This window comes from Sturnus vulgaris, chromosome 34 (assembly GCF_052056855.1).
Source record: "Sturnus vulgaris isolate bStuVul1 chromosome 34, bStuVul1.hap1, whole genome shotgun sequence".
In the NCBI taxonomy this organism is placed as follows: Eukaryota; Metazoa; Chordata; class Aves; order Passeriformes; family Sturnidae; genus Sturnus; species Sturnus vulgaris.
In genome coordinates, this window is record NC_142276.1 from 34,335 (window position 1) to 104,459 (window position 70,125).

Sequence of the window (70,125 nt, forward strand, 5' to 3'; positions counted from 1 at the left end):
GAGTGCCAAACACACAGCAAGGACTGAGGGGTACCATGACAAAGAGGGAACCCAGGAGCCAGAGAGGAAGCGAGCACAGCCGGTGCGGGGCGGGCAAAGTCGGGCAAGGAGCAGCACAGGCACGGAGACAGAGAGGCACGGCCAGCAGGACAGAGGCTCACCAGGAGAGGGGCACAGCAAGGGAGGAGCACCGGGCAGCGCTCCTTTAGGACAAGAATATTCACACACACAAGCAATTCCCTCATTTGCACCTCATTCTTATTTCACACCCCCCCCCCCCCCAATAAAAAATTCAGCTCATAGCACAGGCAGCTCTGGCTTTTCCCTGCACAGTATTTCTACCAAGGCCCTGGGCACAGCACGCGGTCGCGAGTCACCTGAATCAATCCTGATTTACATTTCAAAGCTTCTCCTTCTGGCACTGCACCTTCTCAGACCCGGGCTGCCATGTTCCACTCCCCTCATGGCCACATTCAAGAACAACTGTTGCCATTCTGCAGAGAATTCCCAATACGGCTCACGTATTATCAGTGGGCAGAAAACTCTTTGGGCTTCAGTTCCACCTCTCACCTGTTCCACGTGGAGGGAGGACAGGCATTTGTCACACATCACAGCAGCAGTGATGGATCAAGGTTTTGTTTTTTGTTTTTTTTTTTTGATTGAATAAAAGGGTAAGAAAAAACAAACCAGGTCTCATACAAATGTCTTGAAACACCATTAAAGCTTTTTAAACCCAAGGAGACCATCGTGATTCCTGACTTCAGTCTTCTATCCATACTGGTTTTGGCATCATGAAATCAATCAGAGTCTTTTAAGAAATACTAAATCATCATGACTAAACCCCGGGCTCCTGGTCATTTGCACTTACAGCCCCTTGTAGGAAGCTCTCCAGCCTTTTTTTCCCATCCTACGTTGGACAGAGGATGGCTGTGAACCGCACGCCTCCGCACAAACAGTCCTGCCGGCTCCTCAAAAAGTTTAAAATGCCTGTGATAAAAATGATAGAAAGTAATACTGCCTCTCAGACTGTGCAAGAAATGGGAAGTTGGACTTTCAATGTCCCACTGAGAGATGCCAAATAAAAGCTTCCCCATGAGCTCGCACAGAGTAGTAACATTTCTTGGACTAAACTAAACTAAGATTTTTTTTTTGACCAAACAAGATAGGTCTGTATGAGAACAGCTCAGGAGGCTTTCAGGGCTCGCAGTGATGCTGGCAGAGCACAGAACGTTAAAGATGAAGTCTTAACTCCCTGAATTAATGCCCTGTGGTAGCCAAATCTTTTTGCAAAGACACATAAGACTTGCTTCTCCTTGTTTCCGAGTTCCCAAGCCGTCCTGTAATTCGTCACCTGCACTAGTGCAGACCAATCTGCCGTGGGCAAGGAACAGATCCGGCTCCTGAGCTCCAAGCCACGTGTCCCCGATGGAAACCCAAGTCAGGAATACAAAAACACCTGTGGAAGAAAGACGAGAGAAAAATCAGAAGACACAGATATTCTTCTATTCCCACACAGAAATACCGAGCCAAGCTGTTTACCTCTGGGACTCTGTTTTAAAACAGCTCCCCAGCTCTGTTCCTAGATGGAAAACGTGGAGTGGCTTTGCCCATGCAAAGCCAATGAGCCTCCTCACAAGAAGGAACAAACCAGTTTCCTGCTAAATCAGACACCTGGAAATCTCACCTGTCACATGCTGTCATGGACCAGCAAGAGGGATCAGCATCCAGGCCCACGTGGACTTGTTCATTCCTGGCTTCTAATGCAGCAGGGACAACAGCACTGAAGGGAAATGATCACGTCTTCATTTAAAGAGAACCCAACTTCTTCATCAAAGCCATCACTGTCCTCGAGCAGGACATCCACCATATCCAGGACATCTAATAAGTGAAGAAAAACATCAAAGCAAGAATCCAGACTAACAGGAAAAACAACAGACGTAGAATGCAACACTCCAGGAATACAAGGCATCTTTTTAATTCTTTTTAATTAAAAAAAAAATTTAAAAAAAAGGATGAAAGCCACATTTGTCACACAATACAACGTTAAGTGCAACCCCTAAATTACAGCTGAACCTTCACTCTGCCTTTCAATGCTGCTGTCCAGCACGGAGCAGCTGTGGCTGCTCCTGGATCCCTGGATGTGTCCAAAGCCAGGCTGGACACTGGGGCTTGGAGCAGCCCGGGCTACTGAAAGGTGTCCCTGTTCATGGCAGGGCTGGAACTGGATGAGATTTAAGGAGCCTTGCCGGCCAAACCACTCTGGGATTCCATGACTCTGTCAACAGTCCCAGGCAGAAGGGCTAGATTTCCATTTGAGTTCAAAAACGCTGCTGCAAGAGCATGAAGAGAGATTTCAAATACCGTTCAAGTGGCACAGCCACGGCAGAAATTACTTTCAGAGGTAAAGCGGCAACTTGGCAATTCCACTTCGACTTCTGATACCAAGAACACGTGGAGAGCTGAATCCTGGAGGGCCCTTACTTAACAGGATTGCCAGAGTTATCCATCCCCAGTTTGCTGATTAGGGCTAGAAAGTGTATCCCCAAGTCATGGAGTTGGGATGTTGACAGGTTACCACATACCATCAATGTGAGAGACGGGGATGCTGATGTTATCAGAGTCCTGTTTAAACAGAGCCACCTGGAGCGTGCTGGCTGCCTGAACCAGGTCTGCTGCCTTGTCAGTGTAGGGACAGGGGTTGGTCACCAGCTTCAGCAGGATCTGTCAGCAAAGGTGGGGAGAAAGGTAAGTGCACCTGCTGGCTGGCAAGTGCAGGGGAACCACACGGTACTGAGAACGACCACGTGCTGAAAGCTGGGCAGCTTTTATGAGGACAACTTCCATAGCACTTCTGCAGGATTCTGTCTACAGTTCTTGCTCTACAGGCCACACTGATGGAAAAACAAAAACCCACCACAACTTGGCACCTAGATTGCGACCACACACCGAGTACCTGGGCAGACCACAGTGGAGGCAAAGCACTGGGCATTCAACATCCTGAAGAGTAAACAGCAAGTGTCACCTTTCCTTGTCAAGGACCACCATCTACTGAGCTCTGATAATGTCGGCACCTAAAGAGGAGATCAAAGCTACCCACACCTACACCACTCTACCCTTACACCAACAATGCTGTAATAACAGCTGATCTTTTTGGATTTCATTTTCCTACAAATCATTTGGCTGCCCTCCCACTGAACACAAGAAGGATGCCACCTCCGTATAAAGAATCCCAAACAAGGCTTTTCTCAGAATTCATTCGCTGGTCTTTGACAGGTTTCTCAACAATAGCAACAAGACCTCCAGTTTCCACTAACACTATTCTTTGCATTTTTTTATCCAGCTGATTTGAACACCGTTACCTTTTCCAAAAACTGAATCACTGCTTCCTTCTGGTCTTCTTTTGTATTATCCAAGTGCTCCAGCCAAATTGAAAGCTCCTTCCACGTGTACTCAAAAGCTCCACTGTCACGTAAAACCTGTCCAGGAAACAAAGGAGAAGGTGTGTAAATAAACCTCAAAACACCTAAAATACAAAACCCCGAGGGATGCAGATCTTTTTCTATAGTTACCTTCATGCTTCCTTCTTTTAGGAACGAAAAGAAGAGCAGGTTGATGAGGAGTCGTATCTGCCGCTCTCCTCACCCTCAGTTCAAGAGGCTCATTGGGGGACTTCAGCTGCATAGTGGACAATAAAAATCCTACTTCTGTAATTTTTGGAAAGCAGGTTATACTGCTTTCAGAGGGCCGTACAGCTTTCTATCATCACAGGCAGTTAAAAAAAAAAAAAAAGCACCTTCAAAATAGCCTGTAGGGGAGTTTTAGAAAACTACCGATGAAACAGAGGAAAATCATTGCTAAATTAAACCTGAATCAGGCTACTTGTACTTAAAGCAATCAGGCAGACGGATGAACAGTCACATAAATGAGCAGTGGGCTGTGACCACAGCAAGGTCCAGAGAGAAGTGCAAGTTGCTGGGGGTGGTGAGGAAGACCAACAAGTCCCACACCCTAGAGACAGGCTTTGACGTGCCTAGAAACTTCCCCCCGCTTTCCTGCTCTCCAAATTCAGGCCCTGACTGCGAGCACCCAAACTCGGTGACCCCGAGCTCCAGCTCTACAAGCAAGAAAGGAGGAGGGAGAAGAGGAAGGAATCCGAGTGACACCAGGGTTCAGCTCCCTCCCCCTAAGGCCCAGCAAGAGAGGAAACCTTGCCCAGCTTCCCGACCCTGGCACCTACATTGGACGACTGCAATTACACAGGATGAATCTGTGCCTTTGCTCCTCTCCACACATCAAATACAAGGAAGCCATCACAACTCATTTGTTCTACAGTTACTCCGTGTACAACACCAGCAGCTCTAAAAATAACTGCTGCTCACATCAATCTGACAGGGGAATTCATTTAAAGCAAGAAAACATGAAGGAAAAAGGATTCATTATAATATAAGCGACTATTTTTGGCAGGGTCTGGAAACAGAAATGCACCTGCAGCTCTCACAAAACCGGGCAGGAACAGAATGTGAAATCCAAAAACGAGCCTTCAGTTACATGGCACTGTGCAGAAAAGTAAGTCCTTACCATCTATTCTTAGCAGCCTTTCTGCTGACGGAACTGCCCCAACTTCCCTGTTCCTGCTTTCCCTTCAGAGAAAATGCAAAGGACTGAAGTGGAAAGTGGACACAGGAACAAGTCAAGCAGTCCATGTTCCCACCTGGCAAAAGAATCCAAAACCATCAGAAAAACGGCACATTTTGAGCAGCTTTCGGTTGAGACATTCATTGCTGGGAGACCAAGTGAACCTGCCTTTAATCCCTTGCAAGGATCAAGGGCAACTAAACCCGAATTCAGTCACTGTAACTGGATTTTTTTCTTGGCAGGACAGTCTGCTTGCATTTATTCCTTATTCCTAGGGGTAAATCTCTACCCCTCCTTAGGTAACTAAAGGATGTCCTCTTTGAATAAGGTGCTAAAAACAGCAGCCTCTGGTGTCTGGTGGACTTCGAGCTGACCAGCTTTTTCTCAAAAGTCAAATAACTAATTTAAATATGCGGAGGGGGATGCTAATTTTCAAGACAAAAAGTCCTCCTTGCATCAAAGCTGGGATCAGACAATAACAGAGAGGACTACTCTGCAGGGCCAGAGGAAACCGGAGAAGACTTATGAAAGGCTAGAGTGCTGAAGCACAGATTAAAGAAACGCTGATAAAAAGTAAAAATCCAAAGCAATATCTTCTTGATCAATGTCAAGACCTTTGCAGGCACCAACTGCACTGATTTATTACAGTATCAGAATTCATCCAGCCTCGGGGGGGTGCGTAAACACGACAGACATTTTCTTTGCTCTTTCATCAACTGCTGCAGTGAAGTCCGTTCACAGCATTGATTTCTGTCAAATATTTCGTTACTAGCCGGTTATCTGACAGCAAATTTCAACAAGAGTCACAGGAAAGGAGACTGGTGACCACACAATCCTGCAGCAAAGGTAACTGCTTCCAGAAAAAATCGTACGATCCTGAAATTTCAGGCCAGTGGGATAGAGTGAATATCCTGATATTTCAATTCAAAAGCTTACCTTAATGGTCTCGAGCTCCGGGACTTGGAGGGGGGGTCGGTTCGGAAGGGCCGCCTCCGGAGGAGGGGATCCCGGGGGGAGTCAGGGGCCCGGGGAGGGGGGCGAGGCGGAGGGAGAGGACAAAGAGGAAGATGAGGAGGAGGAAGAAGGGGGAGAGGGTTTGAGAGGAGGGGAAGCCCAAATCCGTGCTGTGTGCGGAGCTCCGACAGCACGCTGCAGCCCGCAGCTCAGTGTGAGCACGGGGCAGAGGAGGCGATTTCTGGGCATTCAATCACCCTGAGGCGGGCCCGGCACCGCCCCTGCAGCACCGTCCCCAGCACAGCTCGGTACCGCTCCGGGATCACCCGGCCCCGCCCCCGGTGCCGCCCGGGACCACTGGGGACCGCCCCTAAAGCACCGCCCCGGCCCCGCCCGGTCCCGTCCCCGGGACCTCCGTGCCCCGCCTCGCCAAGCCCCGGCTCCGCCCCGAGCCTGCCCGGGCTGCGCCGGGACCATCGCTGGCGGCCCCGCCCCTCTTCCCCGGGCCGAAGCGGGCTGAAGGAGATGTCCGCACGATTGGAAACGCCGCCGAAAATCGCACCCGTGGGATCGGTGTCGGCATCGTGCGCAGGCATCCCACTAGAGCGAGCGGGCTCCTTGCTGTGCCACCCTCCTTTTGCAGCCAGAGTTAGAAGGTCGGGGAGCGACACCCGAGCCGCCATCTTGGGAGAGGCAGGCGCGCAGTACCGCGCTCTGCCCACAGGGTGGCGCTTGGGAGACAGGCAAGGGATGGAATCAAGGAGTGTCCCAATCCTTGAGGAAATCCCCCGGAATGAACGCCCCAAAAAACCCCGACCAGAACTGAGAAACCTTTTCCCCCCATTTTTCATGCATTTTTCCCCCATTTCTCACTGATTTTTTCCCCTATTTATCACTGCTTCTTACCCATTTTTCCCCATTTCTCACTGATTTTTTCCGCCATTTTTCATGGATGTTTCCCCCAATTTTCATGGATATTTCCTGATTTTCCCCCCCATTTATCACTGATATTTGCCCCCATTTCTCTCTGAATTATTCCCCCCATTTTTCATGCATTTTCCCGCCCATTAATCACTGATTTTTTTCCCATTTCTCACCGACTTTTCCCCCCATTTCTCACTGATTTTTATCCCCCACTTCTGACTGATTTTTCCCAATTTTTCGTTGATCTTTTCCCCCATTCCTCACCGATTTTTCCCCCATTTCTCTCTGATTTTTCCATCATTTTTCATGGTTTTTCCCCCCCATTTCTCACTGATTTTACCCCATTTCTCACTGATTTCTTTAATGTTTGTATTTCTATTTCTATTTATGTTTATATTTATATTTATTGTTATTGTTTTGCATGTTTATGTTTATGTTTATGTTTATGTTTATGTTTATGTTTATGTTTATGTTTATGTTTATGTTTGTTTATGTTTATATCTATGCAGGTTTACGTTTGTGCATGTTTATGTCTATGTTTATATTTATGCATATTTATTTTTATGCCGGCGGGCGCGGGCAGGCGTTTTATGTAGACGCCTATCCGCCGGGGTCCTAGAGAGGCCGCCATCTTGAGCGTGTCGGGACGCTCAAAATGGCGGCTCGGGCGGCACCCCGCATGACCTGCCAAAAATGGCGGCAGAAAGGGCGGGAAAAAATCAGGACCCCGGTGTGTAGGCATAAGATGCCTGATTACATCGCCGACGCCGATCCGCTCGCCGCCAATTTTCCCGGACGTTTCAGAGCGTGCAGACAACGGCCGCGCGTTCCGCGGCGCCGCGGGCGTGAGGGCGCCGGCGGGCGCGGGCAGGCGTTTTATGTAAACGCCTATCCGCCGGGGTCCTAGTGAGGCCGCCATCTTGAGCGTGTCGGGACTCTCAAAATGGCGGCTCGGGCGGCACCCCGCCTGACCTGCCAAAAATGGCGGCAGAAAGGGCGGGAAAAATCAGGACCCCGGTGTGTAGGCATAAGATGCCTGATTACATCGTCGACGCCGATCCGCTCGCCGACAATTTTCCCGGACGCTTCAGAGCGTGCAGACAACGGCCGCGCGGTCCGCGGCGCCGCGGGCGTGAGGGCGCCGGCGGGCGCGGGCAGGCGTTTTATGTAAACGCCTATCCGCCGGGGTCCTAGTGAGGCCGCCATCTTGAGCGTGTCGGGACGCTCAAAATGGCGGCTCGGGCGGCACCCCGGCCGACCTGCCAAAAATGGCGGCAGAAAGGGCGGGAAAAAATCAGGACCCCGGTGTGTAGGCATAAGATGCCTGATTACATCGCCGACGCCGATCCGCTCGCCGACAATTTTCCCGGACGTGTCAGAGCGTGCCGACAACGGCCGCGCGGTCCGCGGTGCCGCGGGCGTGAGGGCGCCGGCGGGCGCGGGCAGGCGTTTTATGTAGACCCCTATCCGCCGGGGTCCTAGAGAGGCCGCCATCTTGAGCGCTGCCGCAGGGCTGGGTCCCGGCCCGCGGGCCCTTCCGCCATCCTGAGAGGGGCACGGTGCAGTACCCGCCTGTGTCCACACGGCGGCAGCACTGCCGCCCAACTCAGCCCGGCACTGCCGCCCTGTCAGGGACAGACAGAGAAGGGAGAGAGTTCCAAGCACCAGAGTCCCCACCCGTCATAAAATCCTCTCAATGAACGCCCCAAAAAAACCCCGACCCAAACTAAAAATGCCCTGCCTCTGACTAAATGAAAAAAAAACCCTTTTATATATATAAATCATCTATTTTTTAATTTTTAATTTATAGTCATAATCTAGACATATTTCATATATTCAATTTAATTGCTATTCTATTTATCATATATACAATATTATTTTATTATTCATTATATACATAGATTTATATTACTAATGTTATTTCTATTTTATCTATATCCATATATATTTGTAGGTTTATAGTTTTTAATATTATTTCTTTAAAGCTCTGCCTCTAACCAAATAGAAACAAAAAACTCGTTTATTTTAAATTATATTTGAATATATTTTTCTATTTAGTTTTCATATTTATATCTGTAGATTTATATGTCTATATTGTGTATTCTATATTTATATACTATTTAATGTATTTTTTACTAGTATATTAATATACTAGATGCTATTTACATTCTATTATAACATACTATTTAATATAACGTATTAAAATCGATAAATTATTTATATTACATACTACATACATGTATTTTATATTTCTATATATTTATATATGCATATATAGTTATCATAATTTTATGTCACTATCTATTTTTGCATATTTGTATATTTTTGCCTATATTATTTTCAAAAAACCCTCCTCTAACCAAATAAAAACCAATACAAAATTCCTTTTAAAGTCTGAATATTTATATATTTCTATTTTCATAACAAAATATAATGTAATGTAATATATTTATATATTGATTACTTATATTTGCTTATGTATTTTTATTCTTTATCTTTTCTTTTATATTTACAGTATCTATAAAAAAACCCTACCTCTATCCAAACACAAACCAATAAAACATTCCTTTTAGACTATATTTAGCTGTTTTTTAAGGTTCTGTTTTTCATGCATTCTACACCCACCCCTCCCTCTCAATGTTCTGGCACCCACCATGACCCCCCCCCATGCCCGACTCACCTGCTCCTCCAGCGCAGCCCGGCTCCCTCTCCCAGGGACCTTGGGGTGCCCCAAACCACGTCGGAGCCCCCCTCAGCCTTTTTTCCTCACCCCAAAGAAGGCACAGAACGACTCCTTTAATGAAGTTGTTTTAACAATTGTAAGGCTAGAGCTTTTGGTATCCACTGCTTGCCATCCCTTGTAAACCAATTTTTTTCTTCTTTCTTCTGCAGCTTAATAAACCTCTTTTTTTCCCCATAGTTTTCCAAATGCATGTATTACCGCATATGCATATTTAGAATCAGTAAATATATTTAATGTCTTGTCCTGCTATAATTCACAGGCTCTCACAAGCGTGTGCAGCTCTGCTGTCTGAGCTGACCAGGTGGCTGGTAACCTCCCCCCTTCCTTTAATTGCTTTCCATTCACGATAGAGTATCCTGTAAATCATGAAGAATGGGGGGAAAAAATCAGTGAGTAATGGGGGGGGAAATCAGTGAGAAATGGGGAAAAAATCAGTGAGAAATGGGGGGGGAAAATTCCATGAAAAATGGCGGAAGAAATCAGTGAGAAATGGGGAAAAATGGGTAAAAAATCAGTGGGAAATGGGTGGGGAAAAATCAATGAGAAATCGGGGAAAAACGTAAGTAAGAAATGGGGGGAAAAAATCAGTGAGAAATGGGGAAAAATCAGTGGGAAATGGGGATAAATCTGGAAAAAATCCATGAAAAATGGGGGAAAATATCAGTGAGAAATGGGGGGAAATGGGGAAAAAGTCAGTGAGAAATGGGGAAAAAAATCAGTGAGAAATGGGGAAAAATCAGTGAAAAACGTAGGGAAAACTCCATGAAGAATGGTAGAAAAAATCAGTGAGAAATGGGGAAAAAAATCCCTGAAAAATGGGGGAAAATATCAGTGAGAAATGGGAAAAAATGGGGAAAAAAATCATTGAGAAATGGGGAAAAAATCATTGAGAAATCGGGGGAAAAATCAGTGTGACGGGGGGGGAAAATCGGGATCGGGGACGTGGACCGGGACCGGGATCGGGGACCAGGACGAGGAAATGGGACAGGGACCGGGATCGGGGACTTTTCCTCACCTGCACAGCTCAGGTGGATGGGACAGAATTGGTGTGGCCTGACAAGGCAGGAAAAGCTGTCTGTGTTCTGGAGTGCCTTGAAAGCTTTCTCCGTCAGGTTTGGAAGGGGTTTCTCTTTGGGATTTCTTGTGATGCAGCACCACGGGTATCCCTTTGTGCCAAGTCCAGTGCTAAAGGATTGAAGAACTGACAAGTGGGGTCTGGGATGAAAATGCTTCTAATAAAATTCAGCAAAGAATACAATAAGAGAAATGAGCATCCTTTTAATGTCTGAAATAGTTAGGAATAAAAATGCTGGAAAAGGGCACTCTGAATTGGTGTCACTTGTCATGGATAAAACCCCAGAGTGAGGAATCAGAGCAGAAGTTGAGAGCTGGAATCCTTCTGCAGTCGACTTAATTTTCTTTTCCTCCTCTCTTTCAGGACAGGAAGAATCACGACTCTCCTGCCATCTTTGCCAAGAGCTGTGGTGTTTGATCAGCCAAAGCCCAGAGGCTTCAGCACCAGAGGTCTGAGCCTGGAGGGCTCCTGGTGCTGCCCGTGCTGTGGGCTATGTCAGAGGATGCAGGGTTCCTCTTTGCCTCCCTGCTGGGATTAACTGCCATGGGAATGTGGGATCTGGGTGAAACTCCAGCTCTCCTGGTGTTCAGGGGAGCAAGGTCTGAGGGACTCCTCTCTGGGGATGTGCGGTGAAGGACTGAATAGTGTGGAAGGAGAGTATTTATAAACTGTATCACTGTTTCTCCCAAAATTGGGGTGGAGCACTGATGGGGGCGGTTGGGTTTGGTCTGGGCCTGTTATTCTTTGTGCAATTTTTAAATTCTCTTGTATGATTTACTGTCCGGTATCTTTCTAACAAAAGCTGACATAAATTTAGATTAAGGATTAGAACTTGGGTCCATTCATTGCAAACATTTGACAAGGCTGGAGGACTGGGGTGGTGACTGCTCTCAGGAAAGGTTACTTCTTAATACTGTGTCAGATTTCCCGCAGTGACTGTCAGGCCTGCATGGCTGTGAGTTCGTGCTCTTCTCACTGGGGAAATAAGTTCAGCAAAATTAGAAATGTTAGAAAAATCCAGCCAAAAATTCCACCTCTGTACCCCCTAAGTTTTCCCAGTTTTTCCCAGCTAGGAGCTGCACAGAAGTCAGGCAGGGGAAGTGACAACAGGGAACAGCTGAAAAATTCAAAGGCACAAAGAGGAAAGGGGAAAGGTTTCAGAAAACAATTCTATGGTCTAAGAATAATTTCTGATTCCCTACTGAGAAGAACACGAACTCACAGCCATTCAGGCCTGACAGTCCCCTGCAGTGAGAGCTCAGCACACATCCACAGAGGCAAGTCCAGCATCTTAAATGAAAAAATAAAAATAAAAACCAGAAGAAAAAGGTGATTTCTTTTGCTTCAGAGTTATTTCAAGTTCTTAAAGCCCAAGCAACATTTGCTCTCGATTTTGGTTGGGTGAATCATGAGCAGTGGGCACGGGTCATGCCATTCATTGAGCAGAAAACCCGGGGTCATTTAGAGGGGACACAAGAACTGTTTGTGTAGCGACCTCGGGCTGCAGAGGGGCAGGAGAAAGGCCAAGGGAGCTCCCCGGGGCCACCAGGGCCTGTGGGGAACAGAATGGACGCTTGGAGTGGAGGTGAGGAGTGGATCTGAGTTCATCTACAGGGAAATAAGGAGGGGATACTCTGGAGTGAAAAGCTGAGGTGATGAGTTCACCCACCTGGGCACGAGTTGTGTTTGCACAAAGTGGGACCAGAGGTGAAGGTCAATCCAAAGTCGATCCTGCTTGACCTCTGAATTCCAGGATAAGTTTTACAAGCTGCCAAATGAGGGAGTAAAAATACACAAAAATGAAACTGAGAGCATTCATGAGGTTCCTGGGAGTCCATTACACTGTTGTCATAGAATTCTTAATGAGTTTTGAGCTTTTAATGACAACAATTCAGTACTTTCTTTGGATTAATCACTGTGTAGGATTTGGGGTTTATCTGGATTTTAAAGGCGTCGTGGTGGCCCTGACACTGCTCAGGAGCTGGTAGGAAAAGCAGGGTCAGAGCTCCTGGCAGGCACAGGGTGTTTTTCCCAGAGTGGATTGGGGAGGAATTGTTTGGGACTTGGTTTGTCCCTCTGGGTGATGCCAGTTGCTGTGATTTGTGTAATTCCATACATTTAACTCCCAATACTTCCCAGCCCAAGGGCTTGAGCTGACAGGGCAGCACACAGATTGTTCTCTGTGCTGTGCCCCGATTTGGGGTTCGCTGTCAGCTTTGCTAGCTCCCGTGAATTATGCCCATAGCCCCGAATTCCCTGCTCAATTCCCTCTGCCATAACCTCACAGCGCCTCATGGAGTGGGGATATACTGTGGCAGGAAGCTCAGCAGCATCGGCACAGGGACAGGTGTATATTCCAAAGAATTTGCTGTTTCAAACCCTCATTCCCCAGCCCCGCCGATGTCCCTGGGGGGCACTTGACAGAGTTACCTGGATTTCAGCTGATTTCACCCCCCCGAGCTCGGGCTCCAGGTGATCTTTTCAAGCAGGAGAAGGCAGGGGCCGGAGGCGCTCGTGGCCCGTGCCGAGGCAGTCCCTGGGGCCACGAGAGGACATCTCTCCCTGCAGAATTTCAGTTCTTTCCAGAGCCTCAGCACTGACAGAGGACAAAGAGGAAGATGAGGAGGAGGAAGAAGGGGGAGAGGGTTTGAGAGGAGGGGAAGCCCAAATCCGTGCTGTGTGCGGAGCTCCGACAGCACGCTGCAGCCCGCAGCTCACTGTGAGCACGGGGCAGAGGAGGCGATTTCTGGGCATTCAATCACCCTGAGGCGGGCCCGGCACCGCCCCTGCAGCACCGTCCCCAGCACAGCTCGGTACCGCTCCGGGATCACCCGGCCCCGGCCCCGGTGCCGCCCGGGACCACTGGGGACCGCCCCTAAAGCACCGCCCCGGCCCCGCCCGGTCCCGTCCCCGGGACCTCCGTGCCCCGCCTCGCCAAGCCCGGCTCCGCCCCGAGCCTGCCCGGGCTGCGCCGGGACCATCGCTGGCGGCCCCGCCCCTCTTCCCCGGGCCGAAGCGGGCTGAAGGAGATGTCCGCACGATTGGAAACGCCGCCGAAAATCGCACCCGTGGCATCGGTGTCGGCGTCGTGCGCAGGCATCCCACTAGAGCGAGCGGGCTCCTTGCTGTGCCACCCTCCTTTTGCAGCCAGAGTTAGAAGGTCGGGGAGCGACACCCGAGCCGCCATCTTGGGAGAGGCAGGCGCGCAGTACCGCGCTCTGCCCACAGGGTGGCGCTTGGGAGACAGGCAAGGGATGGAATCAAGGAGTGTCCCAATCCTTGAGGAAATCCCCCGGAATGAACGCCCCAAAAAACCCCGACCAGAACTGAGAAACCTCCTGCCTCTATATGAGTGCAAAAGGTGTGCAAGGAGTGTGCAAATACTGTGCATTAGCAATCGATCGGCTGGCATGAGCAATCGATCGGCGATATAATCGATCGGCAGGCATTGGCAATCGATCGCCGAGCTAATCGATCGGCAGGCACGATCAATCGATCGCCGATGTAATCGATCGGCAGTCGCGATCAATCGATCGCCGATCTAATCGATAGGCAGGCATTGGCAATCGATCGCCGATATAATCGATTGGCAGGCACGATCAATCGATCGCCGATCTAATCGATCGGCAGGCATTGGCAATCGATCGGCAGTCGCGATCAATCGATCACCGATCTAATCGATCGGCAGGCATTGGCAATCGATCTCCGATCTAATCGATCCGCAGGCATTAGCAATCGATCGCCGATCTAATCGATCGGCAGGCGCGATCAGTCGATCGCCGATATAATCGATCGGCAGGCATTAGCAATCGATCGCCGATCGAATCGATCGGCAGGCATTAGCAATCGATCGCCGGTCTAATCGATCGGCAGGCATTAGCAATCGAACTCCGATATAATCGATCGGCAGGCGCGATCAATCGATCGCCGATATAATCGATCGGCAGGCATTAGCAATCGATCGCCGATATAATCGATCGGCAGGCGCGATCAATCGATCGCCGATGTAATCGATCGCCAGGCATTAGCAATCGAACGCCGATATAATCGATCGGCAGGCGGATCAATCGATCGCCGAGCTAATCGATCGGCAGGCATTAGCAATCGAACGCCGATCTAATCGATCGGCAGGCATTAGCAATCGAACGCCGATATAATCGATCGGCAGGCGCGATCAATCGATCGCCGATCTAATCGATCGGCAGGCATTAGCAATCGATCGCCGATCGAATCGATCGGCAGGCGCGATCAATCGATCGCCGATATAATCGATCGGCAGGCATTAGCAATCGATCGCCGATCGAATCGATCGGCAGGCGCGATCAATCGATCGCCGGTCTAATCGATCGGCAGGCATTAGCAATCGAACGCCGATATAATCGATCGGCAGGCGCGATCAATCGATCGCCGATATAATCGATCGGCAGGCATTAGCAATCGATCGCCGATCGAATCGATCGGCAGGCGCGATCAATCGATCGCCGATCTAATCGATCGGCAGGCATTAGCAATCGATCGCCGATCGAATCGATCGGCAGGCGCGATCAATCGATCGCCGATCTAATCCATAGGCACGCATTAGCTATCGATCGCCGATCTGATTTTTCCCACCATTTTTCATGGATTTTCCCCCCCATTTCTTACTGATTTTTCCCCAATTTTTCATGCATTTTTTCCCGCAATTTTCGTGGATTTTTTCCCATATTTTCCCCATTTCTCACTGATTTTTTTCCCCCATTTCTCAATGATTTGTTTCCCCAATTTATCAAAGATTTTTTTTCCCCATTTCACCATGATGTTTCCCCCATTTCTCACTGATTTTTTCCCCCATTTCTCACTGATTTTTTCCCCCCATTTTTCCATGGATATTTCCCGATTTTCCCCCCCATTGCTCACTGATTTTTGCCCCCATTTCTCTCTGAATTTTCCCCCCATTTTCCATGCATTTTTCCCCCCATTAATCACTGATTTTTTTCCCCATTTATCACTGATATTTGCCCCCATTTCTCTCTGAATTTTTCCTTCCATTTTTCATGCATTTTTCCGCCCATTAATCACTGATTTTCTCCCCATATATCACTGATTTTTTTCCCCATTTCTCAATTATTTTTTCCCCCACTTTTCCCCGTTTCTCACTGATTTATTCCCCCATTTTTCATGGATTTTTTTTCCCCCATTTCTCACTGATTTTTTTCCCCATTTTTCAAAGATTCCCCCCCCGTTTTTCACTGATTTTTCTCCATTTCTCACTGATTTTCCCACCATTTTTCATGTGGTTTTTTTCCATTTCTCACTGATGTTTTACCCCATTCTTATTACCATTCTCATAGCTCTATTTTATATTTATACATATTCTTATATTTGCATTATTTCTGTTATACACTAGATTTTTCATAGATATTTGCTACTTGTATTTCATTATATTTTACATGTATACCAATCTAGTTCTATTCTTTATATTTTATTTTTATATTAGCTATAAAAACCGTGCCTCTACCCAAATAAAAAGCATTTAAACATTCCTTTTAGACTATATTTAGGTATTTTTTATGGTTCTGTTTTTCATGCATTCTACACCCACCCCTCCCTGTCAATGTTCCGGCACCCAGCATGACCCCCCCCCCCCCCCCCCCCATGCCCGACTCACCTGCTCCTCCAGCGCAGCCCGGCTCCCTTTCCCAGGGACCTTGGGGTGCCCCAAACCACGTCGGAGCCCCCAGTCTCCACACCCTCCCCCTCCGTAGGGAACGGGAATGGGATGGGGAGCACACAGGACAAGAAAGGAACACAAAAGACACACTGGACAGAGAGAAGAAAAGGGCTGGAAGCTGGATATGAAAGTGGAGCAGCAACAAACCTCGGGACTCTTGACTAGAGAGTGTGGCTGCTGAACGTCTCAAAAAAAACCCCCAGCTCCAACACAACATGCTGTGCTCACGGCTCGGCCTGGGACTCATCAGTGAACATCTCTCTCTTGCCAGGGCCATAAAGCCCCCGAGAAAACACGAGGTGAGGTTGATGTGCTCCGGCTTTGCTCCTGCTCAGCCCTAACCCCAGCCCCTGCTGCCAGTGAGCACCCTGATCTCTGAACCTCTTCTCAGCTTGTTTGTACGCTTCCAAATTCCTTCCTCTTTCTTCAAGCTTCATCTGTTTCCTGGCATTGGGAGAATGACAAGTGTTTAGCACAGCGCAATGAATACAACAGTCTCATTTTCAGAAGACACAACTGAACGAGAACCGACAGCAGCACTGCTTCGAGACAATCTGGGCACACGTTTCCCTTCCAGCAATCTGAGTGTTCTTTTGTGTCACGCCTGAAATTCTGAAAATGGTTTTTTGAGAAAAATTATCCATAACTAGAAAACAATCAAACCAAATAAATAGAACCCCTAGGATATAATAACAGCCCATATACTACAACACTCCAATTCTAATATTAATAAGAAAACAGAAATTAGCTACACAGCATTACCTCAAACAAACACTACATACTGGCAAGAATCAAAGCCACCACAAAATAATTCAAAAACTACCCTATGCCTTATGCTACAGCCTAGAACGCCATCGGCAAACCTTATCAAGGTATCCTTTAAAAACAACGCCCCACCAAAAACAAAAACAACACAAAACGCCATTCAAGAACTCCCTTATCAACACCTGAATGAAAAAACATGGCATTAGATAAATAGACCATAGCCCTTATCATACACCATCTACAAACAAAATAAAGCTATACCATACATCCTCGAAAACCACCTTCAAAGCACGACATTAGAAAAAAAAACTTTCCAGAATTAAAAGCTGTATCTAACAAAAGCCGTCTGATAAAATTAACAACCAAGCCCCCACCATCAGAGCTGCCCCTACTAAACTCCCCATCGTACATATGAAAAATCAGTTTTAAAAACCTACTTCAATTCATTCTGCCTCAAATACAAAGCCATCCAGAAAGTTACCTTCACTCAAAAACAAAAGCGCACGTAGTAAATAACATTAAAAAATAAATCAGCACACTACACACCACAAGCATAAAATATTGAATTAAAACCAAAAATACCCCTATTCATTAAAGAGCCCAGCCGCAAGCTATATTTAACTATAACTTCGTGCAAACGTACACATATCATTAAAATAGATTTCTTTCAGAATACAACTGATGATCTAAAATAGTAAAATGTCCGAGAACGATATTATAATAGGATATCCTCGATCATCCTCCCGCAAATTCTCTCCACTCTATTGTCCGACACACACCAGAAAAAAAAAATCCAGTTTTTACTTTTTTCAGCTAACTTCTCATTTATTAGCTGAGAGGAATGTTGAATTTGTCTTTACAAATGAGCTGTGGATCAGCCTGTAGATAAGGCTAGCACTGAGAGATAAAAGAAACAATGGGATGGATTCCAGTGATTGATGAATGGAAAGAGATATTTGCCTTTACAAACAAACTGCAGGGCTGCTGATAAATGAAATTGGATATCGAAAGATGAAAGAAGCAACGGGGGGAAACTATGAATTCTATAAGAATTAAAAATTAAAAGGGAGGGTTATACATTAGAGGGGAATTTCAGGTATCAGGCGTTCCGGGAAGTCTGTGCCTCTCAAGTACCTCAGCCAATGGGAAAAAAGAGAGGGAAATGCGGCCGGGAAAATAGGATAAAAAGGAGGCTGCGTCCTCCAAAAATTTGAGAGATCCCAGGGGAATGTCCCATGGCCTCTCCCTTTATTCGAATAAAGCAAAAAGGACTCCTCTGTTTCCTTTTTGGACATAAACCGCTGGTGTTTGTGGATTAATTTTCCTGACATTTAGCAACATATTGTTAAAAAAAAAAAAAAAAAAAAAAGTGATCCAGAAGAGGGCAACATTGACAGCCATTCCAAGACAGGATGAACAAATGCTTTCACATTGACAGAGGATGCTGCGATGTTCTGAGAACAGAAGATAGAATAAAATAAAGGAAGGTGATGTTACAAGACAGAAAAGGGTAAAATAAAAGGAGTACCTGAGACTGGGGGGCGGGGGGGAAGAAAATGGGGAAATATTAATTGCTACACACTAGGTACAAATGCTTTTTACAAGTAATTTATGAGAAGCAAGCTAAAAGCGTCTTACTGCTGCTAGTGATATCATGCTCCAAGCTCTGCTAATAATTCCTATTTCTAGCAACAGTTAAATTGAACTCACTACATTCCAACTATTTTTCTGCTTGTTTAGATGGCAGATCCGTTTGGAACACACCTTAGTATAGCAAATTCTATGCCCAGGTAGGGACCTCTCAGTTCTTCCATAAAACATTTTCTTCTGCATTATGGCAAGCCTTTGTTTTAGCTTGACAGCTTTCTTGAAACTTCAATTTACGCATGTATCCAAAGACATTTGCAATTCCAGAAATTGGTAGGCACATAATATGGAAAGTAAATAACATTCTCGAGAGGGAGTTGCTTTGTTACTGAGGGGATGAAAAGCAAGGCTAGAGCTAGTAGAACTACCCAAGAAATTCGACTTAACGCAGCTTTTACAAGGCTCAAAGTAGCCATACCGAGATGTTTGAGCTAAAAGCCCCAGTTACCAGACTTACAGGCCTAATAGTTATCACCACACCACATTCCCTGGTTGCAGTATTTTTAACAGCAGTGCAGAACGCTACTGAAAATTATTTTTAGGTTGAATTGTTCTCTCCCCTCACTGCCTGTGTAGCTGTTAGAGGCTTCCAGGAGGCTGGGGAAGCAGACTGCTGGTTTCACTTCCAGACAGGTCACTTCCGTGGTCTGCTGGAGGGCACTTTGAAGCCCGTGTCCTTTTCTTGCTCTATTGTATCTGACAACTTTCCTCCCCCACGTCTGTTTTTTAGCGGGCAGCATTTTTGGAGGGCCAGTCAAAGACCTCAGGCTCCGAGAGAATTCGTCTGCTTTGCTCTGTTTATGTGTGCAACAGATGGGAGCAGCAACTAAGTCAAGTAGTAACTTCTGAGCTGCCCAGTTATCAGTAAACCAAAATATTCTTTTGTGACTCTCGCCAGACGAACATATCATCCTATCCGAGTCACACACTGCCCCTCTGGCATTTTCCAGTCAGACAAAGAATTCCTGGCCCCTTGCATGAACCTCAGCTCTCCACCTTGTTCCAGAAAGAGTTCTAGATCCAAGGCCCAGTGAGCCAGCTACCCTTTGCTGCCCTGAGCAGTATGGAAACAGCCAAGCCCCAGCCCTGCAGCCCTGCCTAACTCGCCTTTGCCTCCCAAACCTGAACCTTTTCCTTGGCTGTGGCATCCTCACTCATGCAATCCTGAAGACAAAAATCTGATTTGGCAGGTGAGGCCGTTTCTAACGCAAAAGCTTCACCAAGGTTTCTCTTCCAACTTCAGCCTTAAACAGTCCTGTCCTCCTCAGACAGCCCCCACCTCCAGCCTTTAGCTGTAAATACTTACTGTTTTACAGCTAATGCTTGCCACCCCTCAAAATTAAGTCTTTTGATATGCATTTACATCCCTCCCTAACCATGTCCTCATCACCCTTCCCAAACTCAGCCTCATCTCCAGGCCTAGAACCTCTCCCTAGGTGAGGGACTGTCCTCGGGTAGGAGTGCTGACAGACCTGTGCATGAGCCCAGCTGCATAGCCCGTGCTAATCCCAGCCCAGCTCTAGCCTTTAAACCCACTGGGGCTTTGGTACTGGAGGCCCAGTTACAGTAACCCCTGTGGCCGTTCCGCTTCCAGGCCATCTGTGAGTTGTGATCCCCCACCCTACACCACTTTGGTGAGAAATGCAATCCTTTCTTACAATAAAGTTTTCATTTTATGTCTAAATTAAAGCATTCAGAGAAAACGTGTAGCAATTATATCAAGACAGACATGACAGGCACCAACATTAGTCTTTCATTACACACTTTTCATGCCTTCTCTCCACAGATTTCTTTGAGGCAACTCTGACTCCTTTTCTCACAGGCAGCTCCACACAGCACCGACTCCTCCTCTCCTCTGTACGACTGGCTAAACCCCAGCCTGTCCCTTCCCCAGCCACCTGAGCCTGTCTGTCCCACACACAGCATCCTCTCACCTTGTCCATCCCTTGCACGGCCACGTGTCCCTTCCTCCTCGCAGCACAGCCAGCAGGCTCCAGCCCACACTGCAGCAGGCTCTGCACCTCCAGCTGGAGCTGTGCTTAGTGAAACTGGCAGCCAGCTGACCCACGCTTTTATAACAACCAGCCTCACTGGGCAGGCAAGGCTGTTTCCACTCCTTGCTAATCAGTACAGCTGTAACTCGTTGGCAACTAGTGCCTTCTGCACTATCCTTACAAACTATTCTCCTACAGAAATGGACCGGAATTCCGCGGGGATTTTCCGGGGATTCCGGGGGGATTTTCTCGGGAATTCCGGGGGGATTTTATCGGGGATTCCTGGGGGATATTCCCGGGGATTCCGGGGGGATTTTATCGGGGATTCTGGGCATATTTTCTCGCGGATTCCGGGGGGATTTTCTCAGGGATTCCGGGGAGATTTTATCGGGGATTCCGGGGGGATTTTTCCCGGGAAATCCGGGGGGATTTTCCCCGCGATTCCAGGGGGATTTTCCAGGGGATTCCGGGCATATTTTCTCGGGGATTCCTGGGGGATTTTCCAGGGGATTCCATGGGGATTATCCAGGGGATTCCAGGGGGATTTTATCGGGGATACCTGGGGGATTTTCCAGGGGATTCCTGGGGGATTTTCCCGGGGATTCCGGGGGGATTTTCACGGGGATTCCGGGGGGATTTTCACGGGGATTCCGGGGGGATTTTCACTGGGATTCCGGGGCGATTTTCTCAGGGAATTCCGGGGGATTTTCTCGGGAATTCCAGGAGGATTTTCCCGAGTATTCCGGGGGGATTTTTTCGGGGAGTCCGGGGGGATTTTCCCGGGGATTCCGAGGGGATATTCCCGGGGAATTCCGGGGGGATTTTCTCCGGGATTCCGGGGGGATTTTCCAGGGGTTTCAGCGAGGAATTTCCCGGGGAATTCCCGGTGGATTTTCCCGGGAAATTCCGGGGTGATTTTTTCGGGGAGTCCGGAGGGATTTTCCCGGGGATTCCAGGGGGATTTTACGAGGGATTCCGGGGGGATATTCCCGGGGAATTCCGGGGGATTATCCCGGGGATTCCGGGGGGATTTTCTCGGCGATACCGGGGGGATATTCTCGGGGATTCCGGGATGATTTTCCCGGGGAATTCCAGGGGATTATTCCGGCGATTCCGGAGGGATTTTCTCGGCGATACCGGGGGGATTTTCCAGGAGATGCCGGGGGGATTATCCCGGGGAATTCTAGGGGATTTTCTCGGGGATTCCGGGGGGATTTTCCCGGGAATTCCGGGGGGATTTTCCAGGGGATTTCGTGGGGATTATGCCGGGGAGTCTGGGGCTATTTTCGCGGGGATTCCGGGAGGTTTTTCTCGGGGATTCCGGGGGGATTTTCCCGCGGAATTCCGGGGGGATTTTCTCGGGGATTCCGGCTGGATTTTCCAGGGGATTCCGGGCATATTTTCTCGGGGATTCCGGGGCGATTATCCCGGGGGATTCCGGGGGGATTTTCTCGGGGATTCCGGGCATATTTTCTCGGGGATTCCGGGGGCATTTCCCGGGAAATTCCGGCGGGATTTTCTCGGGGAATCCGGGGGGATTTTCCCGGGGATTCCGCAGGGATTTTCCCGCGGAATTCCGGGGGGATTTTCTCGGGGAGTCCGGGGAGATTTGCCCGGGGATTCCGGGGGGATTTTCCGGGGGGATTTTCCGTAACCTAACTAACCATAGACCTAACCCTAACCCTAACCCTGACCCTAAACATAACCCCAAACCAAATAACCCTAACCCTAACCCTAAACCAACTAGCCCTAACACTAACCATAAGCATAACCTTTACCAAAATAACCCTAACCATAACCCTAACCCAACTAACCATAACCCTAACCGTAACCCTAGCCCAAATAACCCTAACCCTAACCCTAAACCTAACCCTAAACCAAATAACCCTAACCCTAACCCTAAACCAACTAGCCCTAACACTAACCCTAACCTTTACCAAAATAACCCTAACCATAACCCTAACCCTAACTCTAACCCTAACCCTATGCCTAACCGTAACCCTAACCCAAGTAACCCTAACACTAACCGAAATAACCCTAACCATAACGCAACTAACCCTAACCCTAACAGAAATAGCCCTAAAACTAACCCAAATAACCATAACCCTAACCCTAAACTAACTCTAACCATAACACAAACCCTAACCCTAGCCCAAATAACCCTAACCCTAACCCTGACCCTAAACCTAACCCTAAACCTAATAACCCTAACCCTAAAACAACTAGCCCTAACACTAACCATAAGCCTAACCTTTACCAAAATAACCCTAACCATAACCCTAACCCAACTAACCCTAAACCAAATAACCCTAACCCTAACCCTAAACCAACTAGCCCTAACACTAACCATAAGCCTAACCTTTACCAAAATAACCCTAACCATAACCCTAACCCAACTAACCATAACCCTAACCCTAACCCTAGGCCAAATAACCCTAACCATAACCCTGACACTAAACCTAACCCTAAACCAAATAACCCTAACCCTAAACCAACTAGCCCTAACACTAACCATAAGCCTAACCTTTACCAAAATAACCCTAACCATAACCCTAACCCAACTAACCATAACCCTAACCCTAACTCTAACCCTAACCCTAGCCCAAATAACCCTAGCCCTAACCCTAACCCTGACAATAAACCTAACCCTAAACCAAATAACCCTAACCCTAAACCAACTAGCCCTAACACTAACCTTAAGCCTAACCTTTACCAAAATAACCCTAACCATAACCCTAACTAACCATAGACCTAACTATAACCCGAACCCTAACCCTAACCCTAACCCTAGCCCAAATAACCCTAACCCTAACAGTAACCCTGACCCTAAACCTAACCCTAAACCAAATAACCCTAACCCTAACCCAACTAACCCTAACACTAACCCTAAGCCTAACCTTTACCAAAATAACCCTAACCATAACCCTAACCCAACTAACCATAACCCTTTGCCTAACCCTAACCATAAACCTAGCCCAAATAACACTAACCCTAACCCTGACCTTAAACCTAACCCTAAACCAAATAACCCTAACCCTAACCCTAAACCAACTAGCCCTAACACTAACCCTAAGCCTAGCCTTTACCAAAATAACCCTAACCATAACCCAAACCCAACTAACCATAACCCTATGCCTAACCCTAACCCTAACCCAAGTAACCCTAACACTAACCGAAATAACCCTAACCATAACCAACTAACCCTACCCATAACGCAACTAACCCTAACCCTAACAGAAATGGCCCTATCACTAACCCAAATAACCATAACCCTAACCTTAAACTAACTAACTCTAACCATAACACAAACCCTAACCCTAACCCTGACCCTAAACCTAACCCTAAACCAAATAACCCTAACACTAACCCTAAGCCTACCCTTTACCAAAATAATCCTGACCATAACCCTAACCCAACTAAACCTAAACCTAAACCTAAACCTAACCCTAACCCTAACCCAAATAACCCTAACCCTAAACCAACTAGCCCTAACACTAACCCTAAGGCTAACCTTTACCAAAATAACCCTAACCATAACCCTAACCCAACTAACCCTAACCCTAGCCCAAATAACCCTAACCCTAACCCTGACCCTAAACCTAACCCTAACCCAAATAACCCTAACCCTAAACCAACTAGCCCTAACACTAGCCCTAAGCCTAACCTTTACCAAAATAACCCTAACCATAACCCTAACCCTAACCCTAAACCAACTAGCCCTAACACTAACCCTAACCTTTACCAAAATAACCCTAACCATAACCCTAACCCTAACTCTAACCCTAACCCTATGCCTAACCCTAACCCTAACCCAAGTAACCCTAACACTAACCGAAATAACCCTAACCATAACCAACTAACCCTACCCATAACGCAACTAACCCTAACCCTAACAGAAATAGCCCTAACACTAACCCAAATAACCATAACCCTAACCCTGACCCTAAACCTAACCCTAAACCTAATAACCCTAACCCTAACCCTAAAACAACTAGCCCTAACACTAACCCTAAGCCTAACCTTTACCAAAATAACCCTAACCATAACCCTAACCCAACTAACCATAACCCTAACCCTAGGCCAAATAACCCTAACCCTAACCCTAACCCTGACCCTAAACCTAACCCTAAACCAAATAACCCTAACCCTAACCCTAAACCAACTAGCCCTAACACTAACCATAAGCCTAACCTTTACCAAAATAACCCTAACCATAACCCTAACCCAACTAACCATAACCCTAACCCTAACCCTAGGCCAAATAACCCTAACCATAACCCTGACACTAAACCTAACCCTAAACCAAATAACCCTAACCCTAACCCTAAACCAACTAGCCCTAACACTAACCATAAGCCTAACCTTTACCAAAATAACCCTAACCATAACCCTAACCCAACTAACCATAACCCTAACCCTAACTCTAACCCTAACCCTAGCCCAAATAACCCTAACCCTAACCGGGACCCTAGACCTAACCCTAAACCAAATAACCCTAACCCTAACCCTAAACCAACAAGCCCTAACACTAACCCTAAGCCTAACCTTTACCAAAATAACCCTAACCATAACCCTAACTAACCATAGACCTAACTATAACCCGAACCCTAACCCTAACCCTAACCCAAATAACCCTAACCCTAACCCTAGGCCAAATAACCCTAACCCTAACAGTAACCCTGACCCTAAACCTAACCCTAAAACAAATAACCCTAACCCTAACCCAACTAACCCTAACACTAACCCTAAGCCTAACCTTTACCAAAATAACCCTAACCATAACCCTAACCCAACTAACCATAACCCTTTGCCTAACCCTAACCATAAACCTAGCCCAAATAACCCTAACCCTAACCTTAAACCTAACCCTAAACCAAATAACCCTAACCCTAAACCAACTAGCCCTAACACTAACCCTAAGCCTAACCTTTACCAAAATAACCCTAACCATAACTCTAACCCAACTAACCATAACCCTATGCCTAACCCTAACCCTAACCCAAGTAACCCTAACACTAACCGAAATAACCCTAACCATAACCAACTAACCCTACCCATAACGCAACTAACCCTAACCCTAACAGAAATGGCCCTATCACTAACCCAAATAACCATAACCCTAACCTTAAACTAACTAACTCTAACCATAACACAAACCCTAACCCTAACCCTAGCCCAAATAAATCTAACCCTAACCCTGACCCTAAACCTAACCCTAAACCAAATAACCCTAACACTAACCCTAAGCCTACCCTTTACCAAAATAACCCTGACCATAACCCTAACCCAACTATACCTAAACCTAACCCTAACCCTAGCCCAAATAACCCTAACCCTAACCCTGATCCAGACCCTAAACCTAACCCTAACCCAAATAACCCTAACCCTAAACCAACTAGCCCTAACACTAACCCTAAGGCTAACCTTTACCAAAATAACCCTAACCATAACCCTAACCCAACTAACCCTAACCCTAGCCCAAATAACCCTAACCCTGACCCTAAACCTAACCCTAACCCAAATAACCCTAACCCTAAACCAACTAGCCCTAACACTAGCCCTAAGCCTAACCTTTACCAAAATAACCCTAACCATAACCCTAACCCACCTAACCCTAACCCTAACCCTCGCCCAAATAACCCTAACCCTAACCCTGACCCTAAACCTAACCCTAAACAAAATAACCCTAACCCTAACCCAACTAACCCTAACACTAACCCTAACCCTAACCTTAACCCAAATAACCCTAACCCTTACCCTAAACCCACTAACCATAACCCTAACCGAACTAACCCTAACCGTAACCCAAATATCCCTAACCCTAACACAAATCCTAACCCTAAACCTAACCCTAACCCTACCCTCTACCCATACCCTAACCCGTACGCTAACTCTCACCGGTACCCTCAGCCGTACCCGTACCCTAACCCGTACCCTAACACTAACCTGTACCCTTACCCATACCCTAACTATAACCCCAACCCTAACCTTTACCCCTTACCCCAACCCCAAGACGGAGACTAAGCCCAAGTCTAAGTCCAACCCCAAACCCTAACCTGGGCACCTCATCCCCCCAGCTCCCATGACCCATTAGGCCCCTGGCCTCTGAACCCCTGGCCCATGGGTCCACTGTCCCCCTAGCCCCCAAGTCCCGTGGCCGCAAGGCCCCATGACCACCTGGCCCTGCTGACCTGTGAGCCACCTTGCCCTAGGATGCCCAGGCCCCCTAAAGCACTGACTGTCTGGCCTCTGGTCCCCCCCGGCCCCCTAGCCCCCATGCCCCTGACCCAGACCCACCTCCAATACCCCACGCCTGCACCAATTTCGGCACAGAGATCTCCCCATCTGGATGGCACCCCTACAGCGTCTACCCCGATAACGGCTTCAAACCCGGCACGAGCAACTTCAGAGTCAATAATTTCAGACACCCCTTTTGCCCCAGCCCCTGTGATTTCAGCTCTTTTTCAAACCACAAGCTTTATTCAACTGCCAGCTCTGCTCTTCTGACTTCACCTGAGCCTTTCTCCATCTCTGCAAGAGCAATCTTCTCCACCTTCAATGCACAGCATCTGTGTCTTGGCTCCAGCCCCGCACCAATTCAGCTCCCGCCCCAGAGCCTCGAAGCCTGCCCCGGTACATATCCCGCTCCCATGGATATTTCACCTCCGGCCCTACGGTCCCCCCTCCTATTACGGCCCTTCGTGTCCCCGTTCCATGCGCTGGCACGCGACCCAGACCCACCTTCAACAGCCCGGACCTGTGCCAATCTTGGCGCACGGATCGCCCCGTCTCGATGGCACCCCTATGGCGTCTACCCCGATAACGGCTTCAAACCCGGCACGAGCAACTTCAGAGTCAATAATTTCAGACACCCCTTTTGCCCCAGCCCCTGTGATTTCAGCTCTTTTTCAAACCACAAGCTTTATTCAACTGCCAGCTCTGCTCTTCTGACTTCACCTGAGCCTTTCTCCATCTCTGCAAGAGCAATCTTCTCCACCTTCAATGCACAGCATCTGTGTCTTGCCTCCAGCCCCGCACCAATTCACCTCCCGCCCCAGAGCCTCGAAGCCTGCCCCCGGTACATATCCCGCTCCCATGGATATTTCACCTCCGGCCCTACGGTCCCCCCTCCTATTACGGCCCTTCGTGTCCCCGTTCCATGCGCTGGCACGCGACCCAGACCCACCTTCAACAGCCCGGACCTGTGCCAATCTTGGCGCACGGATCGCCCCGTCTCGATGGCACCCCTATGGCGTCTACCCCGATAACGGCTTCAAACCCGGCACGAGCAACTTCAGAGTCAATAATTTCAGACACCCCTTTTGCCCCAGCCCCTGTGATTTCAGCTCTTTTTCAAACCACAAGCTTTATTCAACTGCCAGCTCTGCTCTTCTGACTTCACCTGAGCCTTTCTCCATCTCTGCAAGAGCAATCTTCTCCACCTTCAATGCACAGCATCTGTGTCTTGCCTCCAGCCCCGCACCAATTCACCTCCCGCCCCAGAGCCTCGAAGCCTGCCCCCGGTACATATCCCGCTCCCATGGATATTTCACCTCCGGCCCTACGGTCCCCCCTCCTATTACGGCCCTTCGTGTCCCCGTTCCATGCGCTGGCACGCGACCCAGACCCACCTTCAACAGCCCGGACCTGTGCCAATCTTGGCGCACGGATCGCCCCGTCTCGATGGCACCCCTATGGCGTCTACCCCGATAACGGCTTCAAACCCGGCACGAGCAACTTCAGAGTCAATAATTTCAGACACCCCTTTTGCCCCAGCCCCTGTGATTTCAGCTCTTTTTCAAACCACAAGCTTTATTCAACTGCCAGCTCTGCTCTTCTGACTTCACCTGAGCCTTTCTCCATCTCTGCAAGAGCAATCTTCTCCACCTTCAATGCACAGCATCTGTGTCTTGCCTCCAGCCCCGCACCAATTCAGCTCCCGCCCCAGAGCCTCGAAGCCTGCCCCCGGTACATATCCCGCTCCCATGGATATTTCACCTCCGGCCCTACGGTCCCCCCTCCTATTACGGCCCTTCGTGTCCCCGTTCCATGCGCTGGCACGCGACCCAGACCCACCTTCAACAGCCCGGACCTGTGCCAATCTTGGCGCACGGATCGCCCCGTCTCGATGGCACCCCTATGGCGTCTACCCCGTAACGGCTTCAAACCCGGCACGAGCAACTTCAGAGTCAATAATTTCAGACACCCCTTTTGCCCCAGCCCCTGTGATTTCAGCTCTTTTTCAAACCACAAGCTTTATTCAACTGCCAGCTCTGCTCTTCTGACTTCACCTGAGCCTTTCTCCATCTCTGCAAGAGCAATCTTCTCCACCTTCAATGCACAGCATCTGTGTCTTGGCTCCAGCCCCGCACCAATTCAGCTCCCGCCCCAGAGCCTCGAAGCCTGCCCCCGGTACATATCCCGCTCCCATGGATATTTCACCTCCGGCCCTACGGTCCCCCCTCCTATTACGGCCCTTCGTGTCCCCGTTCCATGCGCTGGCACGCGACCCAGACCCACCTTCAACAGCCCGGACCTGTGCCAATCTTGGCGCACGGATCGCCCCGTCTCGATGGCACCCCTATGGCGTCTACCCCGTAACGGCTTCAAACCCGGCACGAGCAACTTCAGAGTCAATAATTTCAGACACCCCTTTTGCCCCAGCCCCTGTGATTTCAGCTCTTTTTCAAACCACAAGCTTTATTCAACTGCCAGCTCTGCTCTTCTGACTTCACCTGAGCCTTTCTCCATCTCTGCAAGAGCAATCTTCTCCACCTTCAATGCACAGCATCTGTGTCTTGGCTCCAGCCCCGCACCAATTCAGCTCCCGCCCCAGAGCCTCGAAGCCTGCCCCCGGTACATATCCCGCTCCCATGGATATTTCACCTCCGGCCCTACGGTCCCCCCTCCTATTACGGCCCTTCGTGTCCCCGTTCCATGCGCTGGCACGCGACCCAGACCCACCTTCAACAGCCCGGACCTGTGCCAATCTTGGCGCACGGATCGCCCCGTCTCGATGGCACCCCTATGGCGTCTACCCCGTAACGGCTTCAAACCCGGCACGAGCAACTTCAGAGTCAATAATTTCAGACACCCCTTTTGCCCCAGCCCCTGTGATTTCAGCTCTTTTTCAAACCACAAGCTTTATTCAACTGCCAGCTCTGCTCTTCTGACTTCACCTGAGCCTTTCTCCATCTCTGCAAGAGCAATCTTCTCCACCTTCAATGCACAGCATCTGTGTCTTGGCTCCAGCCCCGCACCAATTCAGCTCCCGCCCCAGAGCCTCGAAGCCTGCCCCCGGTACATATCCCGCTCCCATGGATATTTCACCTCCGGCCCTACGGTCCCCCCTCCTATTACGGCCCTTCGTGTCCCCGTTCCATGCGCTGGCACGCGACCCAGACCCACCTTCAACAGCCCGGACCTGTGCCAATCTTGGCGCACGGATCGCCCCGTCTCGATGGCACCCCTATGGCGTCTACCCCGTAACGGCTTCAAACCCGGCACGAGCAACTTCAGAGTCAATAATTTCAGACACCCCTTTTGCCCCAGCCCCTGTGATTTCAGCTCTTTTTCAAACCAAAAGCTTTATTCAACTGCCAGCTCTGCTCTTCTGACTTCACCTGAGCCTTTCTCCATCTCTGCAAGAGCAATCTTCTCCACCTTCAATGCACAGCATCTGTGTCTTGCCTCCAGCCCCGCACCAATTCAGCTCCCACCCCAGAGCCTCGAAGCCTGCCCCGGTACATATCCCGCTCCCATGGATATTTCACCTCCGGCCCTACGGTCCCCCCTCCTATTACGGCCCTTCGTGTCCCCGTTCCATGCGCTGGCACGCGACCCAGACCCACCTTCAACAGCCCGGACCTGTGCCAATCTTGGCGCACGGATCGCCCCGTCTCGATGGCACCCCTATGGCGTCTACCCCGATAACGGCTTCAAACCCGGCACGAGCAACTTCAGAGTCAATAATTTCAGACACCCCTTTTGCCCCAGCCCCTGTGATTTCAGCTCTTTTTCAAACCACAAGCTTTATTCAACTGCCAGCTCTGCTCTTCTGACTTCACCTGAGCCTTTCTCCATCTCTGCAAGAGCAATCTTCTCCACCTTCAATGCACAGCATCTGTGTCTTGCCTCCAGCCCCGCACCAATTCAGCTCCCGCCCCAGAGCCTCGAAGCCTGCCCCGGTACATATCCCGCTCCCATGGATATTTCACCTCCGGCCCTACGGTCCCCCCTCCTATTACGGCCCTTCGTGTCCCCGTTCCATGCGCTGGCACGCGACCCAGACCCACCTTCAACAGCCCGGACCTGTGCCAATCTTGGCGCACGGATCGCCCCGTCTCGATGGCACCCCTATGGCGTCTACCCCGATAACGGCTTCAAACCCGGCACGAGCAACTTCAGAGTCAATAATTTCAGACACCCCTTTTGCCCCAGCCCCTGTGATTTCAGCTCTTTTTCAAACCACAAGCTTTATTCAACTGCCAGCTCTGCTCTTCTGACTTCACCTGAGCCTTTCTCCATCTCTGCAAGAGCAATCTTCTCCACCTTCAATGCACAGCATCTGTGTCTTGGCTCCAGCCCCGCACCAATTCAGCTCCCGCCCCAGAGCCTCGAAGCCTGCCCCCGGTACATATCCCGCTCCCATGGATATTTCACCTCCGGCCCTACGGTCCCCCCTCCTATTACGGCCCTTCGTGTCCCCGTTCCATGCGCTGGCACGCGACCCAGACCCACCTTCAACAGCCCGGACCTGTGCCAATCTTGGCGCACGGATCACCCCGTCTCGATGGCACCCCTATGGCGTCTACCCCGATAACGGCTTCAAACCCGGCACGAGCAACTTCAGAGTCAATAATTTCAGACACCCCTTTTGCCCCAGCCCCTGTGATTTCAGCTCTTTTTCAAACCACAAGCTTTATTCAACTGCCAGCTCTGCTCTTCTGACTTCACCTGAGCCTTTCTCCATCTCTGCAAGAGCAATCTTCTCCACCTTCAATGCACAGCATCTGTGTCTTGGCTCCAGCCCCGCACCAATTCACCTCCCGCCCCAGAGCCTCGAAGCCTGCCCCAGTCCGTATCCCGCTCCTACGGCGATTTCACCTCCATCCCTTCTAACCCGGCACGAGCGATTTCAGAGTCAATCATTTCAGACACCCCTTTTAGCCCACCCCCTGTGATTTCAGCTCTTTTTCAAACCACAAGCTTTATTCAACTGCCAGTTCTTCTGCTTCGCTTCTGGATCCACATTGCTCCGGCTGTGCCATGTAATGGTCTTTCTGCTTTCCACGGCAGGATATTTTTTTTACCTCTACCTCTCTGTGGTTTGAGCACCTCCTGAACTCATATTTCAGCCACAATCTGAGAATCCTTACCCCATTAACATCTCTAGACTCCCTTTCATATCCCTTAGTGATTTAATATCCAGCCACACACATACCATCGTGCCTCCATATGCCCTAACACAGCCCCAAAGCAGTTATGTTTTCAAACCTTACCGTATTTCTCCAGTTCTGCTTCCTCAGCTCCAGCCTCTCAGTTTCAGTCTAAGAAAGAAGAAAACGCGATTAAATCATATAAAGCTTAGAGATAAGAAAAACATAAAAAAGCACCTTTATTCCCAATACTTGAAACCATATAAATTGCCTCACTGGAGTCCCCCAGACCCAGTAGCCGCCCCCCTACACGCCACGCCGGGCCCCAGCGGCCGCGCTCCGCCGCGGGCCCCGCCCCTCGGCTGCGCTCCACCCCGCGCCGCTCCGCCCGGCCCGGCCCTGCCGCCCCCCCCCCCCCCCCGCGCCGCCCGGCCCGGCCCTGCCGCCCCGCCCCCCCCCCCCCCCCCGCGCCGCCTGGCCCGGCCCTGCCGTCCCCCCCCGCGCCGCTCCGCCCGGCCCGGCCGCCCCCCCCCCCCGCGCCGCCCGGCCCGGCCCTGCCGCCCCCCCCCCCCCCCCGCGCCGCCCGGCCCGGCCCTGCCGCCGCCGCCCCCCCGCGCCGCCCGGCCCAGCCCTGCCGCCCGCCCCCCCCCCCCCCCGGGCCGCCCGGCCCGGCCCCGCCACCTCCCCCTGGGCCCCGCCCCCCCCACCACCACGCCCCGCAGCTCCGCTCGGGCCTGCCCGCCGACCCACCCCGGGCCCCGCGCCGCGCCGGCCGGGCCCCGGCGCCACCCCTAACCGCCGCCCGCCCCCCTCAGATCCCGCCCTTACCTCTTCCGCCGCCGCCTCCGCAGTGCCCCGACCCTGCGAAATACACGCTATTTATGGCCAGGCCAGCCAATCAGAGCCCGAGGCAGTTCCGGCCCGCCTATCAGAACCCCTCATTCCCGCCACGTTCGGCTCCACCCCCATCAGTGCCGTCACCGTGTCCCCGCCCACTGTCCCCGCCTCCTCCCCACTCTCCGCCCCCGCCGAGCCGCCAGGGACCGCCCCTAACAGTAAATATGGCGGCGCCCGTCCGGTCACGTGATACCGGACAAATATGGCGGCCCGCATGACGTTCTGCGCGCCGGCGTTATGATCTGCGGGGATGTGCTGTCGAGGTCCCGCGGGGGGGTGGGCCGGCCGGCTGACGCGGCGGTGAGCGGCGGTGTTGCGGACGGGTGACCCGGGGGACGCTCGGGTCCCGCGGGGGGGCGAGACGCCGTGGGGCGTTGACGAGATGATGCCAAGAGGCGGGCCGCGGCGCCGAAGTTCGGGGCGGGAGGGACAGCGACGGCGGAGACGCGACGAAGTCGGGCGGAGGGCGGACCCGGTGCCGCGCGGGGGGGGCGTGGGCGGCATCGGGACCGGCATGGCCGCGGCTAGCAGGGGACGCGGCGATACCGACACTGGCACGGGGTCCGGCGCTGCTCTCCTGCTCCGCCGCCAGGCGGCGCTGCGCTGCCGTCCTGCCGGGGCTCTGGTCACGCTCCTGCTAATCAATAATCCTAATCCATAATTTGGGGTTGGTTTTTTTTTGGATCGTGACACTTGGCACAGGAGGGACATTGCCGGCACAGCCCCTCCCCTGCAGAGCCCAGGGAAAAGACGTGGTCGCTGCCTTTTTTCCTTAGGAGCTCTCTGTGCATTTTGTCTTTCACTGTGTGTGACCACCTCCTTTCAAGGGCAAACTCGGCTGTCTTCCTGACTCACAGCTGCTTTTATTGCTAAGTTTTCTTTGAAAGAGACATGAGCAGCTGGAACACCGAGCTTGGATGTTGCTGCTCTGCTGGAGAGAGGGGACTGGGGTGTGGAAGGAGTGAAGAACCCCCCAGGCAGTGTGGCGCTGCAGCTCTTACTCGGACTGAGCCTCGTTTGTGGAAATTGATGCTGTTCTGTGCTTCACTAGAAAACCGGTATTTTTTCTTTCCTTCGGGTTATATTTTACTTGTGCATGAATTCAGCTGTGTAATTGCATTCAAGTGTGCAGCCAGTGTGGCCACCTCTGTTTTCCTTTCATTCCTCGGGCAGTAGCAACTGCAGAACCCTATTCCAGGTGGCAATGATTTCTATATTTCAATAACATATTTGTTCTTGATGCAGCACAGCAAGATAGCAGCCATGAGTTTCTAGAAGGGTGTAGGGGTGAGAGGCTGCAGGGCCGGAAGAGCAGCGGTCATATCAGCAGGAGAAGGCTTTCTTACTTCTATTTGTTGCATATCGGGCATAGGTAAGTGCAATGGGAGTGTTCTGTGGCTGCAACAATAGCCTTTAATGCATTAAAAAGTAAAAGCCTTGTGTAGAAAGTGGGGGGAAACAACAGAGATTTAAAGAGTCTATAAGTGACTAACATAAGTAGATGCAATAAAAGGTTAAACAAGGAATGCTAATGGGTAATACTGAGCGATATATCCTTAGACAAAATATTCCTGCTTTATTTTATGCTTGTGCACTTGGACTTTTTTAGGACTGGCTTTGTATTTAAACATTGCCTGATATGCGGCGTGTGTGACTTCGTTACTTACATGCTAAAAAGCAGAGGTTTAGTATCTTCGGTTTTTTAAGGGGAATAATGCCATGTTTATCACATTGTCTGTATTCTTAATTTTCCTCTTTTGTATTTTTTGTTTGCTTGCATATTCTCTGAAAGGTGGAGGGAAGCCAGATGAATTGAAAAAGAATCCAATCTATCTAAGGCTCGATTCTCAAGTAATATTTACATCCCTGAAGAAGCCTAGAAATACATAGTGGGATTTTTAAAAATGCACAGAAAATTCTGGCCATGCTGTTTGCAGAGCTGATGAAGTAATGCTTAAATGCTTATTAGTAATTAATTCATTATTAAATAAATGTATTTATTTTCTTTTTTCCATTACAGTCCATTCTTTTCCTGGCTCATTTAGCCCTGGACTGTGCTTGTATCCAGCCTTACTATGGCTAGATGCTTCGTCTCTGAGAGGCCAAGTGCAGCAACAGCAGGAGGGAGGGAGCAGAGCTGTCTTCTCAAGGGAGTACGGGCGGGAACAAATCTCACTGAAGGAAGTTTCTCAAGATGCTCTGGCTGATGAATTAACTAACGTAGCTCAGAATGAAAGTTGATTTGGAGTCTGAGGTGCTGGTGGTGTGGGGTTTTTTTACCAAATCTTTTTCTCTTTGATTTTAGTTTGAACGGTTCATACCAAATGCAGATGAGATTCCTGTCAACTAACTCTAGTTATCTTAATTCTAAGTGCTCATTTTCAGCTAATTGTCTAGACACTCTCTATCATCAGCGAAGAAATAGAGGCACTTCAGGCGTGATTAATCCCATCCTAAAATAGGTGTCTAAGCTGGGATGAATTGGAAGTAGTCTTCCTCCACCAAATAGCAGGAGAGCGCTGACAACTGGTTAGACAAAGAGGAGCTAAAGACAGGTGAGATGGTCCCCCTCTTTTCTCTCTTGGTGGTTTCACTGACTTAGGAACCGAGTTAGATTTTTCAGTATTTGTGGAATAGTTTGATTGTGTGAAATAGATGCTGGTATCCAATCCACCAGATTCGAGAGTGTGTGAGGCAGAAAATAATGTACCCAGTTTCACTGGTCCTGTGCATGGACAGCCTGTGCTTTGTTAGTGTTTGTCAAATGGTAGCTGAAAAAACAAAATCTGGTGCATAAAGCGTGGCTCATATTCCGGGCTGGGATCAGCCTAGAGATCAGCAGCTACCCACAGGGAAGGCTCCACTTGGTTACTGCTCTGTACAAACAATCTCGCAGAGACACTTGAAAGCTGTCCTCTCTCTCATTTGTTTTCTGAAATGTTAATGAATGAAATAAATATTCTAAATTAAAAACAAATTAAACGCACAGTGTGTGTGCAGCGTAACTCAAAAGTAACTGGAATGGAAGGCATTTCAAGCCGGCAGAAGTATTAGTTCAATGGCATATAAACGGTTTTCTCAATAAAATTCAGAATTCATATCCATTAGAACTTTAATGAAGGTTGAAACTTCCCTCAATAAAGAGAGTAATTAATAACACTTTTTACAGTAGGAATCCTGTACTTTTTATTCCCATGCATTTTTTTGTGTGTGAAATGATGTGAATATGCCATTTAACATTAAATTAGCAAAAATGTTTCTATTTCGAGGTATACTTTGTAATGGAAACAAACCAACTGAAGGCAGTTATTGAACTTTCATTTGCCTCTCCAGAACTAAGGTTCTGCTGAATGTTTTTCGTAATTGGACAATAATGTTTTTCGGACAACAGTGAACCCTTCACTGAGGAAGTGTGGACAAAACAGCCATTTCTGTGAAATGAAACAGCTCACCTCTATGAAAATTTGCTTAAAATTTAAAGGAACTTAAAGGTTTTTAAGCCTGCCCTGATTCTGGGCTGAGATAGGAGAAAATAATGCCGTCAGATTCTCATTAAGGTCTGCCCATCTCTGAAATATTTCCCCTGGATTTTGGTAGCAATTTAAGTATGCCAGTGGAAAAAATTACTGAGTTTCTATGATGTGTTTTGGTTCTTGAGCTACTCATTGTTTTTTCTCTTCCCTTTGTTACTGTAGTTAAGGAAAGGAATACCCAAGGACGGGAGTTTCTCCTAGATTGTATCAGAGCTATCTCTTATTCATATTTATTATACTTACATATATTATTATACTTATTATGCTTACATTTTACTGATATCATCTTAACATAAGAACTGCAAATCCTTAAAATCCCCTGCTCAGTAGGCACAGAAGTCTGTGCTGCAAGACCACGTTTCCTTGCTTGCTGTATGTTATAGTGGAAACAGGCCAATCAGTTAACTGCATAATTGTCTGATTATGGTGCACAATGCAGCATCTTTTCTCATCTAGTTGTTCCTTCAACTGTACCAGACAAGATGCTGTAGATGTTTAAAAAACAGAAGATTCTTCTGTTTTACTTTCATTAGGACATAACTTTTGCTAGCATTCTGATATTTATTGTTCTTTAATTAAGGCGGTTTCTTTCTCTTACCAGACTGTGACTATAAAGACATACACATCATGGGTTATCTTTTTCATCCTAATAATAATAATAATAATAATAATAATAATAATAATAACATTGTTGCCATTACTTTTCCATTTATTATCGTGACAGATTTTTACAAAGGATTTTAACAAGCAGATTTCTGGAGTTCTTAATGGGGTTGGAAGAATAGCCTATGCATGTCATTGTACATGCATGGTGGAATGATGAACATAAATCACATACCCCCACACACACACAGAGAAAACAAGGCACTGGTAAGACTGTACAAGTAATAAATGACCGAGAGGTTGTTGATACAATAAAAACTGAGCTTCTAGTGTCAGCAGCCATCTCCAGAGCCTAAAGCTGTGCGTGGCTCTGGGGCTCTCTGTCCCTCTTTCCGTAGGTGTTGGAGCCCACGTTGGTGGGCGGGTAAAGGGCCCCGGCGCTGCCGCTGGAGCGCACCAGGAAATCGGCCAAGCGCTGCGTCACACACGTGGCCGTGTTGCATCTCCTCTTCTCCAGCTGGTGACTGCCAAGGTGAAACAAAGACAGCCAGCAGTAAGTCAAACAATGAGCCATCGAGTGTGCCACTTCTCATAGTCATTTGAGCTCTGCTAATGTGGGAGTTCTTTTAATATGTGCACAAATACAGGAACATTAGAATCTTCCCACCACCTACTTTGTTCCTGAAAAAAATCCTTGTGCTGGGTGCTATTATCAGTTTTAATGATGGAGGTTATTCAAATGCAGAGACATGAACTGTCATATGTCGTTTTTATTGATATCCTGCACAGCAGTTTATGACATTTAGAAGACCTGTAATGATAGTATAGGTGAGACACAAAGTGAAAGCAATGATTAAATGTTTAACTTTCAGCTGAACTTCTAAATCTATTTAGAGCTTTTGCTGATATCATGAGGATTACTAACATAATGATGATCACTAACATTTATTCAGTTCTCATGTTTTCACAGAATTACATCCTGCTCTCACTGAAGTGAGTGGTAATATTCCAGTCCACAGCAAGTGGATTAAACCCAAAGACTCTTTCTCCCATCTGCACCACATATCATGAGAAGTAGCAGGCATTGCCAGCTTCTGCCAACTGCAGAATCACTTAGGAGGGTCTTTTGCTCTGTCTCTCTCCCACTTAGCTCTGACTAAACAGAGGTTTCATCTAAAAAAAAAAACCTGCCACATCTCTTTTGAAACACCAGCAAATTGAAAGTTCTGTTGTGGTGAGAGAAAATCCTTTGCTGAATGATACTTTAAAGAGTGTCCGAGGAAGGATCCGTATCTAGAAATAACATTTTATGATCTGAACCGACAGATCATTTACAGAACTCCACGTAAAACCTATGTAGCACGAGGGGTTTTTTTAAATTGCAATGTAATGGTTAGCTTGGGTTTTCAGACTTGTTTCTTAGATTACTGTGTTCTTCCTTCAAACAGAAATACTTGCTCGCAGAGATTGCCTACTGAGTTGTTGCATATTTTCTTGGACTTCTTCATGCTGATACGGCATGAATTAGATATCACTTTGTGGCTAAAATTTACTGTGAAGAGCAGCTATATCCCAGTTTCAAACTCTGAGCAGTTACCAATGTGTTCCTTTGCTTACTGATTATTAAATCTATCATCTAAAATGTCATATAACCTTTTGAAGTTATTTGTATTGATCTAATAATACCAGAGGAAAGGCAGCTATGAAAGGAATGTCTGTCTTATACAGGTTCTTGATTAGTAGATAGGCAGCAGTTCTTAAGCAATTAATATTTTAAATGTGTAATTGCATTACAAGAAAACTGTTGCATAGGGCTTTATATAACCTCCCATTGACTTTCATGGATATTTCTTTTGGTTTTATTCAAGTCCTTACCACACAAGGTTCAAATAGCAACTGGTTCTCACAGAGGTCCTGAAATTGAATTTATAAATAACAATATATTTCAGACAAGTGAAATTCTCTCAGAATCAATTTCTTCTTTTCCTTCTTCCTATGATTAATATTTAATTATGTGATTTTAAAATTGCTTAATTACTGAAAGCATTTTTACCATAAAATAATTCCATTCCAGTAGAGCTGCAGTATTATTAAGAAGGGTATGTTTTCTTTTCTTTCCCCTCCAGGCTTGGAAATCTGATGAACTTTTTAAAAAGGAAGGCGCTTGCAAAATGCACCTTTCTTCACAAGGTAATGTAGAGTTTGCAGCCTCTTTAATTTAAGAAAGTTTATAATCGTAAAATGATCAAATGATTTGAAACAAAGTCCCTGGATTTCACTTTCGACCCTAAATGCTTTGATCTTTTTGTTACAGAAAAGCTGATCTTTATGCTTATAGGAAAGCTCTGTTTAGTAGAAGGATATTTTAATATCTTTTTTTTTTTTTTCCTGAGGGAAAAAAAGCAGAAGCAAAGTCTCTCAAATAGCAGGATATCACTGGAACAAAGTTTGCTTCATGATTCAATCTGATATGGCTGGAAGAAACAAGGAAAATCAATACCTTTTTGTCTTTGCTGCTGGTTGTTCTGGCATTTCCTCACTGAGTCCTGAGAGTGTATTGTGTGACATTACAGGCAACATCCATCCTTGTCTCTTGGAAGTACCATCAGATAGATCATCAGCCAGAGACAGTAATCTCTGAACAACAATAAAACAGTGAGCTTGAATAACTCTATTTTTATATTATTTAAGACATGAAAGCAAAAGCAACTCATGCAATAATCTGAACACCTTTTTCCCTAAAAAGAAATAAACATGATTATTTGTCACTCACCCCTCAATAGGTGTAGCTTCCAAACAGCTCAGAGTGACAGAAAGTGCAATGAAGAAAACTGACAACTTCAGGTTGCGCATCTTCCCTTCCAAACTTTCTGAAAAGAATAGTGATTCAAAACTGAAAGCTAACCCAAATACTCTTCAGCACATCCTATCACCGATGCCCATTCTGTCCTAAATCAAGAGCAATTAGTCTTTTTCACAAGCTAGAGTGAGAAAAATGATCCCTTCAAGTTTAGTGACACAATTCAGTTTCAGAAATATAGCTCTCAGCAGTAAATGCTCATTTTCCATCCAGTAGTTTCAATCCTATCCCTTATCTCTGATTTGCGTTTCCTGACATATCCCAGTCTCAAATTCTGGTCCCCAGTGCAGTTTACTTTAAAGCTGTCTTAGTCTTTTCCTGAAAAAATGCTCTTGATTAATAATAGGGGATATAGTGCTTTTCTAAAGGCGCATCTTTTACACTGCAGGGAAAGTAAGAAAAAAGGCAAAGTATTTACCTTTTTGTGGTCACAGATCTAACTGGAGAAGCCAGCAAGCCCTCTTGGTTAGCAGGAAGTGTGCATGCAACAATTCCACGCTTGCATCTGGCTCTGGAGTATCCTTCTCCCTCTTCCTTTCTGGCAAGTCTCACGACTCTTATATATCCTCGACACCTTTCTCAGCTCTGACATCAGGCAGCACAGAGAGACTGTCGTTAATTCCAATCCCTACAGACAGAAAGTGCCCCAGAGAGGAGCAGAGGCAGGTGGGTCATTATTGCACTAGTACATCAGTAAATATTCTCCTGCTGTATGCAGAATGCCCTCGTGAAGGTACTGCAAGAGCATATTGCACATCAGAAATGTAGCCTCAATTTTACAGCTCTGATAAGCTGCTGTGGTTATATTCCCTGTGGGTGTTTTCGTGGGCTAAATAAGGTAACAAAAGTCACAAAGAAAGCCAGAGCAAATGAAACGCCAGGCCACTGGTAATTGAAATACAAGAAAACATGTCTCAGAAAAGATGGAAAAGTTAAAGTTGTGGAGGTTTGCTGTACAATATAGATAGAAAGCAAAGGTATCTGAAGGGATAAAAGCTGTATGATGAATAAGAAAAGAGTGAAAGTTATTTAAATTGACAGATAGAGTTCTCATTCAGGGTAACACGGTAGAAATCATGCACATTTTTCAGTCAAGTTTAAATGTCAATGAAAATTCTGTCGCTATGAATGTAAAATCTCATATTTTAAAAACCAGGTGGATTTGTCATGAGTGAAAATTGAGTCAATTAATGCTTTTCAGAAGGCAAAGACTAGGATTAAAAAGCCAGGAAATGTCAGAAAAGCCAGAAAACGTGCAAATTTATTTCTCTAGTATGCATAAAGTATGGTTGAGGGAAAAATGTACAGCTTTTAATAGACTAAATCCAGTGTTGACGAAATATCTAATTGCAGATTTCCAAGGATACAGATTAGAACCATTTACCTCTGATTTCAGTGGAAATTAGGCAAATCACTTCCCCCTCCCTCTCCCCCCCCCAGAAGTGTGAGAGCTGGAATCCTTCTGCAGTCGACTTAATTTTCTTTTCCTCCTCTCTTTTAGGACAGGAAGAATCACGACTCTCCTGCCATCTTTGCCAAGAGCTGTGGTGTTTGATCAGCCAAAGCCCAGAGGCTTCAGCACCAGAGGTCTGAGCCTGGAGGGCTCCTGGTGCTGCCCGTGCTGTGGGCTATGTCAGAGGATGCAGGGTTCCTCTTTGCCTCCCTGCTGGGATTAACTGCCATGGGAATGTGGGATCTGGGTGAAACTCCAGCTCTCCTGGTGTTCAGGGGAGCAAGGTCTGAGGGACTCCTCTCTGGGGATGTGCGGTGAAGGACTGAATAGTGTGGAAGGAGAGTATTTATAAACTGTATCACTGTTTCTCCCAAAATTGGGGTGGAGCACTGATGGGGGCGGTTGGGTTTGGTCTGGGCCGGCTATTCTTTGTGCAATTTTTAAATTCTCTTGTATGATTTACTGTCCGGTATCTTTCTAACAAAAGCTGACATAAATTTAGATTAAGGATTAGAACTTGGGTCCATTCATTGCAAACATTTGACAAGGCTGGAGGACTGGGGTGGTGACTGCTCTCAGGAAAGGTTACTTCTTAATACTGTGTCAGATTTCCCGCAGTGACTGTCAGGCCTGCATGGCTGTGAGTTCGTGCTCTTCTCACTGGGGAAATAAGTTCAGCAAAATTAGAAATGTTAGAAAAATCCAGCCAAAAATTCCACCTCTGTACCCCCTAAGTTTTCCCAGTTTTTCCCAGCTAGGAGCTGCACAGAAGTCAGGCAGGGGAAGTGACAACAGGGAACAGCTGAAAAATTCAAAGGCACAAAGAGGAAAGGGGAAAGGTTTCAGAAAACAATTCTATGGTCTAAGAATAATTTCTGATTCCCTACTGAGAAGAACACGAACTCACAGCCATTCAGGCCTGACAGTCCCCTGCAGTGAGAGCTCAGCACACATCCACAGAGGCAAGTCCAGCATCTTAAATGAAAAAATAAAAATAAAAACCAGAAGAAAAAGGTGATTTCTTTTGCTTCAGAGTTATTTCAAGTTCTTAAAGCCCAAGCAACATTTGCTCTCGATTTTGGTTGGGTGAATCATGAGCAGTGGGCACGGGTCATGCCATTCATTGAGCAGAAAACCCGGGGTCATTTAGAGGGGACACAAGAACTGTTTGTGTAGCGACCTCGGGCTGCAGAGGGGCAGGAGAAAGGCCAAGGGAGCTCCCCGGGGCCACCAGGGCCTGTGGGGAACAGAATGGACGCTTGGAGTGGAGGTGAGGAGTGGATCTGAGTTCATCTACAGGGAAATAAGGAGGGGATACTCTGGAGTGAAAAGCTGAGGTGATGAGTTCACCCACCTGGGCACGAGTTGTGTTTGCACAAAGTGGGACCAGAGGTGAAGGTCAATCCAAAGTCGATCCTGCTTGACCTCTGAATTCCAGGATAAGTTTTACAAGCTGCCAAATGAGGGAGTAAAAATACACAAAAATGAAACTGAGAGCATTCATGAGGTTCCTGGGAGTCCATTACACTGTTGTCATAGAATTCTTAATGAGTTTTGAGCTTTTAATGACAACAATTCAGTACTTTCTTTGGATTAATCACTGTGTAGGATTTGGGGTTTATCTGGATTTTAAAGGCGTCGTGGTGGCCCTGACACTGCTCAGGAGCTGGTAGGAAAAGCAGGGTCAGAGCTCCTGGCAGGCACAGGGTGTTTTTCCCAGAGTGGATTGGGGAGGAATTGTTTGGGACTTGGTTTGTCCCTCTGGGTGATGCCAGTTGCTGTGATTTGTGTAATTCCATACATTTAACTCCCAATACTTCCCAGCCCAGGAGCTTGAGCTGACAGGGCAGCACACAGATTGTTCTCTGTGCTGTGCCCCGATTTGGGGTTCGCTGTCAGCTTTGCTAGCTCCCGTGAATTATGCCCATAGCCCCGAATTCCCTGCTCAATTCCCTCTGCCATAACCTCACAGCGCCTCATGGAGTGGGGATATACTGTGGCAGGAAGCTCAGCAGCATCGGCACAGGGACAGGTGTATATTCCAAAGAATTTGCTGTTTCAAACCCTCATTCCCCAGCCCCGCCGATGTCCCTGGGGGGCACTTGACAGAGTTACCTGGATTTCAGCTGATTTCACCCCCCCGAGCTCGGGCTCCAGGTGATCTTTTCAAGCAGGAGAAGGCAGGGGCCGGAGGCGCTCGTGGCCCGTGCCGAGGCAGTCCCTGGGGCCACGAGAGGACATCTCTCCCTGCAGAATTTCAGTTCTTTCCAGAGCCTCAGCACTGACAGAGGACAAAGAGGAAGATGAGGAGGAGGAAGAAGGGGGAGAGGGTTTGAGAGGAGGGGAAGCCCAAATCCGTGCTGTGTGCGGAGCTCCGACAGCACGCTGCAGCCCGCAGCTCAGTGTGAGCACGGGGCAGAGGAGGCGATTTCTGGGCATTCAATCACCCTGAGGCGGGCCCGGCACCGCCCCTGCAGCACCGTCCCCAGCACAGCTCGGTACCGCTCCGGGATCACCCGGCCCCGCCCCCGGTGCCGCCCGGGACCACTGGGGACCGCCCCTAAAGCACCGCCCCGGCCCCGCCCGGTCCCGTCCCCGGGACCTCCGTGCCCCGCCTCGCCAAGCCCCGGCTCCGCCCCGAGCCTGCCCGGGCTGCGCCGGGACCATCGCTGGCGGCCCCGCCCCTCTTCCCCGGGCCGAAGCGGGCTGAAGGAGATGTCCGCACGATTGGAAACGCCGCCGAAAATCGCACCCGTGGGATCGGTGTCGGCGTCGTGCGCAGGCATCCCACTAGAGCGAGCGGGCTCCTTGCTGTGCCACCCTCCTTTTGCAGCCAGAGTTAGAAGGTCGGGGAGCGACACCCGAGCCGCCATCTTGGGAGAGGCAGGCGCGCAGTACCGCGCTCTGCCCACAGGGTGGCGCTTGGGAGACAGGCAAGGGATGGAATCAAGGAGTGTCCCAATCCTTGAGAAAATCCCCCGGAATGAACGCCCCAAAAAACCCCGACCAGAACTGAGAAACCTCCTGCCTCTGTATGAGTGCAAAGGGTGTGCAAGGAGTGTGCAAATAGTGTGCATTAGCAATCGATCGGCTGGCATGAGCAATCGATCGGCGATATAATCGATCGGCAGGCATTGGCAATCGATCGCCGAGCTAATCGATCGGCAGGCACGATCAATCGATCGCCGATGCAATCGATCGCCGATCTAATCGACCGGCAGGCGCAATCAATCGATCACCGATATAATCGATAGGCAGGCATTGGCAATCGATCGCCGATATAATCGATTGGCAGGCACGATCAATCGATCGCCGATATAATCGATCGGCAGGCATTGGCAATCGATCTCCGATCTAATCGATCCGCAGGCATTAGCAATCGATCGCCGATCGAATCGATCGGCAGGCGCGATCAATCGATCGCCGATATAATCGATCGGCAGGCATTAGCAATCGATCGCCGATCGAATCGATCGGCAGGCATTAGCAATCGATCGCCGATCTAATCGATCGGCAGGCATTAGCAATCGATCGCCGATCGAATCGATCGGCAGGCATTGGCAATCGATCGCCGATATAATCGATCGGCAGGCGCGATCAATCGATCGCCGATCTAATCGATCGGCGGGCATTAGCAATCGAACGCCGATATAATCGATCGGCAGGCGCGATCAATCGATCGCCGATATAATCGATCGGCAGGCGCGATCAATCGATCGCCGAGCTAATCGATCGGCAGGCATTAGCAATCGATCGCCGATCTAATCGATCGGCAGGCATTAGCAATCGAACGCCGATATAATCGATCGGCAGGCGCGATCAATCGATCGCCGGTCTAATCGATCGGCAGGCATTAGCAATCGATCGGTAGTCGTGATCAATCGATCGCCGATCTAATCCATAGGCACGCATTAGCTATCGATCGCCGATCTGATTTTTCCCGCCATTTTTCATGGATTTTTTCCCCCATTTCTTACTGATTTTTCCCCAATTTTTCATGCATTTTTTCCCGCAATTTTCGTGGATTTTTTCCCATATTTTCCCCATTTCTCACTGATTTTTTTCCCCCATTTCTCACTGATTTTTTTCCCCCATTTTTCCATGGATATTTCCCGATTTTCCCCCCCCATTGCTCACTGATTTTTGCCCCCATTTCTCTCTGAATTTTCCCCCCATTTTCCATGCATTTTTCCCCCCATTAATCACTGATTTTTTTCCCCATTTATCACTGATATTTGCCCCCATTTCTCTCTGATTTTTTCCTTCCATTTTTCATGCATTTTTCCGCCCATTAATCACTGATTTTCTCCCCATTTATCACTGATTATTGCCCCCATTTTTCACTTATTTTTTCCCCACAGCATCGGCCACCACAGCACGAGCGACAACAGCTCGCTCTGTTCCCGCCATTGCTCATGAATTTTTTCCCTGTTTTCCATGGATTTTTTTCCCCATTTCTCACTGATTCCCCCCCCCCCATTTCTCACTGAATATTCCCCCATTTTTCATCGACTTTTCCCCCATTTCTCACTGATTTTTTCCCCATTTTTCAAAGATTCCCCCCCCGTTTTTCACTGATTTTTCTCCATTTCTCACTGATTTTCCCACCATTTTTCATGTGGTTTTTTTCCATTTCTCACTGATGTTTTACCCCATTCTTATTACCATTCTCATAGCTCTATTTTATATTTATACATATTCTTATATTTGCATTATTTCTGTTATACACTAGATTTTTCATAGATATTTGCTACTTATATTTCATTATATTTTACATGTATACCAATCTATTTCTATTCTTTATATTTTATTTTTATATTAGCTATAAAAACCGTGCCTCTACCCAAATAAAAAGCATTTAAACATTCCTTTTAGACTATATTTAGGTATTTTTTATGGTTCTGTTTTTCATGCATTCTACACCCACCCCTCCCTGTCAATGTTCCGGCACCCAGCATGACCCCCCCCCCCCCCCCCCCCATGCCCGACTCACCTGCTCCTCCAGCGCAGCCCGGCTCCCTTTCCCAGGGACCTTGGGGTGCCCCAAACCACGTCGGAGCCCCCAGTCTCCACACCCTCCCCCTCCGTAGGGAACGGGAATGGGATGGGGAGCACACAGGACAAGAAAGGAACACAAAAGACACACTGGACAGAGAGAAGAAAAGGGCTGGAAGCTGGATATGAGGATGAAAGTGGAGCAGCAACAAACCTCAGGACTCTTGACTAGAGAGTGTGGCTGCTGAACGTCTCAAAAAAAAACCCCCAGCTCCAACACAACATGCTGTGCTCACGGCTCGGCCTGGGACTCATCAGTGAACATCTCTCTCTTGCCAGGGCCATAAAGCCCCCGAGAAAACACGAGGTGAGGTTGATGTGCTCCGGCTTTGCTCCTGCTCAGCCCTAACCCCAGCCCCTGCTGCCAGTGAGCACCCTGATCTCTGAACCTCTTCTCAGCTTGTTTGTACGCTTCCAAATTCCTTCCTCTTTCTTCAAGCTTCATCTGTTTCCTGGCATTGGGAGAATGACAAGTGTTTAGCACAGCGCAATGAATACAACAGTCTCATTTTCAGAAGACACAACTGAACGAGAACCGACAGCAGCACTGCTTCGAGACAATCTGGGCACACGTTTCCCTTCCAGCAATCTGAGTGTTCTTTTGTGTCACGCCTGAAATTCTGAAAATGGTTTTTTGAGAAAAATTATCCATAACTAGAAAACAATCCAACCAAATAAGTAGAACCCCTATGATATAATAACAGCCCATATACTACAACACTCCAATTCTAATATTAATAAGAAAACAGAAATTAGCTACACAGCATTACCTCAAACAAACACTACATACTGGCAAGAATCAAAGCCACCACAAAATAATTCAAAAACTACCCTATGCCTTATGCTACAGGCTAGAACGCCATCGGCAAACCTTATCAAGGTATCCTTTAAAAACAACGCCCCACCAAAAACAAAAACAACACAAAACGCCATTCAAGAACTCCCTTATCAACACCTGAATGAAAAAACATGGCATTAGATAAATAGACCATAGCCCTTATCATACACCATCTACAAACAAAATAAAGCTATACCATACATCCTCGAAAACCACCTTCAAAGCACGACATTAGAAAAAAAAACTTTCCAGAATTAAAAGCTGTATCTAACAAAAGCCGTCTGATAAAATTAACAACCAAGCCCCCACCATCAGAGCTGCCCCTACTAAACTCCCCATCGTACATATGAAAAATCAGTTTTAAAAACCTACTTCAATTCATTCTGCCTCAAATACAAAGCCATCCAGAAAGTTACCTTCACTCAAAAACAAAAGCGCACGTAGTAAATAACATTAAAAAATAAATCAGCACACTACACACCACAAGCATAAAATATTGAATTAAAACCAAAAATACCCCTATTCATTAAAGAGCCCAGCCGCAAGCTATATTTAACTATAACTTCGTGCAAACGTACACATATCATTAAAATAGATTTCTTTCAGAATACAACTGATGATCTAAAATAGTAAAATGTCCGAGAACGATATTATAATAGGATATCCTCGATCATCCTCCCGCAAATTCTCTCCACTCTATTGTCCGACACACACCAGAAAAAAAATCCAGTTTTTACTTTTTTCAGCTAACTTCTCATTTATTAGCTGAGAGGAATGTTGAATTTGTCTTTACAAATGAGCTGTGGATCAGCCTGTAGATAAGGCTAGCACTGAGAGATAAAAGAAACAATGGGATGGATTCCAGTGATTGATGAATGGAAAGAGATAGTTGCCTTTACAAACAAACTGCAGGGCTGCTGATAAATGAAATTGGATATCGAAAGATGAAAGAAGCAACGGGGGGAAACTATGAATTCTATAAGAATTAAAAATTAAAAGGGAGGGTTATACATTAGAGGGGAATTTCAGGTATCAGGCGTTCCGGGAAGTCTGTGCCTCTCAAGTACCTCAGCCAATGGGAAAAGAGAGAGGGAAATGCGGCCGGGAAAATAGGATAAAAAGGAGGCTGCGTCCTCCAAAAATTTGAGAGATCCCAGGGGAATGTCCCATGGCCTCTCCCTTTATTCGAATAAAGCAAAAAGGACTCCTCTGTTTCCTTTTTGGACATAAACCGCTGGTGTTTGTGGATTAATTTTCCTGACATTTAGCAACATATTGTTAAAAAAAAAAAAAAAAAGTGATCCAGAAGAGGGCAACATTGACAGCCATTCCAAGACAGGATGAACAAATGCTTTCACATTGACAGAGGATGCTGCGATGTTCTGAGAACAGAAGATAGAATAAAATAAAGGAAGGTGATGTTACAAGACAGAAAAGGGTAAAATAAAAGGAGTACCTGAGACTGGGGGGCGGGGGGGAAGAAAATGGGGAAATATTAATTGCTACACACTAGGTACAAATGCTTTTTACAAGTAATTTATGAGAAGCAAGCTAAAAGCGTCTTACTGCTGCTAGTGATATCATGCTCCAAGCTCTGCTAATAATTCCTATTTCTAGCAATAGTTAAATTGAACTCACTACATTCCAACTATTTTTCTGCTTGTTTAGATAGCAGATCCGTTTGGAACACACCTTAGTATAGCAAATTCTATGCCCAGGTAGGGACCTCTCAGTTCTTCCATAAAACATTTTCTTCTGCATTATGGCAAGCCTTTGTTTTAGCTTGACAGCTTTCTTGAAACTTAAATTTACGCATGTATCCAAAGACATTTGCAATTCCAGAAATTGGTAGGCACATCATATGGAAAGTAAATAACATTCTCGAGAGGGAGTTGCTTTGTTACTGAGGGGATGAAAAGCAAGGCTAGAGCTAGTAGAACTACCCAAGAAATTCGACTTAATGCAGCTTTTACAAGGCTCAAAGTAGCCATACCGAGATGTTTGAGCTAAAAGCCCCAGTTACCAGACTTACAGGCCTAATAGTTATCACCACACCACATTCCCTGGTTGCAGTATTTTTAACAGCAGTGCAGAACGCTACTGAAAATTATTTTTAGGTTGAATTGTTCTCTCCCCTCACTGCCTGTGTAGCTGTTAGAGGCTTCCAGGAGGCTGGGGAAGCAGACTGCTGGTTTCACTTCCAGACAGGTCACTTCCATGGTCTGCTGGAGGGCACTTTGAAGCCCGTGGCCTTTTCTTGCTCTATTGTATCTGACAACTTTCCTCCCCCACGTCTGTTTTTTAGCGGGCAGCATTTTTGGAGGGCCAGTCAAAGACCTCAGGCTCCGAGAGAATTCGTCTGTTTTGCTCTGTTTATGTGTGCAACAGATGGGAGCAGCAACTAAGTCAAGTAGTAACTTCTGAGCTGCCCAGTTATCAGTAAACCAAAATATTCTTTTGTGACTCTCGCCAGACGAACATATCATCCTATCCGAGTCACACACTGCCCCTCTGGCATTTTCCAGTCAGACAAAGAATTCCTGGCCCCTTGCATGAACCTCAGCTCTCCACCTTGTTCCAGAAAGAGTTCTAGATCCAAGGCCCAGAGAGCCAGCTACCCTTTGCTGCCCTGAGCAGTATGGAAACAGCCAAGCCCCAGCCCTGCAGCCCTGCCTAACTCGCCTTTGCCTCCCAAACCTGAACCTTTTCCTTGGCTGTGGCATCCTCACTCATGCAATCCTGAAGACAAAAATCTGATTTGGCAGGTGAGGCCGTTTCTAATGCAAAAGCTTCACCAAGGTTTCTCTTCCAACTTCAGCCTTAAACAGTCCTGTCCTCCTCAGACAGCCCCCACCTCCAGCCTTTAGCTGTAAATACTTACTGTTTTACAGCTAATGCTTGCCACCCCTCAAAATTAAGTCTTTTGATATGCATTTACATCCCTCCCTAACCATGTCCTCATCACCCTTCCCAAACTCAGCCTCATCTCCAGGCCTAGAACCTCTCCCTAGGTGAGGGACTGTCCTCGGGTAGGAGTGCTGACAGACCTGTGCATGAGCCCAGCTGCATAGCCCGTGCTAATCCCAGCCCAGCTCTAGCCTTTAAACCCACTGGGGCTTTGGTACTGGAGGCCCAGTTACAGTAACCCCTGTGGCCGTTCCGCTTCCAGGCCATCTGTGAGTTGTGATCCCCCACCCTACACCACTTTGGTGAGAAATGCATTCCTTTCTTACAATAAAGTTTTCATTTTATGTCTAAATTAAAGCATTCAGAGAAAACGTGTAGCAATTATATCAAGACAGACATGACAGGCACCAACAGTAGCCTTTCGTTACACACTTTTCATGCCTTCTCTCCACAGATTTCTTTGAGGCAACTCTGACTCCTTTTCTCACAGGCAGCTCCACACAGCACCGACTCCTCCTCTCCTCTGTACGACTGGCTAAACCCCAGCCTGTCCCTTCCCCAGCCACCTGAGCCTGTCTGTCCCACACACAGCATCCTCTCACCTTGTCCATCCCTTGCACGGCCACGTGTCCCTTCCTCCTCGCAGCACAGCCAGCAGGCTCCAGCCCACACTGCAGCAGGCTCTGCACCTCCAGCTGGAGCTGTGCTTAGTGAAACTGGCAGCCAGCTGACCCACGCTTTTATAACAACCAGCCTCACTGGGCAGGCAAGGCTGTTTCCACTCCTTGCTAATCAGTACAGCTGTAACTCGTTGGCAACTAGTGCCTTCTGCACTATCCTTACAAACTATTCTCCTACAGAAATGGACCGGAATTCCGCGGGGATTTTCCGGGGATTCCGGGGGGATTTTCTCGGGAATTCCGGGGGGATTTTGTCGGGGATTCCGGGGGGATTTTCTGGGGGATTCCGGGGGGATTTTATCGGGGATTCCTGGGGGATATTCCCGGGGATTCCGGGGGGATTTTATCGGGGATTCTGGGCATATTTTCTCGCGGATTCCGGGGGGATTTTCTCAGGGATTCCGGGGAGATTTTATCGGGGATTCCGGGGGGATTTTTCCCGGGAAATCCGGGGGGATTTTCCCCGCGATTCCAGGGGGATTTTCCAGGGGTTTCCGGGCATATTTTCTCGGGGATTCCTGGGGGATTTTCCAAGGGATTCCATGGGGATTATCCAGGGGATTCCAGGGGGATTTTATCGGGGATACCTGGGGGATTTTCCAGGGGATTCCTGGGGGATTTTCCCGGGGATTCCGGGGGGATTTTCACTGGGATTCCGGGGCGATTTTCTCAGGGAATTCCGGGGGATTTTCTCGGGAATTCCGGGAGGATTTTCAGGAGTATTCCGGGGGGATTTTCCCGAGTATTCCGGGGGGATTTTTTCGGGGAGTCCGGGGGGATTTTCCCGGGGATTCCGAGGGGATATTCCCGGGGAATTCCGGGGGGATTTTCTCCGGGATTCCGGGGGGATTTTCCAGGGGTTTCAGCGAGGAATTTCCCGGGGAATTCCCGGTGGATTTTCCAGGGGATTCCGGGTGGATTTTCTCGGGGATTCCGGGGGGATTTTCCCGAGTATTCCGGGGGGAATTTTTCGGGGAGTCCGGAGGGATTTTCCCGGGGTATCCGGGGTGATTTTACGAGGAATTCCGGGGGGATTTTCCCGAGTGTTCCGGGGGGATTTCCTCGGGGATTACGGGATGATTTTCTCGGGCAATTGCGGGGGATGTTCTCGGGTATTCCGGGGCCATTATCTCGGTGATTCCGGGGAGATTTTCTCGGGGATTCCGAGATTATTTTCCCGGGGAATTCATGGGAATTTTCCCGGGGATTCCGGGGGGATATTAGCGGGGATTCCGGGGTATTTTCTCCTGGATTCCGGGGAATTTTCCGTGGATTCCTGGGGGATTTTGCCGAGTATTTCGGGAGAATTTTCTCCTGGATTCCGGGGTGATTTTCCCGGGAAATTCCGGGGGATCTTCTCGGGGATTCCCGGGGCATTTTCCCGAGTATTCCGGGGGATTTTTTCGGGGAGTCCGGAGGGATTTTCCCGGGGATTCCAGGGGGATTTTACGAGGAATTCCGGGGGATTTTCTCGGGGATTCCGGGGTGATTTTCCCGGGAAATTCCGGGGGATTTTCTCGGGGATTCCGGGGGGATTTTCCCGAGTATTCCGGGGGTATTTTTTCGGGGAGTCCGGAGGGATTTTCCCGGGGATTCCAGGGGGATTTTACGAGGAATTCCGGGGGATTTTCCCGGGGATTCCGGGGGGATATTCCCGGGGAATTCCGGGGGATTATCCCGGGGATTCCGGGGGGATTTTCTCGGCGATACCGGGGGGGATTTTCTCGGGGATTCCGGGGGGATTTTCCCGGGAATTCCGGGGGGATTTTCCAGGGGATTTCGTGAGGATTATGCCGGGGAGTCTGGGGCTATTTTCGCGGGGATTTCTGGGGGATTTTCGCGTGGATTCCGGGGGGATTTTCCCGCGGAATTCCGGGGGGATTTTCTCGGGGAGTCCGGGGAGATTTGCCCGGGGATTCCGGGGGGATTTTCCGGGGGATTTTCTCGGGGATTCCGGCTGGATTTTCCAGGGGATTCCGGGCATATTTTCTCGGGGATTCCGGGGGGATTTTCTCGGGGATTCCGGGCATATTTTCTCGGGGATTCCGGTGCGATTTTCCAGGGGATTTCGTCGGGATTATCCCGGGGAGTCCGGGGATATTTTCTCGGGGATTCCGGGGGGATTATCCCGGGGATTCCGCAGGGATTTTGTCGGGGATTCCGGGATGATTTTCCATCGGATTACGGGTTGATTTTCCCGGGGAATTCCGGGGGGATTTTCTCGGCGATTCCAGCGGGATTTTATCGGGGATTCCGGGGGGATTATCCAGGGGATTCCAGCGGGATTTTATCGGGGATTCCGTGGAGATTTTCCGGGGATTCGGGGCGGATTTTCTCGGGAATTCCGGGGAGATTTTCCCCGGGATTGCGGGGGGATTTCCCGCGGGATTCCGGTGGGCATTTTCCGGGGATTTCGGGGGGATTTTCTCGGGGATTCCGGGGGGATTTTCCCCGGGTATTCCGGGTGGATTTTCCCGGGGATTCCGGGGGGATTTTCTCGGGGATTCCGGGGGGATTTTCACGTGGATTCCGGGGGGATTTTCTCGAGGATTTCGGGAGGATTTTCCCGGAGATACCGGGTGGATTTTCTCGGGGATTCCGGGAGGATTTTCCCGAGTATTCCGGGGGGATATTCTCGGGGATTCCGGGGGGATTTTCCCGAGTATTTCGGGGGGGGTTTCTCGGGGATTCCGTGGGGATTTCCCCGGGGATTCCGGGGGGATTTTCCCGAGTATTCCGGTAGGATTTTGTCGGGAATTTCCGGGGGATATTCTCGGGGATTCCGGGACGATTTTCCCGAGGAATTCCGGGGGGATTTTCTCGGGGATTCCGGGGGGATTTTCTCGGGGATTCCCGGGGGATTTTCCCGGGGAATTCCGGGGGGATTTTCTCGGGGATTCCGGGGAGATTTTCTCGCGTATTCCCGGGGCATTTTCCTGGAGATTCCTGGGGGATTTTATCGGGGATTCCGGGGGGATTATCCAGGGGATTCCGGGGGGATTATCCAGGGGATTCCGGGGGGTTTTTCCAGGGGATTCCGGGCATATTTTCCCGCGTATTACGGCCGAATTTTCTCGGGGATTCCGGGGAGATTTTCTTGGGGATTCCGGGGGGGCTTTCACAGGGATTTCTGGGGGATTTTCGCGTGGATTCCGGGGGGATTTTCTCGCGGATTCCGGGGCTATTTTCCCGGGGATTCCGGGGGAAATTTCTCGGGGAGTCCGGGGGGATTTTCTAGGGGAATTCCGGGGGATTTTCTCGGGGATTCTGGGGGGATTTTCCATCGGACTCCGGGTTGATTTTCCCGGGGACTCCGGGGGATTTTCTCGGGGATTTCTGGAGGATTTTCCCGGGGATTCCGGGCGGATTTTCTCGTGGATTCCGGGAGGACTTTCTCGTGGATTCCGGGAGGATTTTCCCGGGGATTCCGCAGGGATTTTCCACGGGATTCCGGGGGGATTTTCTCGGGGATTCCGGGGAAATTTTCTCGCGTATTCCCGGGGCATTTTCCTGGAGATTCCAGGGGGATTTTATCGGGGATTCCGGGGGGATTATCCAGGGGATTCCCGGGGGGATATTGCAGAGTATTCCGGGGGGATTTTCCCGGGGAATTCCGAGGGATTTTCTCGGGGATTCCGGGGGGATTTTCTTGGGGATTTCGGGAGAATTTTCCCGGAGATACCGGGTGGATTTTCTCGGGGATTCCGGGAGGATTTTCCCGAGTATTTCGGGGGGGGTTTCTCGGGGATTCCGTGGGGATTTCCCCGGGGATTCCGGGGTTTTTTTCCCGAGTATTCCGGGAGGATTTTGTCGGGGATTTCCGGGGGATTTTCTCGTGGATTCCGGGACGATTTTCCCGAGGAATTCCGGGGGGATTTTCTCGGGGATTCCGGGGGGATTTTCTCGGGGATTCCCGGGGGATTTTCCCGGGGAATTCCGGGGGGATTTTCTCGGGGATTCCGGGGGAATCTTCCAGGGGATTCGGGGCGGATTTTCTCGGGGATTCCGGGGAGATTATCCCGGGGATTTCGGGGAGATTTTCTGGGGGATTCCTGGGGGATTTTCTCGGGGATAGCAGACGGATTATCACGGGGATTCCGGGATGAGTTTCTCGGGGAATTCAGGGGGATTTTCCCGGGGAATTCCGGGGGATTTTCTCGGGGATTCCGGGGGGATTTTCCCGGGGATTCCCGGGGATTTTCTCTCGGATTTTTTCCCCAATTTTTCAAGCATTTTTTCCCGCAATTTTCGTGGATTTTTCCCAAATTTTCCCCATTTCTCACTGATTTTTTCCCCATTTCTCAATTATTTTTGCCCCAATTTATCAAAGATTTTTTTCCCCATTTCTCACTGATGTTTTTCCCCATTTTCCCCCCATTTCTCACTGATTTTTATTCCCCACTTTTCAATGATTTTTCCCCATTTCTCTCTGATTTTTTCCCCATTTCACCATGATGTTTTCCCCATTTCTCACTGATTTTTCCGTTGATTTTTCATGGATTTTTCCACCCATTTTTCGTGGATTTTTTCCCCATTTTTCCCCATTTCTCACTGATTTTTTCCCCCATTTATCACTCCTTTTTCCCCATTTTTCCCCATTTCTCACTGATTTTTTCCGCCATTTTTCATGGATGTTTCCCCCAATTTTCATGGATATTTCCTGATTTTCCCCCCCATTTCTCACTGATATTTGCCCCCATTTCTCTCTGAATTATTCCCCCCATTTTTCATGCATTTTCCCGCCCATTAATCACTGATTTTTTCCCCATTTCTCACCGACTTTTCCCCCCATTTCTCACTGATTTTTATCCCCCACTTCTGACTGATTTTTCCCAATTTTTCGTTGATCTTTTTCCCCATTCCTCACCGATTTTTCCCCCATTTCTCTCTGATTTTTCCATCATTTTTCATGGTTTTTTCCCCCCCATTTCTCACTGATTTTACCCCATTTCTCACTGATTTTTTTAATGTTTGTATTTCTATTTCTATTTCTATTTATGTTTATATTTATATTTATTATTATTGTTTTGCATGTTTATGTTTATGTTTATGTTTGTTTATGTTTATATCTATGCAGGTTAACGTTTGTGCATGTTTATGTCTATGTTTATATTTATGCATATTTATTTTTATGCCGGCGAACGCGGGCAGGCGTTTTATGTAGACGCCTATCCGCCGGGGTCCTAGAGAGGCCGCCATCTTGAGCGTGTCGGGACGCTCAAAATGGCGGCTCGGGCGGCACCCCCGGCTGACCTGCCAAAAATGGCGGCAGAAGGGGCGGGAAAAAATCAGGACCCCGGTGTGTAGGCATAAGATGCCTGATTACATCGCCGACGCCGATCCGCTCGCCGACAATTTTCCCGGATGTTTCAGAGCGTGCCGACAACGGCCGCGCGGTCCGCGGTGCCGCGGGTGTGAGGGCGCCGGCGGGCGCGGGCAGGCGTTTTATGTAAACGCCTATCCGCCGGGGTCCTAGAGAGGCCGCCATCTTGAGCGTGTCGGGACTCTCAAAATGGCGGCTCGGGCGGCACCCCGCCTGACCTGCCAAAAATGGCGGCAGAAAGGGCGGGAAAAAATCAGGACCCCGGTGTGTAGGCATAAGATGCCTGATTACATCGCCGACGCCGATCCGCTCGCCGACAATTTTCCCGGATGTTTCAGAGCGTGCCGACAACGGCCGCGCGGTCCCCGGTGCCGCGGGCGTGAGGGCGCCGGCGGGCGCGGGCAGGCGTTTTATGTAAACGCCTATCCGCCGGGGTCCTAGAGAGGCCGCCATCTTGAGCGTGTCGGGACTCTCAAAATGGCGCCTCGGGCGGCACCCCGGCTGACCTGCCAAACATGGCGGCAGAAAGGGCGGGAAAAAATCAGGACCCCGGTGTGTAGGCATAAGATGCCTGATTAAATGGCCGACGCCGATCCGCTCGCCGCCAATTTTCCCGGATGTGTCAGAGCGTGCCGATAACGGCCGCGCGGTCCGCGGTGCCGCGGGCGTGAGGGCGCCGGCGAACGCGGGCAGGCGTTTTATGTAAACGCCTATCCGCCGGGGTCCTAGAGAGGCCGCCATATTGAGTGTGTCCGCACTCTCAAAATGGCGGCTCGGGCGGCACCCCCGGCTGACCTGCCAAAAATGGCGGCAGAAAGGGCGGGAAAAAATCAGGACCCCGGTGTGTAGGCATAAGATGCCTGATTACATCGCCGACGCCGATCCGCTCGCCGACAATTTTCCCGGATGTTTCAGAGCGTGCCGACAACGGCCGCGCGGTCCCCGGTGCCGCGGGCGTGAGGGCGCCGGCGGGCGCGGGCAGGCGTTTTATGTAAACGCCTAGCCGCCGGGGTCCTAGTGAGGCCGCCATCTTGAGTGTATCCGCACTCTCAAAATGGCGGCTCGAGCGGCACCCAGGCTGACCTGCCAAACATGGCGGCAGAAAGGGCGGGAAAAAATCAGGACCCCGGTGTGTAGGCATAAGATGCCTGATTACATCGCCGACGCCGATCCGCTCGCTGCCAATTTTCCCGGACGTGTCAGAGCGTGCCGACAACGGCCGCGCGGTCCGCGGTGCCGCGGGCGTGAGGGCGCCGGCGGGCGCGGGCAGGCGTTTTATGTAGGCCCCTATCCGCCGGGGTCCTAGAGAGGCCGCCATCTTGAGCGCTGCCGCAGGGCTGGGTCCCGGCCCGCGGGCCCTTCCGCCATCCTGAGAGGGGCACGGTGCAGTACCCGCCTGTGTCCACACGGCGGCAGCACTGCCGCCCAACTCAGCCCGGCACTGCCGCCCTGTCAGGGACAGCCAGAGAAGGGAGAGAGTTCCAAGCACCAGAGTCCCCACCCGTCATAAAATCCTCTCAATGAACGCCCCAAAAAAACCCTGACCCAAACTAAAAATGCCCTGCCTCTGACCAAATGAAAAAAAAAACCTTTTATATATATAAATCATCTATTTTTTAATATTTAATTTATAGTCATAATCTATACATATTTCATATATTCAATTTAATTGCTATTCTATTTATCATATATACAATATTATTTTATTATTCATTATATACATAGATTTATATTACTAATGTTATTTCTATTTTATGTATATCCATACATATTTGTAGGTTCATTGTTTTTAATATTATTTATTTAAAAGCTCTGCCTCTAACCAAATAGAAACAAAAAACTCGATTATTTTAAATTATATTTGAATATATTTTTCTATTTAGTTTTCATATTTATATCTGTAGATTTATATGTCTATATTGTGTATTCTATATTTATATACTATTTAATGTAGTTTTTACTAGTATATTAATATACTATATGCTATTTACATTCTATTATAACATACTATTTAATATAACATATTAAAATCGATAAATTATTTCTATTACATACTACATACATGTATTTTATATTTATGTTTATTTCTATATATTTATACTTACATATATATATGCATATATAGTTATAATTATTTTATGTCAGTATCTATTTTTGCATATTTGTATATTTTTGCCTATATTATTTATATTATTTATTAAAAACCCTCCTCTAACCAAATAAAAATCAATAAAACATTCCTTTTAAAGTCTAAATATTTATATATTTCTATTTTCATAACAGTATATCATGTAATGTAATATATTTATATATTGGTTTCTTATATTTGTTTATATATTTTTATTCTTTATCTTTTCTTTTATATTTACAGTATCTATAAAAAAACCCTACCTCTATCCAAACACAAACCAATAAAACATTCCTTTTAGACTATATTTAGCTATTTTTTAAGGTTCTGTTTTTCATGCATTCTACACCCACCCCTCCCTCTCAATGTTCTGGCACCCACCATGACCCCCCGCCATGCCCGACTCACCTGCTCCTCCAGCGCAGCCCGGCTCCCTCTCCCAGGGACCTTGGGGTGCCCCAAACCACGTCGGAGCCCCCCTCAGCCTTTTTTCCTCACCCCAAAGAAGGCACAGAACGACTCCAACTGCCCTGGACAGCAGCAGGGCACTTGACTGCAACCCCTCCCATGTGTCCATCCCACAGAAAGTGACTCTGCTGACACCAGAAAAGGGAGGGCAACCCCCACAAGGGTTGAAGTTCCTCCCCAGCCCTGCAGACACAGGGGACAAGGGGCAGAAAGGAGGAGGGGCAGCAGAGAGGACACGGGAAGAAAATCAACATCAAGGTGCACGATGAAATGGAACCCCCCCTAAAAAAAAAAGAAGAAGAAGAAAAATGAAAACGAAAAATAACCAAAAAACGAAAAGAAACCCCTGGCATGCTGGATGGGCAGCACAAGAGGGAGGGATTAAAAATGAACAGGGACAGTGAACGGGACACAAGGATCCCACGGGAAACAACGGCACAGGGAGCACCACAGAGGCACAGAGAAGGACGGAGAAAAGACAGAGAGTGCCAAACACACAGCAAGGACTGAGGGGTACCATGACAAAGAGGGAACCCAGGAGCCAGAGAGGAAGCGAGCACAGCCGGTGCGGGGCGGGCAAAGTCGGGCAAGGAGCAGCACAGGCACGGAGACAGAGAGGCACGGCCAGCAGGACAGAGGCTCACCAGGAGAGGGGCACAGCAAGGGAGGAGCACCGGGCAGCGCTCCTTTAGGACAAGAATATTCACACACACAAGCAATTCCCTCATTTGCACCTCATTTTTATTTCACACCCCCCCCCCCCCCCCAAAAAAAAATTCAGCTCATAGCACAGGCAGCTCTGGCTTTTCCCTGCACAGTATTTCTACCAAGGCCCTGGGCACAGCACACGGTAGCGAGTCACCTGAATCAATCCTGATTTACATTTCAAAGCTTCTCCTTCTGGCACTGCACCTTCTCAGACCCGGGCTGCCATGTTCCACTCCCCTCATGGCCACATTCAAGAACAACTGTTGCCATTCTGCAGAGAATTCCCAATACGGCTCACGTATTATCAGTGGGCAGAAAACTCTTTGGGCTTCAGTTCCACCTCTCACCTGTTCCACGCGGAGGGAGGACAGGCATTTGTCACACATCACAGCAGCAAGGCTGGATCAAGGCTTTTTTTTTTTTTTTTTTTTTTTTTTTTTTTTTTTTTTTTGATTGAATAAAAGGGTAAGAAAAAACAAACCAGGTCTCATACAAATGTCTTGAAACACCATTAAAGCTTTTTAAACCCAAGGAAAGCATCGTGATTCCTGACTTCAGTCTTCTATCCATACTGGTTTTGGCATCATGAAATCAATCAGAGTCTTTTAAGAAATACTAAATCATCATGACTAAACCCCGGGCTCCTGGTCATTTGCACTTACAGCCCCTTGTAGGAAGCTCTCCAGCCTTTTTTTCCCATCCTACGTTGGACAGAGGATGGCTGTGAACCGCACGCCTCCGCACAAACAGTCCTGCCGGCTCCTCAAAAAGTTTAAAATGCCTGTGATAAAAATGATAGAAAGTAATACTGCCTCTCAGACTGTTCAAGAAATGGGAAGTTGGACTTTCAATGTCCCACTGAGAGATGCCGAATAAAAGCTTCCCCATGAGCTCGCACAGAGTAGTAACATTTCTTGGACGAAACTAAACTAAGATTTTTTTTTTGACCAAACAAGATAGGTCTGTATGAGAACAGCTCAGGAGGCTTTCAGGGCTCGCAGTGATGCTGGCAGAGCACAGAACGTTAAAGATGAAGTCTTAACTCCCTGAATTAATGCCCTGTGGTAGCCAAATCTTTTTGCAAAGACACACAAGACTTGCTTCTCCTTGTTTCCGAGTTCCCAAGCCGTCCTGTAATTCGTCACCTGCACTAGTGCAGACCAATCTGCCGTGGGCAAGGAACAGATCCGGCTCCTGAGCTCCAAGCCACGTGTCCCCGATGGAAACCCAAGTCAGGAATACAAAAACACCTGTGGAAGAAAGACGAGAGAAAAATCAGAAGACACAGATATTCTTCTATTCCCACACAGAAATACCGAGCCAAGCTGTTTACCTCTGGGACTCTGTTTTCAAACAGCTCCCCAACTCTGTTCCTAGATGGAAAACGTGGAGTGGCTTTGCCCATGCAAAGCCAATGAGCCTCCTCACAAGAAGGAACAAACCAGTTTCCTGCTAAATCAGACACCTGGAAATCTCACCTGTCACATGCTGTCATGGACCAGCAAGAGGGATCAGCATCCAGGCCCACGTGGACTTGTTCATTCCTGGCTTCTAATGCAGCAGGGACAACAGCACTGAAGGGAAATGATCACGTCTTCATTTAAAGAGAACCCAACTTCTTCATCAAAGCCATCACTGTCCTCGAGCAGGACATCCACCATATCCAGGACATCTAATAAGTGAAGAAAAACATCAAAGCAAGAATCCAGACTAACAGGAAAAACAACAGACGTAGAATGCAACACTCCAGGAATACAAGGCATCTTTTTAATTCTTTTTAATTAAAAAAAAAATTTTAAAAAGTATGAAAGCCACATTTGTCACACAATACAACGTTAAGTGCAACCCCTAAATTACAGCTGAACCTTCACTCTGCCTTTCAATGCTGCTGTCCAGCACGGAGCAGCTGTGGCTGCTCCTGGATCCCTGGATGTGTCCAAAGCCAGGCTGGACACTGGGGCTTGGAGCAGCCCGGGCTACTGAAAGGTGTCCCTGTTCATGGCAGGGCTGGAACTGGATGAGATTTAAGGAGCCTTGCCGGCCAAACCACTCTGGGATTCCATGACTCTGTCAACAGTCCCAGGCAGAAGGGCTAGATTTCCATTTGAGTTCAAAAACGCTGCTGCAAGAGCATGAAGAGAGATTTCAAATACCGTTCAAGTGGCACAGCCACGGCAGAAATTACTTTCAGAGGTAAAGCGGCAACTTGGCAATTCCACTTCGACTTCTGATACCAAGAACACGTGGAGAGCTGAATCCTGGAGGGCCCTTACTTAACAGGATTGCCAGAGTTATCCATCCCCAGTTTGCTGATTAGGGCTAGAAAGTGTATCCCCAAGTCATGGAGTTGGGATGTTGACAGGTTACCACATACCATCAATGTGAGAGACGGGGATGCTGATGTTATCAGAGTCCTGTTTAAACAGAGCCACCTGGAGCGTGCTGGCTGCCTGAACCAGGTCTGCTGCCTTGTCAGTGTAGGGACAGGGGTTGGTCACCAGCTTCAGCAGGACCTGTCAGCAAAGGTGGGGAGAAAGGTAAGTGCACCTGCTGGCTGGCAAGTGCAGGGGAACCACACGGTACTGAGAACGACCACGTGCTGAAAGCTGGGCAGCTTTTATGAGGACAACTTCCATAGCACTTCTGCAGGATTCTGTCTACAGTTCCTGCTCTACAGGCCACACTGATGGAAAAACAAAAACCCACCACAACTTGGCACCTAGATTGCGACCACACACCGAGTACCTGGGCAGACCACAGTGGAGGCAAAGCACTGGGCATTCAACATCCTGAAGAGTAAACAGCAAGTGTCACCTTTCCTTGTCAAGGACCACCATCTACTGAGCTCTGATAATGTTGGCACCTAAAGAGGAGATCAAAGCTACCCACACCTACACCACTCTACCCTTACACCAACAATGCTGTAATAACAGCTGATCTTTTTGGATTTCATTTTCCTACAAATCATTTGGCTGCCCTCCCACTGAACACAAGAAGGATGCCACCTCCGTATAAAGAATCCCAAACAAGGCTTTTCTCAGAATTCATTCGCTGGTCTTTGACAGGTTTCTCAACAATAGCAACAAGACCTCCAGTTTCCACTAACACTATTCTTTGCATTTTTTTTATCCAGCTGATTTGAACACCGTTACCTTTTCCAAAAACTGAATCACTGCTTCCTTCTGGTCTTCTTTTGTATTATCCAAGTGCTCCAGCCAAATTGAAAGCTCCTTCCACGTGTACTCAAACGCTCCACTGTCACATAAAACCTGTCCAGGAAACAAAGGAGGAAGTGGTGCAAATAAACCTCAAAACACCTAAAATACAAAACCCCGAGGGATGCAGATCTTTTTCTATAGTTACCTTCATGCTTCCTTCTTTTAGGAACGAAAAGAAGAGCAGGTTGATGAGGAGTCGTATCTGCCGCTCTCCTCACCCTCAGTTCAAGAGGCTCATTGGGGGACTTCAGCTGCATAGTGGACAATAAAAATCCTACTTCTGTAATTTTTGGAAAGCAGGTTATACTGCTTTCAGAGGGCCGTACAGCTTTCTATCATCACAGGCAGTTAAAAAAAAAAAAAAAAGCACCTTCAAAATAGCCTGTAGGGGAGTTTTAGAAAACTACCGATGAAACAGAGGAAAATCATTGCTAAATTAAACCTGAATCAGGCTACTTGTACTTAAAGCAATCAGGCAGACGGATGAACAGTCACATAAATGAGCAGTGGGCTGTGACCACAGCAAGGTCCAGAGAGAAGTGCAAGTTGCTGGGGGTGGTGAGGAAGACCAACAAGTCCCACACCCTAGAGACAGGCTTTGACGTGCCTAGAAACTTCCCCCCGCTTTCCTGCTCTCCAAATTCAGGCCCTGACTGCGAGCACCCAAACTCGGTGACCCCGAGCTCCAGCTCTACAAGCAAGAAAGGAGGAGGGAGAAGAGGAAGGAATCCGAGTGACACCAGGGTTCAGCTCCCTCCCCCTAAGGCCCAGCAAGAGAGGAAACCTTGCCCAGCTTCCCGACCCTGGCACCTACATTGGACGACTGCAATTACACAGGATGAATCTGTGCCTTTGCTCCTCTCCACACATCAAATACAAGGAAGCCATCACAACTCATTTGTTCTACAGTTACTCCGTGTACAACACCAGCAGCTCTAAAAATAACTGCTGCTCACATCAATCTGACAGGGGAATTCATTTAAAGCAAGAAAACATGAAGGAAAAAGGATTCATTATAATATAAGCGACTATTTTTGGCAGGGTCTGGAAACAGAAATGCACCTGCAGCTCTCACAAAACCGGGCAGGAACAGAATGTGAAATCCAAAAACGAGCCTTCAGTTACATGGCACTGTGCAGAAAAGTAAGTCCTTACCATCTATTCTTAGCAGCCTTTCTGCTGACGGAACTGCCCCAACTTCCCTGTTCCTGCTTTCCCTTCAGAGAAAATGCAAAGGACTGAAGTGGAAAGTGGACACAGGAACAAGTCAAGCAGTCCATGTTCCCACCTGGCAAAAGAATCCAAAACCATCAGAAAAACGGCACATTTTGAGCAGCTTTCGGTTGAGACATTCATTGCTGGGAGACCAAGTGAACCTGCCTTTAATCCCTTGCAAGGATCAAGGGCCACTAAACCCTAATTCAGTCACTGTAACTGGATTTTTTCTTGGCAGGACAGTCTGGTTGCATTTATTCCTTATTCCTAGGGGTAAATCTCTACCCCTACTTAGGTAACTAAAGGATGTCCTCTTTGAATAAGGTGCTAAAAACAGCAGCCTCTGGTGTCTGGTGGACTTCGAGCTGACCAGCTTTTTCTCAAAAGTCAAATAACTAATTTAAATATGCAGAGGGGGATGCTAATTTTCAAGACAAAAAGTCCTCCTTGCATCAAAGCTGGTATCAGACAATAACAGAGAGGACTACTCTGCAGGGCCAGAGGAAACCGGAGAAGACTTATGAAAGGCTAGAGTGCTGAAGCACAGATTAAAGAAACGCTGATAAAAAGTAAAAATCCAAAGTAATATCTTCTTGATCAATGTCAAGACCTTTGCAGGCACCAACTGCACTGATTTATTACAGTATCAGAATTCATTCAGCCTCGGGGGGGTGCGTAAACACGACAGACATTTTCTTTGCTCTTTCATCAACTGCTGCAGTGAAGTCCGTTCACAGCATTGATTTCTGTCAAATATTTCGTTACTAGCCGGTTATCTGACAGCAAATTTCAACAAGAGTCACAGGAAAGGAGACTGGTGACCACACAATCCTGCAGCAAAGGTAACTGCTTCAAGAAAAAATCGTACGATCCTGAAATTTCAGGCCAGTGGGATAGAGTGAATATCCTGATATTTCAATTCCAAAGCTTACCTTAATGGTCTCGGGCTCCGGGGCTTGGAGGGGGGGGGGTTCGGAAGGGCCGCCTCCGGAGGAGGGGATCCCGGGGGGAGTCAGGGGCCCGGGGAGGGGGGCGAGGCGGAGGGAGAGGACAAAGAGGAAGATGAGGAGGAGGAAGAAGGGGGAGAGGGTTTGAGAGGAGGGGAAGCCCAAATCCGTGCTGTGTGCGGAGCTCCGACAGCACGCTGCAGCCCGCAGCTCAGTGTGAGCACGGGGCAGAGGAGGCGATTTCTGGGCATTCAATCACCCTGAGGCGGGCCCGGCACCGCCCCTGCAGCACCGTCCCCAGCACAGCTCGGTACCGCTCCGGGATCACCCGGCCCCGCCCCCGGTGCCGCCCGGGACCACTGGGGACCGCCCCTAAAGCACCGCCCCGGCCCCGCCCGGTCCCGTCCCCGGGACCTCCGTGCCCCGCCTCGCCAAGCCCCGGCTCCGCCCCGAGCCTGCCCGGGCTGCGCCGGGACCATCGCTGGCGGCCCCGCCCCTCTTCCCCGGGCCGAAGCGGGCTGAAGGAGATGTCCGCACGATTGGAAACGCCGCCGAAAATCGCACCCGTGGGATCGGTGTCGGCGTCGTGCGCAGGCATCCCACTAGAGCGAGCGGGCTCCTTGCTGTGCCACCCTCCTTTTGCAGCCAGAGTTAGAAGGTCGGGGAGCGACACCCGAGCCGCCATCTTGGGAGAGGCAGGCGCGCAGTACCGCGCTCTGCCCACAGGGTGGCGCTTGGGAGACAGGCAAGGGATGGAATCAAGGAGTGTCCCAATCCTTGAGGAAATCCCCCAGAATGAACGCCCCAAAAAACCCCGACCAGAACTGAGAAACCTCCTGCCTCTGTATGAGTGCAAAGGGTGTGAAAGGAGTGTGCAAATAGTGTGCATTAGCAATCGATCGGCAGGCATTGGCAATCGACCGCCGATCTAATCGATCGGCAGGCGCGATCAATCGATCGCCGAGCTAATCGATCGGCAGGCATTAGCAATCGATTGCCGATATAATCGATCGGCAGGCATTAGCAATCGATCGCCGATCTAATCGATCGGCAGACGCGATCAATCGATCGCCGATCTAATCGATCGGCAGGCATGAGCAATCGATCACCGATATGATCGATCGGCAGGCATGATCAATCGATCGCCGATATAATCGATCGGGCAGGCATGATCAATCGATCGCCGATATAATCGATCGGCAGCCGCGATCAATCGATCGCCGATATGATCGATCGGCAGGCATGAGCAATCGATCGCCGATCTAATCGATCGGCAGCCGCGATCAATCGATCGCCGATATGATCGATCGGCAGGCATGAGCAATCGATCGCCGATCTAATCGATCGGCAGGCATTAGCAATCGAACGCCAATTAAGGGATGAAGGCAGGAGCAATTGAGCACCGAGAGATGGATCTGGGCAGGAGCAATCGAGCACAGAGTGATGTATCAGGATCCTGCCACCGTTTACAAACCTAGCCCGCTGTTTGAGTGCCAGCTGCCTCCTCCAAACTGACATCAGGAAATTGGGAGGGTCAATTTTGTTTTACAGGGAAAAGGACCTCAGTTTGTGTACAGGTCCCTGTTCCAGGAACTGGGCTTCTGCCTGCTAAAATTCCAATTGACGCAGGATTTCTCCCAGACCAAAGCTGGCACCACCTAGAACTCTGCTTGCCCTTGGAGTGGTCCTGGATGGTCCCAGGGGGCCCTGTTTCGTGTCTTCATGGTTTCTGGAGTATCCTGCAGCACTGGGATGACTTTGACATTTTTGTGTCCTTCTCAATGGCAGGATCACTCCCAGGAGTCCCAGTGTCCTCCCTGTGTCCCTAGTTTCCTCCCAGCGTGCCTTCCAATGTTCCCACTTCCCTCACAGTTCTTCCAGTGTCCCTGCCAGTGCTCCCAGTTTTCCCGGTGCAAGTACTGGACACACAGCAGAAGCGGTTCAGTCACTGCTTTGACCCTTTATTGCCACCATGGGAAGCAGCCTGACCCATAAACAGTCTACACTTACCTTTCAACAGAGCCAACACTGAAACAGAACAAATCTCTCTTCTACTCGAGATGCCTTGAGGTACACCTGTAGATGCTGCCAAGTGTCCTTGAGCAGCCAGAGCAGAATAAGGTTTCTACCAAGCTGTAAGTAAGAAATAACATTTATTCAGAAGAAAATTAAAGGAAGCACCCCTCCCCATCCCTTTTCTTAAAAAAAAATTAAAAATCAGGCATTAGAATTCTTTTAAGCATTCATTCTTGCTTTACACAGTGTAAATTATGAGCGCTCATCTTTCAGCCTGAATTTACAACAGCTCCTCAGGCTGATGGACCTCGGCAAGAACTTCAGAATCACTAAACTGTGGAAGGGATCTTCAAGCTCATCCAGTGCCACCCCCTGCCCTGGGCAGGGACACCTTCCACTATCCCACATTGCTCCAAGCCCCAGTGACCAGCCTGGCTTTGCACACTTCCAGGGATCCAGGAGCAGCCAGAGCTTCTCTGGGCACCCTGTGCCAGGGCCTCCCCACCCTGCCAAGGAACACTTGCTTCCTGATTATTTAATCTAAACCTGCTTTCCTTCATCCTAAGGCCATTCCACTTGTCTATCGGGACATGTCCTTGTGAGAAATCCCTCTGCATAATCCCATATGCGGAATGTGTTCCAGGGCCTCCGGGGGGGCACACAAGCACTCTGGCTGGGCCCTTTACTGGGCTTGTCCTCAGCGCCTTCCCTGGGAAGCCCCGGCTGTCCCGGGACTGTGCTCAGTCAGGACCGGTCCTCACCATCTGCACTCGCCGAGGAGCTCAGAGACCTTGTGCTCTGTGTGCACGGCGACGCTGGCAGCCGCACCTGCAGCGGGAGGGAGGGATGGCGGCATTGACCGCGGGGACGCGCCGGGGTCGCAGGATGCAGCCGCCCTCCATGGCACTGCCCGCCCGGCTCGAGGTGTCACGCCCGGGCCGCGGCAGCCCGCGCACAGGAACACCGGGGGTACGGGGGCAGCGCGCGCCCGCCCGCCGCTCCCGCTCTGCTGCTCCTCGCCCCGGCCGCTGCCCGGCTCCAGCACGGACCGCTCCAGCACCGGGCACGCCGCCATCGTGTCCCGCCCCCGGAACCGCTCCCGGGGCTGCCCCGGCACCGCGGCCGGGAACGCCCCCGGCACCGCCCCAGGATCCGCCCCGGGCACCGACCCCAGCCTCAATAAACCACGGGCACGGGGCGGGGCTCCCTGGGTGTTTATTGGGATGCTCTGGGGGATGGGGGGACTGAGGTGGTGGGACCCTGCACTGAGGAAGGGTCCTGGAGTGTCTTGTGTGGGGTCCTGGGGGTGTCCTAAGGGGTCCTGGGGGTATTTTGGGGTCCTGGAGGTGTCCAAGGGGGTCCTGGGGGTGTCCAAGGGGGTCCTGGGGGTGTCCCAGAAATGTTTTGGGGTATTGGGGCGGTCCAAGAGATATTTTGGGGTCCCAGGGGTGTTTTGTGCGTGGTTCTGGGGGTGCATTGTGGTCCTAGTGGAGTCCTAGAAATGTTTTGGGGTCTTGAGGGGTCCTGGAGGTGTTTTTGGGGTCTCATGCGGGTTTTGTGCACGGTCCTGGGGGGAGCTTGGGGATGTTTTGGGGTCCCTTGGGGGTTTTGTGTGGTCCTAGGGGTGGTCCTGGGGGCGTTTTGGGGTCCCTTGGGGGTTTTGTGCATGATCCTGGGGGTGCACTATGGCCCTGGGAATGTTTTGGGGTTCCATGGGGGGGTTGTTGTGTGGTCCTAGGGGGTCCCTAAGGATGTCCTGGGGGTGCACTGTGGTCCAGGGGGTGTTTCTGTGTGGTCCTGAAATGCTCCTTGGGGTGTCCTTGGGGGTCCCAGAGGAGTTTTGAGGTCCTAAAGTGCATTGGGGTCCCTTGGGGTGCATCGTGGTCCTGATGGTCCTGGGGGTGTTTTGGGGTCCCAGGGGTGTCTTGTAGGTGGTCCTGAGGAGTCCTGGGGGTGTCGCAGAGAGGTTTTGGGGTTCTACGGTGTCTAGTGGGTGGTGTAGGGGTGTTTTGGGGTCCCAGGGGTGTCGTGTGTGGTCCTGAGGGTGTCCCAGAGATGTTTGGGGGTCTGTCTGGTGGGGGGTCCTGGGGGTGTTTTGAGGTTCCAGGGGTGTCCTGGAGGTGTTTTAGAGTCCTGAAGGTGTCGTGTGGTCCTGAGGGGTCCTGTGGGTGTCCCAGAGACGTCTTGGGGTCCCGGGGGTGTCTGGAGGGTGGTCCTGGAGGTGTTTTGGGGTCCCAGGGGGCTCCTGGAGCATTCAGGGGTCCCAATTTGGGGTGCAGTGTTCGGCTCAGGCCCGGGCCAGGTGGGAGATGATGCTCTGGACAGCGCCCGAGGTCGTGCCCTGGCCACCAATGTCCGGCGTGTGCGTCTGGGGAGGGCGGGGCCAGGTCAGGGCCACGCCCACAGGGGGGTGGGACCACACATTTGGGACAGGTGAGGGGCGGGGCTTACCCGGGGGTCGTCTAGCGAGGCCAGCACGGCCTGGCGGATGGTGGAGGCGTGGCTGTGCAGCCTGGGGGAGGGGCAAGCGTGAGCCACACCCCCCAGGTGAGCACCCAGAGATTCTGCCCCACCACCTTCCTAAGCCACACCCACTTCAGCCCCGCCCACTGGGGAAGCCACACCCCCTTTAAAAGTCCGACCTCTTTTTGGGGATCCAACACCTCCCAGGTGTGTCCTGCCCCTCCCAGGTGTGCCCCATCCATCCCAGATGTGCCCAGCCCTTCCCAGATGTTTTCACCCCCTCCCCAGGTGTTCCCAGGCCCCCCAGGTGTTTTCCAGCCTCTTCCAGGTTGTCACCACTCCCTCTCAGGTGTGCCCCGCACCTCACAGGTGTTCCCCAGGTGTTCCCCACCCTCTCCCAGGTATGCCCTAGCTCCTCTCCACCCCTGCCCAGGTATTCCCACGTCCTCCCACCCCCTCCCCAGGTGTTCCCCAGCCCCTCCCAGGTGACCCCGCCCACCGCAGGTGATCCAGCATCATGCATGCCGCCAGCAGCGCTGCCGTGGGGTTGGCGATGTTGCGGTTGGCGATGCTCTTACCCGTGTTCCGCGTGGCCTGGGGGGGCACGGCCCTCAGGACCCCCCAGTGACTCCCCAATGCTCCCAGGGACCCCCCCCAGTGCTCCCAGTGACCCCATGGTGCCCATCCCCATATCCCAGACCCCCCAGAGCCCCCCCAGGATCCCCCAAACCCAGAGTTTCAAACATGGCATAGTCGTGGCCGTAGTTGACACTGGGCACCAGCCCAGATCCCCCAGTGCTCTCAGTCCATCCCAGTGACCCCATATTGGCCATCCCCATATCCCACACCCCCCGAACCCCCCCAGACCCCCTAGACCCACGGTCTCAAACACGGCGCAGTCACGGCCATAGTTGTCACTGGGCACAAGCCCAGATCCTCCCAGTGCTCCCAGTCCATCCCAGTCTCTCCCAGTGACCCCATATTGGCC

General features: G+C 49.2%; 3 protein-coding genes and 2 long non-coding RNA genes across 19 annotated transcripts in view; 1 reads left to right on the top strand and 4 right to left on the bottom strand.

Moving 5' to 3' along the window:
* LOC148220569 (islet amyloid polypeptide-like) overlaps positions 1 to 5,933 on the bottom strand; it is a 14,824-nt gene extending 8,891 nt beyond the window's left edge. The window contains exons 1-8 of one of the 3 annotated variants that reach the window (XR_015798715.1): positions 4,579 to 5,483; positions 3,570 to 3,675; positions 3,360 to 3,476; positions 2,583 to 2,721; positions 1,685 to 1,878; positions 1,352 to 1,456; positions 869 to 987; positions 1 to 494 (exon numbers count right to left, since the gene is read on the bottom strand). The exon at positions 1 to 494 is cut by the window's left edge and continues 1,918 nt beyond it. Coding sequence is in view for 2 of the 3 variants with exons in the window: in XM_088155066.1 (XP_088011192.1) it covers positions 1,745 to 1,878; positions 2,583 to 2,721; positions 3,360 to 3,476; positions 3,570 to 3,575 (396 nt within the window). In the remaining variant the exon portion in view is untranslated. Of the gene's footprint in view, positions 571 to 868; positions 988 to 1,351; positions 1,457 to 1,684; positions 1,879 to 2,582; positions 2,722 to 3,359; positions 3,477 to 3,569; positions 3,676 to 4,578; positions 5,500 to 5,571 lie in introns of those variants that run through there. The other 2 variants (XM_088155066.1, XM_088155065.1) reach the window with 2 other exon arrangements.
* Positions 5,934 to 9,466: 3,533 nt separating this feature from the next.
* On the bottom strand, positions 9,467 to 13,593 carry LOC148220570 (uncharacterized). 2 transcript variants are annotated; one of them, XR_015798725.1, is made up of 5 exons: positions 13,398 to 13,593; positions 12,762 to 12,927; positions 12,001 to 12,099; positions 10,272 to 10,488; positions 9,467 to 9,612 (listed from the first exon to the last, which is right to left on the bottom strand). It is a non-coding gene; the product is annotated as an uncharacterized LOC148220570 (long non-coding RNA). The 2 variants fall into 2 exon arrangements; XR_015798724.1 differs by lacking the exon at positions 13,398 to 13,593 and having other exon boundaries at positions 12,762 to 13,154.
* Positions 13,594 to 33,316: 19,723 nt separating this feature from the next.
* Positions 33,317 to 39,527, top strand: LOC148220571 (uncharacterized). Of its 2 annotated transcripts, none has more exons than XR_015798723.1 (4): positions 33,317 to 34,094; positions 34,743 to 37,411; positions 38,985 to 39,048; positions 39,252 to 39,527. It is a non-coding gene; the product is annotated as an uncharacterized LOC148220571 (long non-coding RNA). The 2 variants fall into 2 exon arrangements; XR_015798722.1 differs by having other exon boundaries at positions 33,317 to 33,780; positions 33,968 to 37,411.
* Positions 36,944 to 44,087, bottom strand: LOC148220572 (islet amyloid polypeptide-like). Of its 4 annotated transcripts, XR_015798716.1 has the most exons (7): positions 43,924 to 44,087; positions 43,287 to 43,452; positions 42,526 to 42,624; positions 40,137 to 40,346; positions 39,632 to 39,728; positions 39,359 to 39,495; positions 36,944 to 37,382 (listed from the first exon to the last, which is right to left on the bottom strand). XR_015798716.1 is itself a non-coding variant. In XM_088155067.1 (3 exons), the coding sequence occupies exons 1-3, from the start codon at positions 39,709 to 39,711 to the stop codon at positions 37,211 to 37,213; spliced, it is 387 nt and encodes a 128-aa protein (XP_088011193.1). In that variant the 5' UTR covers positions 39,712 to 39,722; the 3' UTR covers positions 36,944 to 37,210. The 4 variants fall into 4 exon arrangements, 1 of the variants encoding a protein (XP_088011193.1); XR_015798717.1 differs by lacking the exons at positions 36,944 to 37,382; positions 43,924 to 44,087 and adding an exon at positions 37,614 to 37,669 and having other exon boundaries at positions 43,287 to 43,752; XR_015798718.1 differs by lacking the exons at positions 36,944 to 37,382; positions 43,924 to 44,087 and adding an exon at positions 37,614 to 38,772 and having other exon boundaries at positions 43,287 to 43,752.
* Positions 44,088 to 67,873: 23,786 nt separating this feature from the next.
* IDH3G (isocitrate dehydrogenase (NAD(+)) 3 non-catalytic subunit gamma) overlaps positions 67,874 to 70,125 on the bottom strand; it is a 7,307-nt gene continuing 5,055 nt past the window's right edge. For 7 of the 8 annotated variants that reach the window (XM_088155057.1, XM_088155058.1, XM_088155063.1 and 4 more), the window contains 3 exons: positions 69,637 to 69,731; positions 69,126 to 69,186; positions 67,874 to 69,042 (listed from right to left, as the gene is read on the bottom strand). In XM_088155057.1, the coding sequence (XP_088011183.1) occupies positions 68,962 to 69,042; positions 69,126 to 69,186; positions 69,637 to 69,731 (237 nt within the window). In that variant the 3' untranslated portion in view covers positions 67,874 to 68,961. The remainder of the gene's footprint in view (positions 69,043 to 69,125; positions 69,187 to 69,636; positions 69,732 to 70,125) is intronic. The other variant, XM_088155061.1, reaches the window with a different exon arrangement.

What these genes read in the sequence shown, in the direction of transcription:
- LOC148220572 (XM_088155067.1), bottom strand. Translation starts at nt 39,711, where the DNA reads ATGCGCAACCTGAAGTTGTCAGTTTTCTTCATTGCACTTTCTGTCACT. An exon ending in GAAGCTACACCTATTGAGGG is followed by an intron (nt 39,494 to 39,631) that starts GTGAGTGACAAA and finishes TGTTGTTCAGAG; the next exon opens with ATTACTGTCTCTGGCTGATG. An exon ending in CCAGCAGCAAAGACAAAAAG is followed by an intron (nt 37,383 to 39,358) that starts GTATTGATTTTC and finishes TCACCTTGGCAG; the next exon opens with TCACCAGCTGGAGAAGAGGA.